General features: G+C 37.1%; 2 protein-coding genes, 2 long non-coding RNA genes and 1 pseudogene across 4 annotated transcripts; 2 read left to right on the plus strand and 3 right to left on the minus strand.

Moving 5' to 3' along the window:
* Positions 1 to 6,002: 6,002 nt before the first annotated feature.
* On the plus strand, positions 6,003 to 9,287 carry LOC110750633 (uncharacterized). The gene is made up of 5 exons (XR_015833516.1): positions 6,003 to 6,469; positions 6,552 to 6,634; positions 7,639 to 7,792; positions 7,893 to 8,063; positions 8,818 to 9,287. It is a non-coding gene; the product is annotated as an uncharacterized LOC110750633 (long non-coding RNA).
* On the minus strand, positions 8,876 to 10,287 carry LOC148296853 (uncharacterized). Its single transcript, XR_015833517.1, has 3 exons — positions 10,181 to 10,287; positions 10,016 to 10,098; positions 8,876 to 9,011 (listed from the first exon to the last, which is right to left on the minus strand). It is a non-coding gene; the product is annotated as an uncharacterized LOC148296853 (long non-coding RNA).
* Positions 10,288 to 25,237: 14,950 nt separating this feature from the next.
* LOC148296854 (uncharacterized) lies at positions 25,238 to 27,957 on the plus strand. Its single transcript, XM_088248650.1, has 3 exons — positions 25,238 to 26,598; positions 26,684 to 27,080; positions 27,169 to 27,957. The coding sequence occupies exons 1-3, from the start codon at positions 25,253 to 25,255 to the stop codon at positions 27,955 to 27,957; spliced, it is 2,532 nt and encodes an 843-aa protein (XP_088104776.1). The 5' UTR covers positions 25,238 to 25,252.
* Positions 27,958 to 42,162: 14,205 nt separating this feature from the next.
* Positions 42,163 to 47,026, minus strand: LOC110750630 (protein DJ-1 homolog D-like). The gene is made up of 3 exons (XM_088247765.1): positions 46,808 to 47,026; positions 45,572 to 46,012; positions 42,163 to 42,540 (listed from the first exon to the last, which is right to left on the minus strand). The coding sequence occupies exons 2-3, from the start codon at positions 45,773 to 45,775 to the stop codon at positions 42,352 to 42,354; spliced, it is 393 nt and encodes a 130-aa protein (XP_088103891.1). The 5' UTR covers positions 45,776 to 46,012; positions 46,808 to 47,026; the 3' UTR covers positions 42,163 to 42,351.
* On the minus strand, positions 45,848 to 46,987 carry LOC148296855 (protein DJ-1 homolog D pseudogene; annotated as a pseudogene).
* Positions 47,027 to 72,089: the final 25,063 nt, after the last annotated feature.

Consider the following 72,089-nt stretch of genomic DNA (forward strand, 5'->3'; position numbering starts at 1 on the left):
CTTTTCTATGTTCTTAATGTGAGCCACAGACCCACCCTTGGCCAGAGAGTATTGGCCACGGATCACATAATAATGGTCCAAAGCATAGTATTGCCATTGATATTTGCCGACGACAACTAGGGTCTGTGGCCAATGGAAGGTTGGGTCCCACCATATTATTAGCTCTCCCTGCAGCATATTGAAAGTATAAAAATTAAAATTTTACATGGCACATATTTTCACAAATACTTTAATAAGTATTTAACTTTTAATTATTATTTATTTAGTGAATAAAAAGTACCAAAGAATTAGGTTGAAGATTTCACAAATTCGAATCACGTCGGCCTCATTGGATAAAAAGTACCCAAAAAAATCACAAAAATCACTCTTGGTTGTTTTTGCATTAGTATTAGAAGTTCTATAGTAAACTAAAGATAGGAAACCCTTTGACATTTGGATTACAACCGCAACACAACTGATCTCCAAGTACCAGAGGACTTGACCGAATTCCTTCATTAACATGGTAAAGTGAGTCTGGGTGCTTTCACTATATAAGAGTAGTCAGTAGTAGTCACTCAATTAATTCTATTGCCTTTCCCTTCCTTCTCTTCCAAGTAATTCAAACTCTTTCTTGCCCTAATTGAAATCCTCCTTCTTCACGTAGTCAAAGAGAAGTAGAGATCATCACCATGAACCCTGCAAGTCTTGTCCTGCAGAAAATCAGGTTGGTCATCAAGAAATTAGGCAAAGTCCGCTCCTTCAAGAATCCATACAAAAAGTTGGTCCATGATGACTCCGACTCTGAGACCTACGAGGAGCACGAGCATGGAGCAGTTCATCAATTTCTAAAACGTCATGTACTTTTTTACGTGGGGATGAAGAAAGAGTTGTATTGGGTTCCTTTGGAGTATCTCTCATGTCCAGCTTTGCAAGAACTGATGCTGGCATATGTGTTTGATGCCAAGATTAAAGGGCCTATTTGGCTTTATTCATGTACAACCGACTACTTTGATAGGGTTCTAAAGATCGCCGAGGAACATCAACGTTTTGTAAATTGAAGAAAAGTAAGGAACTAATTATTCGATGTGTAAAAACATAATGCAATTTTAATTCAAATTTGATATCTTCATCTCAATCATAGAAAGTCAAGTACAATATATCATACGCAACAGTCTTACAACAAATTGGAAAAAGAAGTACTAGTGTATTTATTGAACTTTTGTTAAATTACGATAATAACTAACTAAATCTAAAATTGCTAATATTATTTCAGACAGAAATTTTAACAATAGAAAATTTACAAATTAATACGAAACAATCATTCGTTTTCTTCACCTAATATTTGGCTTTAGGAAGGGTTATGGGCCAAATCAAAGCCCAAACTTGCAGTTTACTCAATTTGTCCATGCACGTGCGTGGCTCTAATTATCCTTCAATTGCCTCCGCCAATTTGTGAAGACCGTATTTTTAAAAGTATATATATTAATAATTTGAAGAAATAAATATTTATATCTTATTTTATTACATATATTATTCTATTAAGATAAATATCTTATTCTATTTTATATATATATATATATTGATATGCTTAGTCATGGTAGTGTTGTACGTGTCAAAGAAAAACAATGCTTAGTAAACATAGCTAGAATATAACTTGAATGGTAAGTCTTAGTATGTTCTTATCTATTAATTGTTAACTTGGACGGTAAGTCTTAGTAAACCGCCAAATACCATCCAATAAGAAGGAAGTCACTGCCGACATATTCCTATATATATATATAGGACACTTTGTGCATAGAAAATGAACAGAGAGAGAGAGAGAGAGAGAGGTGATGAATTTCTTGTGGGAGATATAGAACGTAGCTTGTATTTTCTTAACTTGGAGCAATGCCTTGGAATTGAGGTAGGGATTTCTTGGGGGCCTTTTACAAAGATTGATTTAATTAAATTTCGTGAGCATTATATTATGCATGATATTATTATTATTGATATTGGATGTTGAAGTGTTGTTAATGATCTATATTATTTTATTAATATTGACATGATCATATGTTATCGGTGATGGCTGGAATTCTTGGGTTGATGGAAAAGAGGGTAATGGAAATAGTCTTCTGTGTAGTTGAGTCTAACTCTTGGCAGGTACCAGGTCTCAGGGATCCCACAGTGCACATGATTTTTATTGGGTGATTCGGGACTGGCGAAAGGGAGTTAGACAAGATGACTAACAAAAGGGGAAATTATGGGACGGTTGAAATGAGTGTTAGTTCATATAAATGGTATCAGAGCATAGGGATTAGACACCCTTGGGAACTGTGGTAGAAGATTAGTGTGAGCATATAGGTTTGAATTTAAAGAAGTTAATGACAAAGATCTTTAGGAGTAGATTTTCTTAATTAAGTGCCAGTAAATTTCGAGGACGAAATTTCTTTTAAGGAGGGTAGATTGTGAAGACCGTATTTTTAAAAGTATATATATTAATAATTTGAAGAAATAAATATTTATATCTTATTTTATTACATATATTATTCTATTAAGATAAATATCTTATTCTATTATATATATATATATATATATATATATATATATATATATTGATATGCTTAGTCATGGTAGTGTTGTACGTGTCAAAGAAAAACAATGCTTAGTAAACATAGCTAGAATATAACTTGAATGGTAAGTCTTAGTATGTTCTTATCTATTAATTGTTAACTTGGACGGTAAGTCTTAGTAAACCGCCAAATACCATCCAATAAGAAGGAAGTCACTGCCGACATATTCCTATATATATATATATATATATATAGGACACTTTGTGCATAGAAAATGAACAGAGAGAGAGAGAGAGAGAGAGGTGATGAATTTCTTGCGGGAGATATAGAACGTAGCTTGTATTTTCTTAACTTGGAGCAATGCCTTGGAATCGAGGTAGGGATTTCTTGGGGGACTTTTACAAAGATTGATTTAATTAAATTTCGTGAGCATTATATTATGCATGATATTATTATTATTGATATTGGATGTTGAAGTGTTGTTAATGATCTATATTATTTTATTAATATTGACATGATCATATGTTATCGGTGATGGCTGGAATTCTTGGGTTGATGGAAAAGAGGGTAATGGAAATAATCTTCTGTGTAGTTGAGTCTAACTCTTGGCAGGTACCAGGTCTCAGGGATCCCACAGTGCACATGATTTTTATTGGGTGATTCGGGACTGGCGAAAGGGAGTTAGACAAGATGACTAACAAAAGGGGAAATTATGGGACGGTTGAAATGGGTGTTAGTTCATATAAATGGTATCAGAGCATAGGGATTAGACACCCTTGGGAACTGTGGTAGAAGATTAGTGTGAGCATATAGGTTTGAATTTAAAGAAGTTAATGACAAAGATCTTTAGGAGTAGATTTTCTTAATTAAGTGCCAGTAAATTTCGAGGACGAAATTTCTTTTAAGGAGGGTAGATTGTGAAGACCGTATTTTTAAAAGTATATATATTAATAATTTGAAGAAATAAATATTTATATCTTATTTTATTACATATATTATTCTATTAAGATAAATATCTTATTCTATTATATATATATATATATATATATATATATATTGATATGCTTAGTCATGGTAGTGTTGTACGTGTCAAAGAAAAACAATGCTTAGTAAACATAGCTAGAATATAACTTGAATGGTAAGTCTTAGTATGTTCTTATCTATTAATTGTTAACTTGGACGGTAAGTCTTAGTAAACCGCCAAATACCATCCAATAAGAAGGAAGTCACTGCCGACATATTCCTATATATATATATAGGACACTTTGTGCATAGAAAATGAACAGAGAGAGAGAGAGAGAGAGGTGATGAATTTCTTGCGGGAGATATAGAACGTAGCTTGTATTTTCTTAACTTGGAGCAATGCCTTGGAATCGAGGTAGGGATTTCTTGGGGGCCTTTTACAAAGATTGATTTAATTAAATTTCGTGAGCATTATATTATGCATGATATTATTATTATTGATATTGGATGTTGAAGTGTTGTTAATGATCTATATTATTTTATTAATATTGACATGATCATATGTTATCGGTGATGGCTGGAATTCTTGGGTTGATGGAAAAGAGGGTAATGGAAATAGTCTTCTGTGTAGTTGAGTCTAACTCTTGGCAGGTACCAGGTCTCAGGGATCCCACAGTGCACATGATTTTTATTGGGTGATTCGGGACTGGCGAAAGGGAGTTAGACAAGATGACTAACAAAAGGGGAAATTATGGGACGGTTGAAATGGGTGTTCATATAAATGGGCATTCGGGACCAAGTGGTATAAGCATGGTATGGGACGTGCAGGTCTGCTTGTCCAATTATATGAATTAACGGGATTAGATGAAGAGCATTCATTCATGCATTAATTTTATTAATATGATATTTTGTTGTGTGATTGCATGTCACTTAATTTATTTATATCAATTTCCTGTGGTAAGGTATCATGTCCCTATTGAGCGGTGGTTGCTCATCCCTCACCATGTTTAATTTTTCAGATGAATTAGTGGGCAAGACAAGGACTAAACCAGTTCAGGCTAAATTAGATGAGAGTGATAGAGCTTTATTTATTTATTGTAAAGTTGTAAGATTTTTGGGAGCTATTTTTATAAGAAAAGTTTATTTTATGTTTCGGCTTCCTTTTTATTTATTTTTATTTTTATTTTTATTTTTTTTTCTCACACACCGGGCGCGGGGTTTCCGCCTACCCCTGGGTCCGGGGCGTGACACAATTGGTCTACATCATCTTTGAGGATTTGATGATGGACATCGCAAAGGAGTAGTGTGATTAGATTGCATGCATGGACTGCTTTGATCTTGATTATTTGTTCATTCTTTCCTCATGATTTCTGTACTCGATACATTAATTATTGTTTCCTGACCACCAATATATATATATATATATATATATATAAGTTATTGTTTACAGAAAATTTGAACTCATAAGATAAATCCGGCCCTTTTTCTTTCTTTTCCTATAATTTACAAAACCAGGTATAGCTATTGGCAAACATATATAATTAATTTCCCTAATTAATTAACGTGGTTAAGTGGGCAATTATAAACTTTTTTTTTAGTACAAGCGATAATCTAAACTAGAGGGGAGGGATATTTCTCACACACACATATAAATGATATCATGGAGGTTCAAATTTGAGATCTCTTGTCTACAAATCAATGCCTTTTTTAATTGAGCTAGAACATGTTGACGGGCAGTTATAAACTTAAAACTTAAGCAACACGCTAAGTTTCCAATACCAATCTCATTTTTTGATTGGACTGATTGGAACCGCCACCATGAGCCCTGCTGCAAGTCTTGTCCAGCAGAAAATCAGGCTGTTCGTCAAAAAATTAGGCAAAGGTTTCCATTCCAAGAAAGCGTACAAAAACTTGGAGCACGCCTCGGAGAGCTCCAAGAATATGCATAAGGATGGAGATCAAGTTCAGGTTCCAGAAGGTTATGTGGCTGTGTACGTGGGGGAAGAGCGAAGAAAGTATAAAGTTTCTTTGAAGTGTCTCTCTTGTCCAGGTTTCCAAGAACTGATCATTGAGTCGCTGCCGGATGTGTTGGATGTCAAGATTGAAGGGCCTACACTACAAGAAAAATAACTTATGACAACATGTAATCAACAACGTGCATTCATATGCGTTGTGGAACAATATTTTTAACAATCCGCAAAAGCAGCATGTTGTATTATACAATTTATAACAACGTGCGTGTATAGCGTGTTGTCAAAATATAGAATAGAGCGATCCCAGACGCTTGCGAATAGAACAGACTTTGTTGGGAGAGGTCCCCGCTTTGCGCCCGACAGTACCTCGAGGGTTAGTCCCCGCAATCGCACGGGAATACTTTGGTTTTCACCCCAAAAAAAAAAAAAATATATATATATAGAATAGAGCTATTTTCAGAACCCGGCCTTGCATGTTGTATTAGTTTTAAGTTCTACAACGCACGAAGCGTGTTGTCAAAATTATATTAATTTATTAAATAAATAAAAAATTGGCCCCGCATGCGCATGCGCATCCTCTCTCTCTTTCTTTCTCTTTCTATTTCTCTCTCTCTTTTTCTTCTCTCTTTTTTCTTCTTCTTTTCTCTTCTCCCTGTGCCGCCGACAGTCTCTCTCTTTCTTTCTCTTTTTCTTTCTTCTCTTTTTCTTTCTTCTCTTTCTCTTTCTCTTTTTTCTTGTTCTTCTTTTCTCTCTTCCCTGTGCGGTGCCGACACTCTCTCTCTTTTCTTCTACCTCTTTTTTTTTTCCCTATCCCTCTCTTCTTCTCCCTACGTTATTTCTGGTTCTATTTTTTTTTTTTTCAAATCCCTTTTTCTTCTTTCTTCTTCCATATGAGTTTATCTTGTAGATCTTGTACATCTGGGTTCAATTCTTGTATATTTGGAATCAGATTCCAAACCGTCAGTCTCTCCCAAACCTTCACAAAGTTGAAGGAGCAAAGGCCAGGTAAGCAATTTTAGGTCTTTGCTTTAGGAAATTTGGACTTACAATGTAGAAAGGTTTAAAATTTTGTGTGACTATTTTGCAGGTTTGTTCTTTCATTTGAAGCCCTACATAACAAGTTGCAGACCCATCAAAATCTATGGTTATCTGTGAAATTTCACAATTCAAGTAAGTTCTAAACCCTATGTTGCTATGTATGATATATTTAATTTAATTGTCCCATTATAAAAATTGATTGCACGCAGAAGCAAAAGAGATTTTTCAATGGTTTTAGGCAAAACTAAAGATTACCCATTATAAATGATTGCTTATAAGTATCCCTTTAAAATAAAAACAAACACTGTGTTCATGAATTAATTTTATTAAGCTTTTTTGGTTGGTTAATTTGTCTTCACCTTCCAGCTTGCAAGTTGCATCGCAAAGCTTCATAGTTGGTGCTATTGCTTTAAGTTTAAACAATTGATCAAAACACAAGTAAATCTGAAATTGAATACTGGGGTAAAAACAAAAACAAAAATCGCGGATAATGCGGGGCACAAATCACCATTGTGGAAAGTAGCATCTTGCATACCACTTTCAGAGTAACTAGTTACTATGTATAACGATATGTAATCTGGTAGGCGTTTCTTTTTTCTATATGCTTTTTAAGACATTGCTGCACTTGTAAACTGATGAGAATTTTATTCTTGTTTTATTAGGAGTTGATTAATTCACATAAGCACACATGCCCGTTTAATATTAAAGATAATTGCAAATAACAACTCAGATTTACTTGTGGGGTAAAAACAGAAACAATCAATAATGGGGTAAAAACAAAAACAAAAATCGCGGATAATGCGGGGCACAAATCACCATTAATGCGGTAAAAACAAAAACAAAAATCGCGGATAATGCAGGGCACAAATCACCATTAATGTGGTAAAAACAAAAACAAAAATCACCAATAATGCGGGTCACAAAACACCAACATAAAACGTATATAATGTAGGAATTACAAAACATTTTTTCGAAGTTCATTTGCACCAATTAAAAAAGATCATCAGAACCATGGTTGGTTGTGGTTCTCCCTGTGGAGCCTGCAAGTTCTTGAGAAGAAAATGTGTGAGAGGGTGTATTTTTGCGCCTTATTTCTGCTATGAAGAGGGAGATACCCATTTTTCTGCCATCCACAGGGTTTTTGGCGCAAGCAATGTGTCGAAGCTTTTAGCAACCCTTCCGTTGAGCTATCGATGCGAGGCCGCAATGTCGATATCATATGCAGCTCAAGCCAGGCTTCAAGATCCCATATATGGCTGTGTTTCACATATTTTTGCTCTCCAACAGCAGGTTAATCATTTAGTACCCTTTGTATGTTCAGATTGGGTTTCTGTTCAGATTGTATGTTGAAGTAACTGATGAGTATATGCTTTTGGTTTGAACTTTTCAGGTGGTCGACTTACAAGCACAGTTAGCTTTCCTCAAGGATCAAGCAGCTCAAAGCTTTGTCAATGAATTTAGTGAATATCCCAGAAGAAAATGTCCTCTTCGAAGCTGCCATATGAGACATTTTCTATGAAGAGGACAGCTCTTTCACTCATATCCCATAAGAGCTGCCCAGGTACGTACGTTGCAATCTCCTTCACTCATAAATCAATTTAGATGCTAACTTAATATTACAATATTAATATGCTAATATGCTAGACCGTTAGATCGTTGTATATAATACATACAAGGAAAGCTGGGGTGGGCATTTATGCCAACCAACATGACTTGCCTTGGCCAGTGAATGACTTTGTAAGCAAAGAGCATGCGAGGGACGGCTAAGCTCTAGCTTTGTCCACATGGAAGTGCATGGGTCCTCTGCTCTTCTGTGTGGTGTCCAGTAGTAGACAATGGACGGCTGAGATTTGTACTATATTTTTATGATGTTAATTAAGAATTTAAAACTGTGCTGATCGTCTCACCTCTTGGACTCTTCTTCCACTTATTTAAGGTGGTTTTGGATCAACCATAACTCATTTGATCAGCCTACGTACCTACGTACCAAAACCACTAAACCCCATTTCTTAACTAATCTATTTTTTCTTGCTCTTTCTATCTGCCTTTTTGTTTTTACTTCTGTTTGTGTTTGTGTTTCTGCTGTTTTTTCACGAAGAAAAGTTTAGGAGGAGGGGAGACTACCCCATCCCTGGACGGGGACATATTTTCTGCTGTTTTTACTTGTTTAGACGATCATACTTTTTTATTTTTCGGTGTCCTACTCTGAGCTACCAAGTAACTGTCCTGCACCCAAAGTTAAAATTAACCTAATTTTCAAACCTTTGACTTTGAATGAATCTTTAATTAATATTTTTTATATATAATCTGAACAGAAACCCAATCTGAACATACAAAGGGTACTAAATGATTAACCTGCTGTTGGAGAGCAAAAATATGTGAAACACAGCCATATATGGGATCTTGAAGCCTGGCTTGAGCTGCATATGATATCGACATTGCGGCCTCGCATCGATAGCTCAACGGAAGGGTTGCTAAAAGCTTCGACACATTGCTTGCGCCAAAAACCCTGTGGATGGCAGAAAAATGGGTATCTCCCTCTTCATAGCAGAAATAAGGCGCAAAAATACACCCTCTCACACATTTTCTTCTCAAGAACTTACAGGCTCCACAGGGAGAACCACAACCAACCATGGTTCTGATGATCTTTTTTAATTGGTGCAAATGAACTTCGAAAAAATGTTTTGTAATTCCTACATTATATACGTTTTATGTTGGTGTTTTGTGCCCCGCATTATTGGTGATTTTTGTTTTTGTTTTTACCACATTAATGGTGATTTGTGCCCTGCATTATCCGCGATTTTTGTTTTTGTTTTTACCGCATTAATGGTGATTTGTGCCCCGCATTATCCGCGATTTTTGTTTTTGTTTTTACCCCATTATTGATTGTTTCTGTTTTTACCCCACAAGTAAATCTGAGTTGTTATTTGCAATTATCTTTAATATTAAACGGGCATGTGTGCTTATGTGAATTAATCAACTCCTAATAAAACAAGAATAAAATTCTCATCAGTTTACAAGTGCAGCAATGTCTTAAAAAGCATATAGAAAAAAGAAACGCCTACCAGATTACATATCGTTATACATAGTAACTAGTTACTCTGAAAGTGGTATGCAAGATGCTACTTTCCACAATGGTGATTTGTGCCCCGCATTATCCGCGATTTTTGTTTTTGTTTTTACCCCAGTATTCAATTTCAGATTTACTTGTGTTTTGATCAATTGTTTAAACTTAAAGCAATAGCACCAACTATGAAGCTTTGCGATGCAACTTGCAAGCTGGAAGGTGAAGACAAATTAACCAACCAAAAAAGCTTAATAAAATTAATTCATGAACACAGTTTTTGTTTTTATTTTAAAGGGATACTTATAAGCAATCATTTATAATGGGTAATCTTTAGTTTTGCCTAAAACCATTGAAAAATCTCTTTTGCTTCTGCGTGCAATCAATTTTTATAATGGGACAATTAAATTAAATATATCATACATAGCAACATAGGGTTTAGAACTTACTTGAATTGTGAAATTTCACAGATAACCATAGATTTTGGTGGGTCTGCAACTTGTTATGTAGGGCTTCAAATGAAAGAACAAACCTGCAAAATAGTCACACAAAATTTTAAACCTTTCTACATTGTAAGTCCAAATTTCCTAAAGCAAAGACCTAAAATTGCTTACCTGGCCTTTGCTCCTTCAACTTTGTGAAGGTTTGGGAGAGACTGACGGTTTGGAATCTGATTCCAAATATACAAGAATTGAACCCAGATGTACAAGATCTACAAGATCTACAAGATAAACTCATATGGAAGAAGAAAGAAGAAAAAGGGATTTGAAAAAAAAAATTAGAACCAGAAATAACGTAGGGAGAAGAAGAGAGGGATAGGGAAAAAAAAAAAAGATGTAGAAGAAAAGAGAGAGAGTGTCGGCACCGCACAGGGAAGAGAGAAAAGAAGAACAAGAAAAAAGAGAAAGAGAAAGAGAAGAAAGAAAAAGAAAAGAAAGAAAAAGAGAAAGAAAGAGAGAGACTGTCGGCGGCACAGGGAGAAGAGAAAAGAAGAAGAAAATGTTGACGTGAGTCTCCTAATTAATCAAGGAGAATTATTTACTTGATTAATTAAGGGATTTACTTTCCCATTCCATGTAGTTGACAAATCTGTGTATAATTAGGAGATACTCTCCTAATTCCTGTTTGAATCTTATTCCTTGTAAAGCACTATGTAAACCCATATATATACCTCCTTATGGAGAAGAATAAAATATCTGAACATATTGAAAACCCGTATTCATATTTTAGCATGGTATCAGAGCAATCGATCCTAGGTTGTCTCTAAATCCTCGTATTGAATTTCTCGAAACCCGAATCCCTCTTATCAAATTCCTTGAAACACGAACCCGTATCCTCGTATCCTGAATCCTGAATCCTGAATCCTGAATCCCGAAACCCTGAATCCTGAATCCCGAAACCCTAAACACAACCCGAAGCCCTAAACACACTCTGAATCCTGAATCCTGAATCCTGAATCCTGAATCCCGAAACCCTAAACACAACCCCGAAACCCTAACCATTTTCCTTCCGCTGCCATGGATATCGTTTCCCAAACCACCGAATCCACTTCCTTATCCCCCCAAATTGTTACTATTCAGAGTGACAACGCTCCGTTTCCTACCGGCATCACCTTGACAGAGACAAATTATGCCTTATGGTCTCAGGTCATGGAGTTACGTATTGCTAGTCGCGAAAAATTGGGGTACCTCACCGGCGACACTCCGCATCCCTCTAAGTCCTCCTCCACTTACAACCAATGGTGTACGGAGAACTTTCGGGTCAAGGGGTGGCTCATCGACTCCATGTCTCCAGACTTGATGGGTCGGTTCATCCATTTTAGTACCGCCAAAGAAATCTGGGATGCCGTGAAGAAAACCTACTTTGATGGGGGGGATGCAACTTTTCTGTTTGATCTCAACAAACGGGCGTTCACCATTAAACAGAATGGTGCTCCCGTCCACAAATACTACAGCCAACTGCAGACCATCTTTCAGGAGATTGATCATCGCACCCCGAATCGCATGCACTGTGACGCCGACGTCACTGAGCACCAGACTGAACTGGATCGTCTTCGTGTTCACCTTTTCCTTGCCGGGCTCGATCCTCAGTTTGATCAAGTCCGGGGGGAGATCCTGCGCAAAGACCCCAAATTGGACCTTGACCAAACTTTTGCATATGTACGTCGCGAAGCTCAACAACGACTGATCATGGCCAGTACTCCAGACACTGCGGTTCTGGCCACTCAACGTCCGAGGGGCCCTCCACCCTCTACCGGTGGCGCTTCTCAGACTCAGACCACAAGCTCTCGTCCGGAAACCAAATGCACTCATTGTGGTGGGAGCAAACATAATCGTGCTCGCTGTTATGAACTGATTGGGTACCCGGATTGGTGGGACCACTCCAAAGCTCCTCGCAGGAATAAGAGCACCTCCCTTCACACATCTTCCGTCACGGATCCTGTAAGTCCTGCTGCTCCACCTGCACCTGCTCCTGCCTCTGCCTCTGTAGCCACATCAGGTACCCAAGGTTATGTTTTGCATAGTTCCTCAAAGAAACACACATGGGTCATTGACACCGGAGCCACTGATCACATGACCTTTGATCCGGGACAAATTATTTCTCATACACCGCCTTCTCAATCGGTGGTGTCTAATGCCAATGGTACCCCCTCCCCGGTGATTGGGGAGGGTTCCCTCTCTCTCTCTGACTCCCTCACTTTGGATTCTGTGTTGATTGTTCCATCCTTACATCATAATCTCTTGTCTGTTGCCCAAATTACTATGGCTTTGAATTGCACTGTAACCTTTTGGCCTACTCATTGTGTTTTTCAGGACATTCTCAGCAGCAAGACGATTGGTTGTGGTACTAGGAGGGGCAAACTCTATTATTTGGACCTGGCATCTGACAGTGAAGCCAGCCTCAGTCAAGCTTACAAAATTGGGGGGACGAGTGTTGAGAAGAAAACTTCCGAAGTATGGTTATGGCATCGCCGTCTTGGACATGCTTCGTTTGGATATTTACAGAAGCTATTTCCTTCATTATTTTCAGATTTAGAGAGTTCTAGTTTTAAGTGTGACATTTGTGAACTGGCCAAGAGCCATCGTGTTCCCTTTCCCTTAAGTTCCAATAAAAGTTTAATTCCTTTTTCCCTTGTTCATTCTGATGTTTGGGGCCCTTCTAAAATTACCACTCCCGGGGGAGCTAGATGGTTTGTCACGTTCATTGATGATTGCACACGCATGACCTGGGTTTCCCTTCTCAAAACTAAAGGGGAAGTCAGTTCCAAGTTTCAACAGTTTTATCACATGGTGGAGACACAATTTCATACCCGAATTCAGGTTCTTCGGTCTGACAATGGCGGGGAATTTCTCAACCATGATCTTCATGAGTTCTTCCAAGCTCACGGTATCATCCATCAACGCTCATGCCCTTCCACTCCTCAACAGAATGGTGTGGCTGAACGAAAGAATAGACACTTACTGGAAGTAGTTCGTGCATCCCTCTTTGGTGCAAATATGCCTCGGTCTTTTTGGGGCGAAGCCGTCCTCTCTGCGGCTTACCTTATCAATCGGATTCCCTCTAGTATCCTCCAATTCCGAACCCCCCTTCAAACACTTCAACACCATAGCCAAATACCTCCCACCCAAAACCTGGAACCCCGCGTTTTTGGTTATGTGGTGTTTGTCCACTTACATGATCACCAACGCAGCAAATTAGATCCCCGTGCCGACAAGTGTGTGTTCATTGGGTATGCACCTCATCAGAAAGGTTACCGGTGTTATCATCCTCCTAGTCAGAAGGTTTATACTTCGATAGATGTTGTGTTCCGGGAACACGAGATCTATTTTTCAGATGCACAGGAGGACACTTCTCCAAATTCAGATTTTTTCCCTTCCACCGTTTTTCCAGATTCGTTCCAGACTCAAAACGACCGGTCGCAGACCTCTAGCGACCGGTCGCCCGACGAAAACGACCGGTCGCCAGATGAACACGACCGGTCGCGAACGACTCTGCCTGAAAGCGACCGGTCGCCCTCCTCTCACGACCGGTCGCCCCGCACGTCGCGACGCACGATCCCGACTCTGCCTGAAAACGACCGGTCGCCTGACGAAAACGACCGGTCGCCAGATGAAAACGACCGGTCGCCTGACCCTCACGACCGGTCGCTACCCCCAGTTTTTGCTGAAATTATTTCGCTTCAGTCCGATCCCAGCCATCACACTCAGGAGGAGAGAATTGAAGAGTTTATGCCTGCTCCGGAAAATTCTTCAGCTCCAGTACCACACCAATCATCTGCTGAGGACGTCATTCAGGTAACTTCTCTACCTGAAACTGATAACATTAATGAAATAACTGATTGCATTTCAGAAGGCGCAGAGCCTACATATCAGATTCCAAAAAGGAAGAATCGTGGTAAACCCCCAGTTCACTACGAAGCAGATATTAATGCAAAGGGGAAATATCCTATCAACAATTATGTATCTCTCACCAGATTATCTGAGTCACGGGTACACTTTGTGAAGCAGTTAGCCGAAATACCTGTTCCCAACAGTGTAACTGAAGCACTAGAAGATCAAAAATGGAAAGAAGCCATGAATGAAGAAATGCGAGCTCTCCAGAAGAATGGCACATGGGAACTCGTGCCATTACCTCATGGAAAGAAGACAGTGGGATGCAGATGGATCTATACTGTGAAACTCAAGGCAGATGGATCTGTTGAAAGATATAAAGCTAGATTGGTGGCAAAGGGATACACACAGAGATATGGGATAGACTACCAAGAAACCTTTGCCCCAGTAGCCAAGATCAAAACTATCAGAATCCTCCTGTCCTTAGCAGCAAATCTCGATTGGCCATTACATCAGTTTGATGTAAAGAATGCATTCTTACATGGAGACATGGAAGAAGAAGTATATATGGACTTACCACCAGGATGTAACTTCACTCGTGACAAGGGGAATCAAGTTTGCAAGCTCAAAAAGTCATTGTATGGGTTAAAACAGTCTCCCAGGGCATGGTTTGGTAGATTCACTAAATCCATGAAGTTTTTTGGATATACACAGAGTAATGCGGATCACACTCTGTTCCTGAAGCGTGATGGAAAGAAACTTACCGCACTGATTGTTTATGTGGATGACATAGTTGTGACTGGAAACGACACAAGAGAGCAATTGAAACTACAGAAGTATTTGTCTCAGGAATTTGAGATGAAGGATTTAGGTGATCTGAAGTACTTTCTTGGAATTGAAGTTGCAAGGTCCACAAATGGTATATTTCTGTCACAGAGGAAATATGTATTGGATCTACTTGCTGAAACAGGATTGCTTGGATGTAAGCCTGCTGACACACCAATTGAGATGAATCACAAGTTGTGTGAAGGAATAGATCAAGAACCAACCAATAAGGAACAGTACCAACGCCTTGTTGGAAGGTTAATATATTTAGCCCACACAAGACCAGATATTGCATATGCTGTGAGTGTGGTTAGTCAGTTTATGCATTCACCCAGTGTGTCTCATAGGAATGTAGTTGATCGAATCTTAAGGTATTTAAAGTTAGCCCCTGGAAAAGGATTAATGTTCTCAAAAAATAGAGATCTTGAAGTTGTGGGATATACAGATGCTGATTGGGCTGGATCCATTACTGACAGACGCTCTACTTCAGGCTACTTCACCTTCGTGGGAGGTAATCTAGTCACTTGGCGGAGTAAAAAACAAAATGTGGTTTCTCGGTCTAGTGCAGAAGCAGAGTATCAAGGAATGGCTCATGGAGTTTGTGAATTGCTATGGATCAGAAGACTCTTGACAGAATTGGGTTTCAAGCCAGGAAAGCCAATGGAGTTGCATTGTGACAACAAGTCAGCAATTGATATTGCCCATAATCCAGTTCAACATTATCGTACCAAACATGTTGAGGTGGATAGACATTTTATCAAAGAAAAAATTGAGAAGAAGATCATCCGCCTACCATTCGTAAAATCAGAAGATCAATTAACTGATATCTTAACCAAAGCTGTTTGTAGCAGAGTGTTTTATGACTCACTTACCAAGTTGGGCATTGGTGACGTATATGCACCAACTTGAGGAGGAGTGTTGACGTGAGTCTCCTAATTAATCAAGGAGAATTATTTACTTGATTAATTAAGGGATTTACTTTCCCATTCCATGTAGTTGACAAATCTGTGTATAATTAGGAGATACTTTCCTAATTCCTGTTTGAATCTTATTCCTTGTAAAGCACTCTGTAAACCCATATATATACCTCCTTATGGAGAAGAATAAAATATCTGAACATATTGAAAACCCGTATTCATATTTTAGCAGAAAAAAGAGAGAAGAAAAAGAGAGAGAGAAATAGAAAGAGAAAGAAAGAGAGAGAGGATGCGCATGCGCATGCGGGGCTTTTTCCCGCAAAAAATTTAACTCTCTTTTCCGCCAATTTTTTTATTTATTTAATAAATTAATATAATTTTGACAACACGCTTCGTGCGTTGTAGAACTTAAAACTACTACAACATGCAAGGCCGCGTTGTGAAAATAGGTCTATTCTATATTTTGACAACACGCTATACACGCACGTTGTTATAAATTGTATAATACAACATGCTGCTTCTGCGGGTTGTTAAAAATATTGTTCCACAACGCATATGAATGCACGTTGTTGATTACATGTTGTCATAAGTTATTTTTCTTGTAGTGAGGCCTGCTGCAAGTCTTGTCCAGCAGAAAATCAGGCTGTTCGTCAAGAAATTAGGCAAAGGTTTCCATTCCAAGAAAGCATGCACAAAGTTGGAGCATGCCTCTGAGAGCTCCGAGAATAAGCATGAGCATGGAGATATTCAAGTAGCTCCAAAAGGTTATGTGTTTTTGTATGTGGGCGAAGAGCGAAAGCGGTATACAGTTTCTTTGAAGTGTCTCTCTTGTCCAGCTTTTGAAGAAGCCATCGTCGAGTCACAGCCGGATGTGTTCGATGTCAAGATTGAAGGGCCTATTGAACTTCTATCATGTACAACCGAGGACTTTCATAAGCTGATGTCGAAGATCAAGAAGGAGGGTCATTAGATTGCATGCATGCAGCATGGACTGCTTTGTTATTTATTATTTGTTCACTCTTTAAGTTCCTTTCATTTCTTGTGATCATATGGATTGAAGTTTTTAACATTCGGGAAGTCCATGAGAATTGTAAATCTTATTATTTTTTAACGGATGGTTATTTTTCAACTTTGCTTTGTTGATACACAACCTTTTGAAATTTCAGAAAAAAGTAGTGAACTCGGAATGCTTTTATTCAATATGTAAAAAGCATGAAGCATTTGAAGGAAGTTGAGATTCCACCCCAAAACCAATTGGCAATGGGGGGAGTAGCTCAACTCCTTATACTAGGTTTCTCAACTTTCCAATATGGGACTTTTTACCTTCACATTCTCACACGCCCCCGTACGTTTGGCAAATTTTCAAGTATAGCATGTGGACAACACATATGGGTGACGTGGAGCACGTGTGGCCGTTGGGCTTTCACACGTGGGCTAACCGGCTCTGATACCATGAAGGAAGTTGAGGTTCCACCCCAAAACCAATTGGCAATGGAGTAACTCAACTCCTTATATTAGGTTTCTCAACTTTCCAATGTAGGACTTTTACCTTCACAACATTTTATGTGCAATTTTAATTTTTGTCAGCTCCTCGTTTAATAATCTGTTTCCATAGTGTTGCATTCCTAAAAGGACACAAATTAATGTGCAAACAACCAATTAAAAATACCCGCAAGTGCACGAATCTAATGAAGTATAGATTATGTAAGTACGGGGTCGATCCCACGAAGAACTTGTCGGCTTCCTATAAGTTCTAATTTGAGTACGTAAAGAACACTTAATTGACACACCACAAAAGCAAAATGGAAACTAAAAATGAGTAAAGAAGTGTAAAAGAAATGAAACAATACAAGAAAACTAGAGAAAAACACAAACAGCACTTTCTATCACCCTTTTATCACCATTTGGACAGATTCGTTTCTCTATTTTTCCAGTTTCGACCTCTGTCCAGTGTTTGACCTATAACTTTCCAACTGTTTGTCCAAAATTCACGTTCTTTATACGGTTGGATTCAGCACACAAAAACGAAGAACACAACGCGGACCAAAAGTCCAAAACAGTTACGAAAATAAACAGAATTTAGTAAACAAGACACACAACGTATCAAACACACAACTCACACACACATTGGGGGGGGGGGGGGGGGGGTTTGGTTTGGTTCAAGTGACCTATTTCTATTGCATGAAAGTAAATGGACCTTGAAATTAAATGAGAAAGGCAGAGATGAATTATCAAAATGTGAAAGTACCAAGTAACAAACACTAGGGTTTCGGAATCCACCCTAAACAATTCTACCAAAGTTCATGAATACTCAAGTGATGAACTCTAAATGTGTTGATGAAGATGTTCGCAATCAAGACCATGGGTCGTGGCTCAAGACGCATTAATTCTCTCTAATGTACGTAAAGTGCATGGTTCGTGCTACAATACTTGTGCCCTCCCCATAACCGAACCTAGGTATAGTTCGTACTTCGATTCAATTACAAGGAAAACCCATTAAGTTGAAAGAGAATATGAACATCACAAGAATCCTAATAGCATGGTGTTTACATTAGGTATTCAAGAAACCAATTCACATGGATGATTCTTACTTCATCCATTTATTGCTCAGGATAACATGGAGATACACATAATCCCAACAATCTCAAGAAGCATGCTTTCAAAGATGGCCAAGCAAGGAAAAACACACATCAAGGATAGATTAATTTGGTGAATTGGAATTCATCAACAATATCCAGAAATTCATACACTCAAGCATCAAAATAATAAGGTAATCATGTTTAGGGCTTCAACCTAAGCCCTAGCTATGGAGTTTAGTTGCTCATACTTATTCCAAATACAAACTCAAAATAAAATTAGAAAGAGTTTACAGATTTTGAGAAAATGATGAAAGCTTCAAGGTCATCAATGGTGGAAGCTTTCTTCTCCACTTTGTTTGGCTGCACCTTGGCTTTCTCCTAGCTCCCACCTCTCCAAAATCTGCTCTCAATGTGTAGAAAGATAGCATGAATTGATTTCCCACGTTCAAAACCTCTCCCACTTCAGATTGCAATTAACTTTCCATTGCCCATCAATTTCCAGCTCACAAATATAATATAAAACTCATACTTTCCTTAAAGCCTTTGCCCTTGTCCCCTTTGCCATGATGAAGTCTTGACTTCACAAAGATGCCAAATGCTTCAGAAAATATCTCATTTACAAAGGTAATTTCTTGTTACCAAGAGTTATGGTAACAAGAAGAATCAAGATGACACAAAGGAGGTAAAAGCTGGCCAAATTCGGATTTCCAAAGCTGTGGTAACATGCTGGATTGGTTGGATAGGCAATACTTGTCCAATGGAGCTCAAATTTGGATATGTTGTAGTTAACATCCATTGGAACAAGTTTCATGAAGATCTTCACCTCATCCGAGCACCAGAGCATGTTGATCCCAGGCCAAGAAGTTGACCTACGAAAATGAACAAAATCAGAATTTATAACCAATAATGCACTTTTAGCTCATTTTCATTCTAACCAAGGTAAAACCTATGAAAACACAAAAAGGAAGTAAAAAGCGATAAAATGTCAAGAACTAACTCAAAATAATGGGTGAATAACATGATAAATCATGTGTAAAAAAGAACCGAACACATAGCCACGCATGAAGAGAATAATGGTTTTTTTTTTCTTTACCGAACTTTAAGCAAAGTAAGCTGATGGGCTGCAGATTAGAGCTGGCAAACGGGTCGTTTTAGCGGGTTCCGGGTCGTTAACGGGTCAACCCGTTTTCTTAACGGGTTGACACGAACACGACCCGTTAAGTTAACGGGTGACAAATATTAGACCCAAACACGACCCGTTACAATTCGCGAATATCCGACACGACCCGTTAACCCGTTAAGAATAAACCAGAAAAAAAAAAAAAAAAAACATCAAAGCACAGCTTCTCTACCCAGCTAGCCAACACCTTCTCTGTCCTTTTTCCCCCAAACCCCAACCCTAACCTTTCTTCCCTCTTTCCCTTTACATTTCAATCTTCTCACCCCAAAATAGTATATATCTCTCTCACAAATATATTAAAACCCAACAACAACAGAAACTGAGGAAAAAAGAAAATTCAATCTGTGGAACTCGACCCAGATACCTCCTCCTTATTCCCTAGCTGACTCTGGTTGCTGGGCTCGTTGGTGGACTCTAGTGGCTGGGCTGACGGAGTCTGTTGAGTGGAGAGAAGCAGAGAAGAAGAGAAGAAGAAAAAAAGGAGAGGAAGAGCTGGAGGAGTCTGTTGAGTGGAGAGAAGAAGAGAAGAAAAAAAGGAGAGGAAGAAGAAAAGGAAAAAAAGGAAAGAAGAAAAGGACACGGAAAGAGAAAGCTAAAGTGGAAAAGGTGAACTCACCCAAAAAAAAGAGGAAAAGGTGAAGAAGAAAAGAAAAGAAATTTTGCAAAATTACAAAATTAACCTCCCTAACGGGTGTAACGGGTTCACCCGTTTTCGACCCAACACGACCCGTTAGCTTAACGGGTGGCTAACGGGTTCACCCGTTTTCAACCCGACCCATTAAGCTCAACCCAAATACTGATAATTTCGTGCGAATTCGTGTCGTGTTAACGGGTCGTGTGCAATATTGCCAGGTCTACTGCAGATTAGGGTCTAGCGACTAAAATTAATGGATTATAATTAATTTAGATAACAATGTTCAATTCTCTGTTCTTAATTATTATTACTTAATGACAATGTTCAATTCTCTGTTCTGAATTGTTTTTTCTTGATAGACAACCTTGTGAATTATATGAATTATATTAAAAATAAAAAGTAGCTGACTTTTAATCCAAGTCCAGACATGAGGCTCCTTGAAGCGAGAGAGTGTGGCTTACCTTGTTGTGTTAGAAGGCATATATAGATGATGAGAAAGAACACAAATAGATGATTGGAGAGAACAAGGGATCATTTGGGGCGAGTGAGTTTGGGGTCGGAGAGAGTATATATGAGGCTCCTTGAACGAATAAGCAAAAACTTATATATATTTATTTGGATGAATTTCCCAATTTGCCCTTAATTTTGATAGAAAATTTAACTTAGTTGACGGAAAGACCAATGATGCAATGTGAGATCCAATTGAAACACCATCGTCACAATTTAGCAACATGAGGGACGAAAAGTAAAGTTGGGTTATATTCGAGAAAATTTGACTTAGTTGATGGAAAGACCAATGATGCAATGTGAGATCCAATTGAAACACCATCGTCACAATTTAGCAACATGAGGGACGAAAAGTAAAGTTGGGTTATATTCGAGGGACCATTGCTAATTGCACATATATATAGCGTATAGCCGTGTGGCTATACTATTTTAAAAACTTAAAAACACCAAGTCTGGCCGTACGGCTGTACTACTTTCATTATATAAAAAAACCCGTAGCGATTAGGCATCATGTGTCAAAAATCGTATAGCCGTACGGCTATACTATTTAAATACATTATATCTAAACGGTATAGCCACGTGGCGATACTATTTAATAAATAAATAATTAAGAAAAAAGCACCATCCTTGTTGCATTAGTTTATACTTTAGAGATATTAATTTGCTAGTTTCAACATATTCAAAGTAGATATTAATCGGCCACTATATAAGATTTTAATATAATTATTTTCATGTATATTATTTTTATTCAATAATATGTGAGAATTATTTGTATAATACGTGAATTTTTTGTGTCTTATTGAAAATTTTGTAAAAAAATAAGTGTATTAAACATGAGAAATACATACATAGAGTATTGTACGTTTTCTTTTTTAAAAAATGTGAATTTTACAAAGTCTTTAAAATGTGTACAGAACACGGATGTATTGTTGAAAAATCGAATCCCAATATATATATATTAAAGGCAATTAAAACAAAAGAAAAACATAGTCAAGCCGTGCGGCTATACTCTCTATTTAAATAAGGGAGTTGCCGCACAGCGCCACAGCGCCACAGCGCCTAGGTGTCAGGTGTCAGGTGTCAGGTGTCCAAATAAGTCGAGCCGTGCGGCTATACTATATATGTAGTGGGATCATTTTTGTCTTCTAAATTTTTTCCCCGATTTTCGTTTGTCAATAAGAGTAGTTATGCATTACTATTAGGCCATTACCCGAGTTTCTATTGTCCCATTTTAATTTTGTACCTTTCCAGAGTTATTACCGGTATAAAGAATTTAGCACTTTCACGTTTAATACTTTATTATACACGTACGTACGTATTTTTCAATAATACATTCGTTTCCTATACACGTCTCACGTTTTTTAAAAAGCAAACGTACAATAGTCGTATTGTACATGTACTTACGTGTAGAATCTCCTGCTCTTGGACTCATTATAGTAGTAGCAACATCACTCTAAGGGCGGAGTCATAAATTTGTTGGGCATGATAAGTAAGTAGGGATAAGCAACTCGGTCAATTTATGATTCATGTTAGATTGATTTAAGCATCAACCTTATAGCATAATCGAACTAAACAAATCTATTAATTCATTTTAGTTTTCAAACTAGTATGGTAGGATAAAATTATACACCAATCTTAACCAAAAACAAAATACCGATAAACCCAACCGAGTTCATTGTGTTATCCTTTTCAAGTTGCAGTGCAACAAATAAAAGATAATTCACAAAAAAAATATTGACAAGAATTAAAAAGCTGATATGGTTTCTCTATTTCGTTTTTACATTGCTTGACTTTTAATTTGAATTGCCCCTATATTTATAACTTCATGGCCCTGTTGTTGAATAAATTGTCTTCCAATTTTGGGCTTTAGTCCAATTTCTTGTATTGTTTTGTATTGTTTTTTTCTTTAAATTTATTTTGTCAGTAAAAATATCATCAATTTTAAATATAGAGGAATAGGAATAGGAATAGGAACTCTAAATTCTAATTAATTCTTTAATCAACTAAATAGGTAATCCATCCACCCCAAACTTTTAAAAGCAAGAAAGACAAGCAAACCACCAAAACAATCGACAGAAAGAAACTTACCACTTTCCAGTTTTATCTGTTTTTATTTTTATTTTTATGATCACTTTAAGCCTATTTTTTTAGTTTATATCAAAAAAATTATTAGGGGTTCTTTGATCTAAGTTCAAAATTCCTAGTCGTCATTGGGTTTAGTCCACACATTTTTTCCTGTAGATTTGGGTCCATTGACTTTTATTAATTTTTTTCATGTGTCAATTTTACCCTTTCACTACTACGTTTTACTATTTGCGCGACGATAGTTTGCGCGACGACAACATATGCGTCGCATATAACACTTTTGCGCGACGGACAATAATATGCGTAGCGCAAAGAATAGCGACGACAAATAGTCGTCGCGCAAAAATATTTAGCGCGACCACACAAAATCGTCGCATAAACCAAGGGGGAAAAACTGCGAAAGAATATTCTGGAGCCAAACCCTTGCGCGACGACTTTTCTCGTCGCACATGACATCTTAGCGCGACAATTATATTTTTCGTCGCGCCCCTTTCTTTACGCGACGATTGTTACTCTTGAGCGACGAAAATTTGCGCGACGAATATAGGTAATCGTCGCATATGATCGTTGTCGGCAGAGCATTTTTGCGCGTCGAAAAAACATTTTGCACGACAGAAAAATTTAATTGTGACGAGAAATATTTCGTCGCGCGAAAATATTTTCGACAAAATATGAACGTCGCATATGATCGTTGTCGGCTACTGATGTTTGCGCGACGATAAAAACCTTTGCGCGACGAAAACTTTAAGTGCGACGAGAAATATATTCGTCGCGCAAAAATGTCAAACTTTGCGCCACGATTTTGGGGTCTTTGTGCAGCGAAAAATGTCGTCGCGCAAAGTGGATTTTTTGCGCGACCATATGTATTCTTGCGCGACGAATTATATGCGTCGCGCAAAAAACGTCGTCTACATCGAGTTCAGCCATGCCAGAGGCAAACTGCAAAAAAAATCTGCAGCTTACCTCTCCTTCTCTCTTCCTCTCTCTGAAACGTTTCAGTCCCAAAAAGCTATTCAATTTCATTTCCTGTATGAGTTGAACTACCTCTACCACTGCTAAGTTCGTTGGGTATGTATCTTTTGTCATTAGTTTAAAAGTATTAATGTAAATTTATACTAAAAATATTAATTTCATTGTCTATAGGGATATTATATGTGATTAGCGATTGGTGGAGAACGATTGATAAGGTATTTTTGTCGTTTTTTAATTTTAAAAAAAAATTTATTACATTATATTTATATTGATTTATGAAATTATATTTGTAATATGTAGTTAAATTATGCATGTACGTTGATGTACGAAGTTAATTGAAATTAACTTCGTATATTTATTTTTTTGGTAAAGCTTAGTTCCCGTTCGAGGTTAGTTGGACCGCGCATGGGTGGGTAAACCACGACTACGGTCCAATTAATTCTTGAATTGTCCCATATTTTGGACAGTTTGGAAATGCATAGTCGTGTCACGTAGTTTATAGCTACAGGATTAGGTTTCGATTGTGGAGATTTCGATGTCATCTCGGTATGTTCTTCGGGTGGTACGTAGGTATTTTATATCTATGGTACACCTCAAGAACTGTACCGAGATGCTGCCGAAATTCATCCACGTCGAAATCTAATCTCATGTAGCTGTAAATTACGTGACGTGACTATGCATTTCTGAATGGGATAGGCCCTTACCGGAGGCATAAGGAAAGATTTTGTACGAATACAACATGATTGTTGTATTGTGATTGTGGTGCCAGGAACGATGAGCAGGAGGTGGATACAGAATCCGAATAGGTGCGCATACGAATATTTGGATGGAATCGAGGATTTCATTGACTTTGCACGGACACACAACCCGGGTGCAACTAGAATCCGTTGTCCTTGTAGGAGCTGTAACAACACGTTGTGGGACACAATTGAAAATGTTCGATTTCATTTAGTGAGGAATTGAATGATTGAGACATACATCACTTGGAACCATCACGGGGAACAATTAGACATTGCTTCGTCTTCAAGGGCCACAAGAGTAGATAATGTTGAACCCAGTGTTGATCCTAATGAACAAGTTAGGGATATTATAAATGATGCATTTCCATTTGCATCGACCATCAGCAATCAGGAAGGGGAAGATGACGTGCCTACAGAAATGGACAGTGCAGAGTTCGAAAAGTATGAAAACCTGTTAAGAAATGCCAACCAAGAGTTATACCCGGGGTGCGAGAGCTTTTCCGTTCTGACGGCGATTGTGGAGCTAATGCAGGGAAAAATAAAGTATCGTATGTCGAATCTGTGTTTTGATTACTTTTTGGGGGTTTTCAAGAAAATGCTTCCAACGGACAATTGTTTGCCGAAAGACCATAGGGCGGCACAGAAGATGTTGAGTGGTCTTGGATTGGGTTATGAAAAAATCCACGCATGCAAAAACAATTGCATGTTATTCTAAAAAGAATATGAAACGTTGGATACATGCCCTATATGCAATGAGTCGAGGTTCAAACAGACGTCTCATAATAGAATGACTAAGGTTCCACAAAAAGTCATGCGTTATTTGCCCCTAAAACCAAGATTGCAGCGACTGTATATGTCGACACATACTGCCACAGACATGAGATGGCATAAGGAAAAACGGGTAGACGACGATGTGATGCGGCATCCTGCAGATGGGGAGGCATGGAAAGAGTTCGATCGAACGTTCCCCGAGTTTGCTGTTGATCCCCGGAATGTTAGATTGGGACTTGCCACAGACGGATTCAATCCGTACGGGGTTCTAAACCAACACCACAGTACTTGGCCGATTTTCGTATTCCCATATAATTTGCCGCCTTGGAAATGCATGAAAAAAGAGTATATGATGATGACTGTTTTGATAACTGAGGATCCTGGCAGGTCAATCGATGTGTACTTAAGGCCGTTGGTTGATGAGGTCAAGGATTTATGGATAAACGGTGTGCGCATGTACGATAAATCCACCGGGAAGATGTTCACTTTGCGGGCGGCAGTTATGTGGACTGTGAATGATTTTTCCGCATATGCAATGGTGTCGGGGTGGAGCACAAAGGGTTATATGGCATGCCCTGTATGCAAGGAAGATGTGACTTCGGGTTGGCACGCTGGAAAAGTGTGTTATCTTGGACATCGAAGATGGTTGCCATGGGACCACGAGTGGCGGGAAAAGGATAAAGAGTTTGACGGGAACAAAGAGCGTCGCGCAAGACCTAGAGAATCGTCTGGTGATCAGATCTTGGAACAGCTGAACCGTTTGGATTTTGCTCCGTTCGGGAAAACAGTTAGTCGGACCAGACCTGCTACACATATGAACTGGACGCACAAGTCTATGTTTTTTGAGCTCCCATATTGGTCGAAACTAAAAATGAGGCACAATCTCGACGTTATGCATGTTGAGAAAAATGTGTTTGACACATTGATTGGAACGATTCTAGATATCAAGGAGAAGACTAAGGACACGATAAAAGCTCGTCTTGATTTAGAAAGAATGGGCATACGAAGAGGTTTATGGCTGAAAAGAGCCAGTGATAAAGTTATAAGGGATCTTGCATTTTTTTCCATGAAACCGAATGACAAAAAAGAGTTTCTACAGTTTGTATCGTCTGTACAATTTCCTGACGGGTATTCTTCTAATATCGCCCATTGCGTGAATGTTGACGGGGGTAAGTTTATTGGACTGAAGAGCCATGACTGCCATGTGTTTATGCAACGCCTACTTCCTGTGGGGATTCGACATTTATTGCCGGAAGATGTAGTCAAGCCAATCATATTGTTGTCAAGATTTTTTTCCCAATTGACGGCAAAAACGTTGCGAAAGACAGACATTGATCAATTGAGTCATGACATTGTCCAAGTCTTATGCAAGTTTGAGATGATATTCCCTCCGGCTTTCTTCACGAGTATGATTCACGTGATGGTTCACTTGCCAGAAGAGGCATTGCTCGCTGGTCCAGTCAACTATCGCTGGATGTATCCAGTAGAAAGGTATATAATCATTATTATTTCTGTATGCATGTTTATCACATGTTTGTTACTTGCTAATTTGCATATTTTCGTTTTAATTTGACAGGCTTCTTGGTGAGTTGAAAAAAACCGTACGCAACAGAGCAAAGCCCGAAGGATCCATTGTAGAGGCTTGGGTTCAATATGAGGCGCTTACTTTCTGTGCAATGTATTTAAAGGATGTAGACACAGCTTTCAATCGACCTCAGCGCAATAATGACGGCGGTGTGAGAAATGAGCAACTTTCTATTTTTGCCCAAAGCGCACGACCCTTTGGAGATCCTGTACGAGGAGAGTCATTTTCCAGGAATGACATGGAGGTAGCTCATTGGTTCGTATTGAACAATTGTGATGAGATAATAGCATACTTAGAGGAGCATGAAGAGATGATGAAGCGAGAACATCCATCACATTTGTATTCCAAGAAACACCGTGAATTGTTTCCAAAATGGTTTTTGGAATATGTAAGTTATAAGTGTTTTGTATTTGACATATATATTGTAGTATTTAATTTTCTGAAACTAATATGTGAATGTTTTTAATTAATATTAGGTGAATAAGTTGAAATCAGAGAATTCCCCCTCTTACAGTGAAGAGTTATATAACTTAGCATTCGGCCCAATTAAGACTGAATTGTTCTCGGGTTGTCATGTTAACGACGTCAAGTTTTTGGGGACTGCACGAGATGACAAGTTGTGTACGCAAAACAGCGGTGTCCTTGTTCTGGGTGGAGGCGAAAGTACGGACATTAATTTCTATGGCAAACTCACAACTGTCGTGCAATTGCTTTACAAAGACCGATACCAAGTGATCATGTTTAAGTGTCGATGGTTTGATACGAACCCAAATAGGCAGGGAAGTGTTAAAATTGATCATGGGTTACTATCTGTGAACATAAACAAAACTTGGTATGATGACGACCCTTATATTTTGGCAAACATGGCAAAACAGATTGTCTATCTAGATGACCCTAAAGCAGGGAGCGGGTGGAAAGTTGTTCAGCAGATTGATCAGAGGAATGTGTATGCTATACCAGAACAAGACCCATCTGACAACGACGTCGCTGACCAACGTTTCGAATCTTCCATGGAACATGATGCAGAAACACTTCTAGATACAAATGTCGTACAAGAACCCTTTCAGCTTGAAGGAGTGTCTTCAAGAGAAATACCGATTCAGTCAATTACAATTGACCTCGGTTTTCTTCCGCGATACGATCCAACCACGGCCCCGAACAACGATGATGATGTACTTATGGAGGAGGAGGAGGAGGAGGATTGGGAGACCCCAAGTGATCACAGCGACGATAACGAAGATTATTATAGTTCAGATGATGAATAATGTAATTTATTTGTGACTTGCCATGTAAAACATAGTAATGTGAAATTATTTGTGATGAGATAATGTTAGTGTAAAGATTTTGGCAAAGTATGCTTGTTTGAATATATATACTTACATAATCAGGAGAATCTGTAAAAAAAAAAAATTGCATAATCAGGAGAATCTTTTAATTTTAAAAAAACCAAAAAAAAAAATTTTCAATGACCTTTTTGCGCGACGAAAGATGGGTTAGCGTCGCGCAAGATGAATTTGCGGGACGAATATCGTCGTCGCGCAATAACAAAATTTTTTTGAAATAAAAGTGAATTTTCCGCGTAGACTCTGTAAAAAAACGACCGGTCGTCGCATCTCTCTGACCGGTCGCCCATATTTGCGCGACGAAGAGGATTATTGCGTCGCGCATGGTAGTTCACAATAATAAAAATTATGAAAATTATGTTGTGCAACGAACATCATCGTAGCAATTCATATGTTGCGCGACGAATATCATCGTCGCAAAAGGTAGTTCACAATAATAAAAATTATAATTAATTTCCAGAAATTATATTACCGTGTTTCCGCGACGGAGAATGACATATTCGTCGCGTAAAAGTCTTTCCGACGACTGGATTCGTCACGCAAACATGTTCGAACTCCGAAAAATCTCCTAAACTAGTCCAATAATAGAAAAAAAATATAAAAAATTTCATTTGCACCTCAAATAATTACACTTTAAATCTCAGTAAATTGGTCACCACCTTCTTTGTGCGGGAACGCCTGTTTTCTAGCTAGGAGAGAACCAGGAGGACAAATGTGCGAAATATATTTTGAAACTAAAAAGTGTTCTTTCAACTCTACAAAACTAGTTTCAACGATCCAACCATCAAACATGTTTGTATATACTGCAAGATCGTATACCCCAAAAATCACAAAAAACAAATATTCAGAAATCTTGTAACGAACAAAAGTTTTCAACGGTTATAAATGAAAAATCATGATTTAACGGTTATTTTAATTCCGATTTTCATAATTTTTTACAACTAGACTCATTGACCCTATATAAATACAATGATTGAATTTGATCTTCAATTAAAATGATGTACACTAGTGGATACCACAAAATCTAAAGGTATATATAACAAAAGTATAAGCAAACTTTCTATTGTTATAGAGAATGAATTGGGTTTTGATGGCATACGCATTATAAGAAACTCGTTTCAACGATCCAACCGTCAAACGTGTTTGTGTATACTGTGAGATCGGATACCCCAAAAATCGCAAATAAAAATTATTCAGAGATCCAGAAATGGGACAATATATTTAACGGTTATAAATGAAAATGTTTGCGAGACGCATCGTTTCGTCGCGCATAATATCTTTGCGCGACGCTAAGTATAATAAGTCGCGCAAAATAGTTTTGCGAGACGGATAATATCGTCGCGCAATGTTATAGTTTTCAGCATTTAGGGTTTAGGGTTTATGGTTCAGGGTTTAGGGTTTAGGGTTTAGGGTTCCAGGGTTCAGGATTTGCGCAACGCAGGCATAGTTACGTCGCGCAATGCGGCGAAATTGTGGCGCTTCAATTCCCGCGCATTAAAAAATATATGCGCGACTAAATGTTATTTGGTCGCGCAAGACGGAAATTATTGAATTTGCGCGACGCATGTTTCCTTTTATGTCGTGCAAGATTGAAATATCAACTCTGAGCGACGTAAATTTTTTGGTCGCGCAAGATTAAAGTATCGTTTTGCGCGACCTTATTTTACATGTTGGTCGCGCAAGGTTAAAAATTGAATTTGCGCGACGGATAATTCTACGTCGCGCAAGGTCCTGTATATTTTTCATCAGAACGCGACTCTCTGTTTCACTCTGTCTTCCTCCGCGAAAATCCCCATCAGCCGTGCCCTTCCGTCCAGACCACCACCAGCCGAGCCTACCTACGCCATGCCTACGCCGTCACATTCCTCCAGCCGTCTCCCTTTCCTCCTCACTGACCTCAAATTCTCTCCCTCTCTCTGCAACCCAAACTCCCCCGCCCACCGTCGATGCCCCCTAAGTTCACAGACCCTCTCTCCCTTTCCCCCTCACTGACCTCAAATTCTCTCCCTCTCTCTCCAACCCAAACTCCCCCCAACCGTCGACGCCCCCTAACCAAACCACAAACCCTCTCTCCCTCTCCCCCTCACTGACCTCAAATTCTCTCCCTCTCTCTCCAACCCAAACTCCCCCCAACCGTCGACGCCCCCTAACCAAACCACAAACCCTCTCTCCCTCTCCCCCTCACTGACCTCAAATTCTCTCCCTCTCTCTCCAACCCAAACTCCCCCCAACCATCGACGCCCCCTAACCAAACCACAAACCCTCTCTCCCTCTCCCCCTCACTGACCTCAAATTCTCTCCCTCTCTGTCCAATCCGAACCCACCATCGGTGAAATCCCGCAAAAATCCTCAACGGTGAAATCCCACGGTCTCTGTCACCATCTCCATCTTCCTCTCACGGTCTCCTCCAGGCGTGTCTCTGTGGGAAGGTATAATATATGTTTTATTTTTCTTTCAATTATGTTAATGCATTTGTGATTTTGTTTTGCTGTTTCGATTTCTCAATTTAGTTTGTACGTGTTGAAATTGCTTAGTCTGATGGTTGGTTAGGATTTTATGTTTTTTTTTTTTGTTACATTGGGAGGAAAGAAACCCCTTGGGGTTTCGAACCTGGGTTGTCAAGCAGGGGGAAGGGGGAGACCACCACTGTGGTACCTGCTCTCGACGTTAGGATTTTATGTTTCAATTTCCTTTTTGTATTGGCTTAGTCTCTATTTTTCTGTGTTTTTATTTTTTATTTAGGTAGAAATTATTCTAGTATGGGGTCACAAAATTATTTAGGTTTGGAATTGGAGAAAAAAAAGAAGTTAATATCCTTAATTTTTTATAAATAAATAAAAAGTATAAGGTCTAAAACGAAAATTAGGTACAAAGGGCAAATTATGTTAGTTTCTTACTACATCTCTCAACTCAATCTTAGGTTTCTAATTCTGTAAATCTGAAATTTTTGGAATTGTGGTTCTTCGGTTTGTTCTATTTTTCAGATTGCATTCATCCATTTCATTTTGTAAATCTGAATTTGTTTGGGGTTGAGGTTCTTGGGTTTGCTTCACAAAATGGAATGATGTGTTTTTCTTTTTTATTTAGGTAGAAATTATTCTAGTATATTTTGCAATTAAATTTTCTTGATTGATTTCTTTCTTTATTGCTACTTGATATTGAATTTGTTCTTGATTAGTTGTTGAGGTTTTTTATTTATTTATTTATGTATAAATTATAAATTCTTGCCCCATGAGGTACTTTAAATGCTTGTTTTGTGCAGATGTCGAACCTTATCAGAACCCGTAAGGCGATGACGAGTGCACAGCCTTTGCCACCCCCGGCTTCGACGTCACCTGTCAGTGCTCCACCACAGGTGGATGTTATGCAGGTTTCTCATCAGGTCTCCCATGAGCCGGTGACATCTGAGTCATCAGTGGCGCAGCCTGTTAGCGCCAGACGGCGTCATCGCCCTCCCCACATGATCGCCACCACTTCGTCCGCTGCTGCTGGTGCAGCAGAGTCACAACCAGGTAAAGATTTCCTTCAACTCTAGCTGTTTCAGACCAATATTTTACTAGGATTATATATTTAACGTTAATGTGATATGTGTTTGCAGCCAAGAGGAACACCCGGGGACCTTGTCGCCAGTTGAAGACGGCGAAGTCCACCCGGGTTCACAACAGTCGTGTCAACATCGGATACGACGAGCGACATCGAGCTGCACCAACGGCTGACCAACATAGCTCATTGGCCCACGACATTGGTCACGTCATTCGGACCCATTGTCCGATGAAATGGAAGTCTTGGAAGGTCATGCCTGACGAGATGCGGACGGTGGTGCGCGAACATCTGTCGGTATGTATGCCTTTTAATTGTTTTGCTTTCAAATTTTATATATTTCTAATACTTAATGAATGTCATTAATGTATTGTAGACGAACTACAATTTAGAGAACCTCCCCGACGAGTCGTTGGCGTATGTCAACAGACTCTTTGGTGAGAGGTACAAGCAGTGGAAGAGCGATCTGCACCATCATTTTATGGCATATGATGATCCGCAGGTCGCTCTTCAGGAGGGTTGCCCGAAGGAGCTTGAGGGGCGGGAGGATAGTTGGGAGTGGCTCTGCGGTCATTTTCAAGAGTCCGATTATGTGGTAATTTTTTTATATTAAGTTGAAATTTATTACATGTTTTTTTTATTAATGTTTATTTACTTTTTTTTTTAATTTCATTTAATTTTCAACTAATACGTTTATTTTTTGTATAACAGAAGAAGGCGAAAGCAAATAAGGGCAATAGGGACAAGAAGACTCTTCTCCATCATTCCGGTTCCAGGCCCTTCTCATATAGGATGGAAGCGCGGCGGCGGGTAATAATTATATCGTTTTTTTTTAATTTCAATATGTCATTAATATGAATTTGTTTTTTTTTGTACTAACAATTGTCTTCTCTTGTTCAATTAAGGGGGGGTCCAAATTCCCGGAGATCGACGTCTTTGGCGACGTTTATGTTCGACCCGGGAATGAGTTGGCGGAGTCCCTTCATGTAAGTATTCTTTAATTTTAATTATTGTTTTACTCATGAGTTCATGGTTATTATATGAGGATTTTAATTAATATTTTATGTTATGTTAGGTGATGATGACGGAGAAGAGCCAGTTGGTTCTTCAAGAGTCTGCCTCCCAGCTTCCTCCCGTCACATTTTGGTTCCTCGTCGACCTCCGTGCCCCCTCAACCAGAGCATGGCCACCACACTTCTGCCCATGTCGATGTCCAGACTTCCGAGCCGCATTTGCAAGATGACAACATAGATGTTACTACATTTTTTAATTAGTTTTTTACTTTCTTAATTACATTTTAAACATTTTGTCTTGAACTATTTCAATTTATATTATCTTTTCATTATGGTTTTTTATTGCAATTTTATTTTATTACAAAAAAAAAACATAAAATTTAAACTACATAAAATATAGTTTATTGCAACAAAAAAAAACGTACAATTCAAATATATTTTATTACAAAACAAAACGGTAAAATTAAAATTAAATAAAATGTATACTTTTGCGCGACGACATTTTTCGTCGCGCATTTACAAACGGATAAATAAATTAATTTTGAAAACTATATATTTATTTTTGCGCGACGAAATGTTTCGTCTCTTTAAAGAAAATGCGACTAATATTTTTGGTCGCGCGAAAGTGAACGCGAGTATATAACTCCGTCGCGCATATTTTTGGGACGCGAAAGTGCGACGTGTTTTAATCGTCGCTCTGTTTGTTGCGCGACGAAGACTATATCGTCGCTCTTAGGCTTAGTTTGGTATTGCTGTGCTTTTAAAAAAAACTGCTTCTGCTGTGCTGTGAAAATAAACAGCTGTGAAGTGAAGCAGCAAAGTGTTTGGTAATCTAGATTTTTAAAAGTGCTGTGAGTATAAAAAGCAGTGTCATAGTGTTTGGTAAACTTTTTTATAGAAGTGCTGTGAGAGTGTATAATGACAATAAAGGGCATGAAATTTTTTTCAAAACCTAAAATTACCATAAGAAATAAAAAATGTATAATTTTTCTCCTTTTTGTTTCTTCCTTTCTTCTTCCTTCTCAGGCCCCATTTCCTCTTTTTCTTTTTTTTTTTCTCTCTCCCTCTCTCCTTTCTCTTTTCTTCTTCCTTCACGGGCCCCAATTTTTTTTTCCTCTCCCTCTTCTCTCCTTTCTCCATTCTCCTTTCTTCTTCCTTCACAGCCCGCCCCCCCCAAACCCCACTGATTCCCCAATCCTAAAAAAACCCCATCCCACGGTACCCACCTGTATCTCTCTCTCTCCATTGCCCCAAAACACCAAGAGAAAAAACCCAGATCAAGAATTTTAAGAACCAAAAACTCAACCCAAACCCAAATAAAAACTGTGTTGTCATCAAAGAAAACAACAAGAAGGAAATCAAATCCAAATGAAAATTTTGTTTTCCTGTGGTTTTGATTTGAGTTTCAACTTTCCCTTGATTTTGGTTTCCAAGAGAAGGTCAACGAATTGTTGATGGGTTCAAGAATCTATTTTTTGTGAAAATCATTGATGAAGGAGGGTAGATGCTTGTGTTGCTATCGATTTTGGTCCTCCACAATTAGCATACAGATGTTTGAAGATATATTTGGGGTTTGGATCTTTTGTGGTTGGAGTGGATATCACAGACTGGGGGGCTGGGGTTGAGTTTTTTTTAAGATGTGGTTTGAATTTTTGTGGCTGGAGTGGAGAGCTAGGGGCTGGGTTTTTTTTTTGGTCGGAGGGGAAGAAGATGAATCGAGTTGCAGAGAAGTCGAGTTGCCAGAGAAAAGAAGAAGAATCGAGTTGCAGTACCTTAACGTATAATAGAAAGTGAGGATAACATATGTCATTTGCTAAAATGAATGGGGGTATTATAGGTATTTTGAATGTTTCATTAATTGCTCCGCATGCTTCCATCCGCAGCAGTTTTGAGAAGCACCTCTTGAGCTGCTTCTGAAATCTGCTGTGAGTCACAGCAATTTTGAAAAAAAGCAGCCTTATCTTGATTTACCAAACACTTTTTCATTCAAAACTTAAAAAATAAGCTGCTTCTTTTAAAAGTTAAGCAACCCCAAACTAAGCCTTACTCTCGTGAGACGATGTAGATCTCGTCGCGTAATAAGTTTGCGCGACGAATAAGGTGTCGTCGCCATTTCAGGAGTGAGACGATTCAGGTATCGTCGCGCTTACTATGGTGAGACGAATATTTGTGCGACGAATACTTTTGCGCGACGAAGAATATATCGTCGCGCTTTCAGGAGGGAGACGATTCAGGTATCGTCGCGCTTACTATGGTGAGACGAATATTAGTGCGACGAATACTATCCGTCGCTATGTTTGCGCGACTAAAAGTGGTCTTCGTCGCACTCTGCGCGACTCAACCATATATTTGTCGGGCAAAGTCAATCTTTACGAACTTTGCGCGACGGTTGTTTTATCCGTCACGCAAATACAATAGCGACTCGATTGTTCGTTGCGCGACTAATTATTCTCCGTCGCGCAAAAGGGTAAATGTAGTAGGGTTTGCGGTAAATAAGGAAAGAACAGTAATTGAAAATCCAAATTAATATATCGATTCTTTCCTTCTTAATAGATTTCAGATTTTAAATTTGGAATCCTTCTATTGCCGCAATGACATAAAAGAAGTTCATATAAAACAATGAAAGTAGGAGAATTATTGATGATATCTTCCCAACAAATATTTACTTGACTACTAGGTAAATATGATATAATATATCTAATTATTTGGTAAATATAAGATAATGTACCTAATTACTAGGTAAATATAACATAATGTACCTAAATACTAGGTAAATATAAGATAATGTACCTAAATACTAGGTAAATATAAGATAATGCACCTAAATACTAGGTAAATATAAGATAATGTACCTAATTACTAGGTAAATATAACATAATGTACCTAACACATAAATAGTATACTCTACTCTACCTGATAAACATGTAGATTTTAGATAAAATGTGTGGATTTGAGTGATATAACCAACAATCGTAAAACGCCACAACAAAAACATGGGAAAATAGGTAAATTTGGAAGATAATTAACTATCAAGAAACAAAGGAATCGAAAATGATGTGGGGGGAGGAGAGGGCGGGGGAGGGAAGGACCACAAAACCGCATGTGTTAATGGTTAATTGCATCTTAATTAAAGATATTATGTGTGAATGAACTTTACAGCAACAAAAAGTGAGCTAAACAAAATCAAATGTAAAACAATGAGAGTAAATTAGTGAGGAATTGTATTATCAAAGAAGAAAACAAACAAACAAAATCAGTGGATAACAAAAGCTATGGCAAATAGTAAAAGAATATTTATGTACCTTGTGTACAGGTTGCCATAATGCAAGAATACAAAGCCAAAACAGAAAGAAAGCCAACATTCATATAGGAGCATGACTGAAATATAATAGCTATTTCAAAAATTATAGGAGATGTGATTTGTTGCCTTATTTAATTATTTCAAAGATATAATAGCTAATTATTACGAGAACAATAAATTTCTTACCTTATTTAATTTTTAGGGACATGATGGGAATAACAAAGTAAATTAAAAATGAAAAAACAAATATGTAAATATCAAAAAATCAAAAAATAAATATAATCATACGTGGCAAAAAAGTGAAAGGATTCTTAAACTGGATGAGAGAAAAAATTATGGTGTTAGATCTATTTTACCAAGTATGGCTGGAGTAAGAAAACAACAATGCATAAGGATTCTGGCTTGTAACTTAAAAGTTCCTGAGGGCTAAAACAGATTTCCACACTCAATCAATTGTAAAATTAGGTGGCTACTATACTCTGAGGATGGGTGCTATATTGGCTGCTCTGGCTGCTGCAACCACCATGGGATCAAGTGATCAAAACCTTCCTCAGTTTGAAGCTAGTATAGCCGCACGGCTATACTATTTAAATACATTATATTTAAAAGGTATAGCCGCTCGGCTATACAATTAAATAAATAAAAAATTTAAGAAAAAAACACGATCTTTGTTGCATTAGTTTATACTCTAGAGATATTAATTTGCTAGTTTCAACATATCCAAAGTAGATATTAATCAGCCACTATATAATAATTTAATATATATTATTTTTATTCAATAATATGTGAGAATTATTTGTATAATACGTGAATTTTGTGTGTCTTATTGAAAATTTTGTAAAAAAATACATGTATTAAACATGAGAAATACTTATGTAGATTTACAATACGAGTATTAATTGTACATTTACTTTTAAAAAAAATGTAAATTTTTACCTAGTCTTTAAGGCATGTACAAAATATGGATGTATCATTGAAAAATACGTAAAAAGTAAAAAAATTAAACGGGTACAATAAAGACTCGGGTAATGGCCTAATAGTAGTGGACAATGTTATAAACTACTCTTATTGATAAACGAAAATCAGGGAAAAAATGTAAAAGAAAAAAAGGATCCCACTATATATATATTAATTTTGTTTTAAAAATAGAATATCTAACGGTATAGTCGTGCGGCTATACGCTATAAATACAATATAATGACTACGAGATAGAATGGATCTCCTTGAATTCATTCGAACACGACCGTCTTCCAGACCCTCTCTCTCGCTCAGACATAACCGGCGACCTCTCTTCTTCAATCCTCATCTCTCTCTCTCTCTCTCTCTCACGCTCATAGCACCATCGTCATCCTAGGAGATTCCAAAATGGCTTTTTTTTTTTTCTAGGCGCTAGCGCCTGCCTAGACCGCCTAGCGCCCGCCTAGTGACCGCCTAGCAACTGCCTAGCCTTCCTAGCTCGCCTAGCAACCACCTAGCCTGCCTAGCCCTCCTAGCCCGCCTAGCCCCAGCCTAGCCCGCCTAGCGCCCGCCTAGCCCATTTATTCAGTAATATTAGCAATATGAGTGAGTGTGTTCAAGGATTTAACTTGTAAAGAAGATTTCCGAACAACAACAGATAACCCAGAGAAGTTTCATGGAGTTATCACAATGGTGGCTCTTGGCCAAGTAAGTCTCATGGAGATGGTGTCATCACAATGTGCTCTTTTTATCTTTTCTGTTCTTTTTGTTCATGTCTTGTTTTGATTTGTCTCTGTTACGTGCTATGTTTATTCATTTTAGCACCTCTAGTAGTCATTTTCACCATTAAAGTATAAAGGTTTTTGCTTAAATATCAGTGGCTCAAGGCTGGTTTTGTTAGTTTCCGTTGATTTGTAAATCTTTCAGATAATGTCCCCTGTGTCTATTTGCTTGATATTACAATTTGCAGTTCTATTTTTCTACTTGAAGCCTAGTGCTAGTTCTATTTGACTGAGACCCTTCAATTACATTTCATGAACATTAGTACCCACTTTATATGAGTAGGCTAGTTATTGTTTTTATTTAGTAAACTAGGCTACAAGTACTACTTACCTGACATAGTATCTTTTATTTTAAACGTCTTTATTTGCTGATTGTAACCACTTTTCCAATTGAAATCTTCTGGTATATAAATGTTGTGGGATGCATTTCTGAATGTAATTTGGGAAAGCGTGCCAAATGGTTGTGCTATTCATGATATTTTGATGCTTGTTCACAGAATTCTGACTTATGCGTTTGTTCTAAAACAATTGGTTAACGTTGTTGCATCTGTCTTGTAGCACTTCTGTGGTTGCTTACTGCAGCATGTATCAAGACGGGGAGGCCTCCGACTGCTAAGAGAGCAATTGAACAGGTGGAGCAGCGGCTCTCAAAAGACGGGTGGCCAGAATACTATGACGGCAAGGCAGGGAGATATATCGGGAAGCAAGCGAAGAAGTACCAGACCTGGAGCATCTCAGGATATCTGGTAGCTAAACTGATGATCGAGAACCCAGCCAATCTTTCACTAATCTCCCTTGAAGAGGACTAGAAGATAGCCAAGCCAAGGCTCACCCGCTCCGCTTCCTTTTGAGTCAAACCAGTGGCGGCAGCATACATGATGCATTACAGGTATATGAGATTTCTCGTTACCCATGAATGCTGGAGGGAAACTAGCTGACTAAATTGATTGAGTTGCAGTTTTGTGATTCATTAACATGATTCGCTAGTATGCTACTGAGATATACAGCCCCTGCATTTTCCTTTTCAGTTTCTTAATATCTGGTTTTGAATAGTAAATGGTCTATAGGCATTTTGGAAAGTATTTCAAGCTTTTATGGTGGGAATTTGCCTCCTATTTTCCTGCCAAATTTAGTTTGATAGGTGTGCAAATATTTTTCTTTGTGTTGTTGATAAAATTATTTTTACAAATGTGCCAAATTGTGATTTGGGGAAATAAGTAATGTGAGAAACAATATATATTCAAAAGGCTTGTAGCTCAAGTGGTTAAGACATAGACCGGGGCAAAAATAACTATATATAATGACTCTTAAAAGACCTCAACCCTCAAGTTCAGATTTGGAAAAGTGTCAAAGTCTGTACTTTTACTCTTTGGCTGCTGATTATGGCTTTGAGCCCAATGCTCTCGACCCTGTATGTTCTTTGTTCTTCAGGTGATTTCTTTCTGTAAAATTACTACTGGATCTTGTTAAGAAATGGTAGGGAGAAAATGAAAATTAGTCTTGGGGTTACAATTTTCTCTTCTTGTTTGCACTTTTAGTTCAAAATTTTGGGGTCTTTAGATTTTGGGCTTGAACTTGAGTTGCTAGTTGTGGACCAAATTTGGGTAATGTGATTTGAACTGATTTTGCTATACGACGTCTCTCCTGTTGCCATGTGCTCATTATCAAAATGATAATGTGAACCAGTTTCGCTTGTAGGAGTGTTCTTGAAACTAGAACTATATGATGCTCAATGGAATAGTGACAAATTTTCCGAGTTAGAATTTAGAAATAGGTGCAGACATGAAAGGAGTTTGTTATTGCAAAGTACCTTGCCTGCTAGAGGTGCTGTTGATTGTCTTTTTTTAAAAATTTGTTGTTTCTGTCTGTAAGGATAGCATCTTGGCCTTTGAAACAGATTATGGCTAAGATTAGTGCTGAGGTATTATTAGGTAGTTAAAGACTAGATTGTTTAATGCAAATCATGTTTTGTCTCACCATCTATATTATAAGGCAGGATGCCTTCAGCTGAGCTGAGATTCTTCTTTGTGTTCATGTTCCTTTTTCCTTTGTCTTAGAAAACTTTCAATTTCTTCATTGATAATTGGCGATTGTCATAGGTTCTTTTGATAGATATCGGTTTTGTTGAATAATTTCTATACTTGGTGTACTAAGGGTTTCGAAGGCTAATGACACAAAGTTTTGATGGCAGATTAAGAGGGCAACAGAGTCTGCTGAAGGTTGTGTGAAAGACATCATCTTTGGATAAAAAAGGCAACCTGAAAGAGAAATTGAGAAGCTGGCCCTTAACAGTGCAAAGGAATATCATTAGTCTTTTTTTAGAAAAAAAAAAAATGAACATCCTTAGTTAAATAGGCAGTTAACAATGTATTGAGAATGATTCTACTGTTCTTGTTAGTTTTATGTGGTGATATTTGGACCTTATGTGGTGATATTTCATGTTTTGTTTCATTTCATGTATGATCTTCACCTTGCTGCTGAGATAAAACCAAATTCAGTATGGATATGATTCTTGGGCATTTGAGCAGTGTTTTATAATTTTGGAATCCTTTTCATTATTGGGAAATGGTCACATAACGATAGAAATTCTTATTAGATTGGTTAATAGATATCCTATTCGAAAAATTAACGACACATGTGAATGTTGTCATAGTTATGCAAAGACAATTATCAATTAGTATTTTTTTCTCATGCAGTACAAGATTATACATATACAAATGGAAAATAGAAGGTTTCAACTACGAATATCTTTTAAAGAAATATTCTTTTTATCTACTACTAAGGGGAGTGAAGGTGAAGACATACATCTCCAATGTCCTCTCCTTGACCTCCTCTGTTTGTACTCGGACTTCGTAAACAAATTCACTTGAAACACAAAACCAAGCAAAGAAAATGGATGAGTTTGGTCTTCAAAATCTCTTTGCCTCAGAATCTGACCACATGCCCTCACAAAATTCCTTAAGCTGCTCAAAATCTCTTTGCCTCAAGCCATTTGTCTTGTTTTACAGGTAAAAATGAAATAAAAAAGAATACATGTGAGCTCTGTTTCTTAAGTTAATTTCTCTCTTCTTGCATATTGGTCTAAACTTGTCATAATTTACGAGGCACAATATTTTGGCAACCTTGACCCTTTCATACCATATCTTGCCATTAACTACCTGGATCGATTCTTATCCAAGCCAGATAGTAATGGATAATGTTATAAACTACTCTTATCAATAAAAGAAAATCGAGGAAAAAATTTAAAAGAAAAAAAGGATCCCACTATATATATATACTCGGTGTTTTAATGTTTTTTTAAAAATAGACTTGTTTTGACACGCGGCGCATAAATAGAATTATTAAAGTGTATAGGGCGGTTATACCGTATAAATAGAATATGTTAAATGTATAGCCGTGCGCCATACTTTATAAATAGAATAGAATATGTTAAAGGTATAGCCGTGCGGCTAATATAATGACTACGAGACAGAACGGATCTCCTTGAATTCATTCGAACACGAGCCGTCTTCTAGCTTTCCCCTCTCGCTCAGACATAACCAGCGAGCTCTCTTCTTCAATCCTCATCTCTCTCTCTCTCTCTCTCTCTTTCTCTCTCTCTCGCTCTTAGCACGACCGCCTAGCAACCGCCTAGCCCGCCTAGCGCCCGCCTAGGCCATTTATTCAGTAATATTAACAATATGAGTGAGTGTGTTCAAGGATTGAACTTGTAAAGAAGATTTCCGAACAACATCAGATAACCCAGAGAAGTTTCGACACGGACTTATCCTCTCGGGAGCCACCCATTGCCTTCCCAATTCCACCAACTGCAGAACTATTCCACCTTTTGGTTTTGGGTTTTAGTATCGCAACTTTGATTAAGAAAGTCAATATACGGAGATGAATCGAAGTGCTGTTTCAGTTTTTCAGTTTCTCTGTTTCTCTTACTCTCTGTTTTCTATGTTTCTCCGTCTCCGGCACAGTCGGATCGCCACACTCACATGTAGATCTGCGATTTGCGGATCGCCACGATCGCTATGTGTGGTGGCTCCCGTGGGAATTGTCTTTTATGGAAAATTGAGGAGATTCTGTTTGCGACCACTCCGTCATGTTTGCTTTGGTCATTGACCATTAACGTATTATTCTTTTTCATTTGGTTTTGATTTCCCAATTGCGTTTCTTATTTCTTGCTCTTGTTTCACAGTTTCGTAACATCTAGAAGTTTTATTTTCGCATGAATGTTCTTTACGTACGATATTTTTGTTGCTTGTGATTGTCGATGATCATACGTCATCTAATTGGTTCCTCTCCCATTAGTGGTATGGGATTTTGTTCTGCACATTTCTTCATATTTTACTGTTAGAGTTTCTTTGTTTTTGGCGGTTCATTTGATCCTCTACAAGCATTGCAGTTCCAAAGTTGGGAGCAGTTACTAATGGTCTTTTTAGTTGTTGTCTTGTTTCAATTTGTTTTTTAAGTTTTCTAATAAGGTTCTTCTACACTCAGTTTTGTGTAGTTATGTTCTTATTTTTGTTTTAAGTAGACATTTGCAGGTTGTCAGTTATGTTCTTTTATTTTGTTTCCAGCCAAACTTGCATGGAACATGGCATATACATATCAAAACCAGAGTGTCACTTGTTCCCTCATATATACAAACATCACCTTAACAGAACACAACATACATGCCTTATTCTTTCATGAATTACATATAGTACATGCAAGCAGCTGACTCGGTAAACAGCAACTAGAATGATACTCGAATATCAAGCAATGTCATCAACTGAGAAATGAACTCTGGGTGGCCTGGCCACGCTGCTCCAGTAACCAAATTTCCATCCGTGAAGCAACGATCTATTGGATCAGGTTCCTGCCATGTTGCTCCCGACAAAACCACATTAAGCTTAACCGCTGGATACACAGTACATTTCTTTCCCTAAAATTTAGCCAGTTAACAACAATTAGGACATGATTAAAAAAAAGTTCATAATGTGAAAGTAAGTAAATCAACCCTCAATCAGAAGAATCAGCAAAAGGCAAACAGATTACAACTTCAAGGTGGTTTCTTTTTTACCTTGTCATAAAATACTCACTCAGTAAATCAACCCTCTTACAAAATTGATGATACTCCCAACTCTTCCTAACACCATCTGAAAAACTGAAACTGCCTAGCTCTGCCAAGCCTTTTGGTTTTCCTTACTAGGTAATTTCTTGTTTTACCCCATTCTTAAACCATTCCATCTAAAATAGATTTTTACTGCATATATTCCTTCAGGGAATTCAGCATTACAGTGCACACCTTCTGACTTTTATATTACAGCACAAATGTTCATGCACCAACTGGCAAGCTTGCTCATCAACACCCACAACAGAACAAACATTTAAATTTACGATCAACTACATTTATAGTGAGTAAAAGAACAAATAAATTCACAGATTATCTGTATATTGTCTTTTTGGTTAAACTTCCCACACAAAAAATTAATTTTACTCTAGCATTTTAGTTGATGTTAAAAAGCGTAAGAAGTTAAGTAATCTACATTATAAATGTATATCTACCACGGAAATGCTAAATGAGGGGTTGTGGGTGAGGGGTTCAATACCACTATCCAATAATATAAAGGAAATTTTGAACTTAAAAACTTTTTTAATGATTGGATGGTTGGATTGAACCTCTCACTCAAACCCCCAACTCAGATCCCCCTCATTGTAGCATCTCCCATATCTACCATATCATGCTTGGACTTTAAAATTCCAAAATTTATAATCTCGATTTTGTTATATGATTTTAACAATCTTGATTTAAGGACCATCTTATCACTGTTAAATAACCAGCTTACAAAACGTGGTGAGCTTTAAGGTTTGTCAAGTTGTATAACTTTTGGCATTGTAGGTAGAGAAGTTTAGGTATGCTTCAAAGGATTTGGTTTTAAAGGGAAAACAAACAACTGGTTTCAAGAAAGAGTGGTGATTTCCCCACTCCAATTTTGTCCACTTACACTCCATTTTATAACTGAAAAAGGAGTGTAAGTGGTCAAAATGGGAGTGAGGAAATCATTACCCTCAAGAAAATAGGTTCTTATGAAATCTGACAGCAACTAATTTATGGGTCTAGGGCAGTAGTAGCATTTCGAAATTGGAGACCTAATTGCCTTGGGTATTGGAGGTATTCAGTTTTGGGGGAGGGGGGAAATTGAAATTCTTCAGTAGTCAACTTTCCGGAAAATTAAAGAAGTCTTTTAAAATTCATAAAGGATGTACTTGTCTATGGCTTAGTTTGGTATTGCTGTGCTTTTTAAAAAAACTGCTTCTGCTGTGCTGCGAGAATAAACAGCTGTGAAGTGAAGCAGCTAGGTGTTTGGTAATTCGTATTTGTAAAAGTGCTGTGAGTAAAAAAAGCAGTGTCATAGCGTTTGGTAAACTTTTTTTTAGAAGTGCTGTGAGAGTGTATAATGACCAAAAAGGGCATAATACAAAAGTGTTATTTATTTATTTATTTATGTTTTAAAACACAAGGAAGTTCAATACACTTACAATTTTTTTTTAAAGAATCTTAATTATAATTTACACTTTTCCCACACAAAAACAAAAACAAATTATTAAAAATAATAAATAAATAAAAATTAAAAACTCAAAACCAGCCGACACCTTTCTTTTTGCCTTTTTCTCATTTTTATTTGTTTCTTCCTCTTCACTTCCTTTCTTTATTCTTCTTCCCTTCCTGTTTTCTTTTCTTCCTCTTTTCCTCTTCCTTCCCAGGCCCCCCCCCTCTCGCCCTTTTTTCCTTTCCTCTTCTCCTCCTTTCTCTTTTCTTCTTCCTTCCAAGACTTCTTCCCTTCCCATGTTTTTTTTTTAATTCTTCCTCTTTTCTTCTACCTTCCCAGGCCTCTTTTCTTCCTCTCTGGTTCTTTCTTCCCAGCCTCCCCCGCCACTCCATCGCCATCTATCTTCACTCTTTTTTTCCCCTTTCTTTCTTCCTCTTCCTCTTCTTCTTCTCTCCCTCCCCATCCGCCACTGCCAGGCCCCCTCCCCCCCCCCCCCTTTTTTTTTTCCTCTGTTTCTTCCTTTCTTCTTCCTTTCCAGGCTCCATTCCCCTTTTTTTTCTTCTTTCTCCCTCCTCTGCTTTCTCTTTTCTTCTTCCTTCACGGGCCCCAATTTTTTTTTCCTCTGTTTCTTCCTTTCTTCTTCCTTTCCAGGCTCCATTCCCCTTTTTTTAGCTTTGAGGGATTGAGGAAGGGAAAAAGTTGCAGAGAGAGGATGAGGTGAGCAAGTTGCAGAGAGAAAACAAAACAACTACAAAAAATCCAAGAGGAACAACTACTGGGAGGCTCGAACCGGGATAACGAGGATAAAAGTCTGTAATTGTTTGAAACAAATAAGGGCAATATGGGTAATATGAAAATTTCATTAAACCTTCCGCATGCTTCTCCTCGCAGCAGTTTTCAGAAGCAGCTCCCCACCTGCTTCTGTTTTTCAGCTTTGAATGACAGCAACTTATTAAATAAGCAGCTTATTTTTGTTTTACCAAACACCCAAATCTTCAAAACTTTTTTTTAAAGCTGCTTATTTTTTAAGTTAAGCAACCCCAAACCAGCCCTATGTATCATGTTTAGAATCCATAATTCAAACAACTTGAAAAATGACCAGCATGCATGTTTGGATTTACTTTCACAAGTTCACAACTCACACAAATGACCTGACAAACAAGTATTCCAATGGGCAACGGACCCAGGTAGGCAGACCAATGAATCATACCACCAAAACATTGAAATAACACATAGGAATGAATGATGGAACCTTATCACACCAGAATTGTGGCAAATCTGGTAAAAACTATTCAGGTTATTTTCACTATCTTTCAGAAGTATCTGTAAAAGGGCAAATCTCGATACTATATATATACTCAATATTGATCGGCATCACAATTTCATATTTCTCATTGCACTACGAAGGAAAATAAAACTTACCCCACAGAGAAACAGGGTCCTCCTATCTGAACCAGTTATGTTACCTCCTAGTGCCTTCACAAAAAGCCTAATTAACTCAGGATGGCCTTCATATGTAGCCCCAGTAATTATATTACCATCAACAATACACGCCAACAAGGTCTCGGGTTCCACCCAATAAGCACCTGCAGCAACAAGTACAGGTCTGACAGCTGGGAAGGCCATACACTTCCTAACTTTAACCGAGCCTGCAGCTGCTAGGACAAGTTGCCCATGGCAAACCGAAGCAATTGGCTTTCAGGAGTCAGAAAACTTTCTCACCAATTCTAAAACCGACGCATCCAAAGCAAGATATTCAGGTGCCCATCCTCCTGGTATTATTAATCCATCATATTTGTTAAATTCAATGTCATCAAATGTTGCATTGAGTGCGAAATTGTGACCACGTGATTCAGAATAAGTCTGCAACCAAAGAAAAAAAATACAGAAAACCAAAAAACATATTAAAACAAAGGGGGACCAGAAAGACATGTAGCATTTGAAGATTTGTAAATTAAACACAGATCACAATTCAGCAAACGTAGGTAGCCCATTATCAGATTATTTTCACTTAGAGACAAGGGCACTAATGCAATTTTGTTTATTGAACATGGTGTACGCAGTGACGTTGGAGCCAAGAATTTGTTCACGCTGTCTTGTCCCCAGAACTCAAGCTCAATACAGGTTGGTTCTCTAGCTCATAATGAATGAGCAAGCACTCTAACAAAACTCCTAACATGTGTTCTTGTTTGAGCTTACTTTAGTCTCGCTGTCCACACAACCTAGAACTATAACCTACGGATTGCTATTTGTCAATCTAATAGAATGGCTCTAATCAACAATAAAACTTATTCATTTTGTCTATAATTAAGGCTACCAACGATTGGCTGATGCAAAAAACTAAACTTGAAAGCGTGATGTTCGTTCGTAAACTTGACAAACTAATTTCCAGTCCCAACAGATTCCAAATTTTAGAGGAGGCAACATAATCCCATATGTGAGAATTGTAAGCACTTCAATCTTTGAGACAAATTTCTTGTTTTGGGTTTACAAATTCAAGTGAAGTAAGCATTCAATCTTCAATCTAATTGCGCGTGCTTAACTACAGAGCATGGAAAAGACCAATTGACAGTGCTCAAGTGATGTAATGAGGCTAAAGAAAACGATTTTCATTAAAAATAGAAAAAGGAAAAGGCAAAAGAAGCAGAGGTGGGTGACCTGGTGAGCAGGAGAAAGTTGATGAATGGCTGTGCGGCAGATATCACCAGCTTTCTTGCCAGGACAGACGGCATCAACGGACACTCCATACGCCTGCGGTGCTTGAAATGGAACCATCGCCTCGTAGTCCTCCACGTAGTCCCCCAATACCAACAACACCCTGCGTTCACCTTTCGCCATTTTCTTGGAATTTAAGAGAGAGAGAGAGAGAGAGAGAGAGAGAGAATTTGGCTGGACTAAACTCTCAGACGGATAAAGAAATAGAATATGTTAAAACATATAGCCGCGCGGCTACACTCTATAAATAAAATATGTCAGAAGTATAGCCGCCCGGCCATACGACATAAATAGAATATCAAAGAGTATTGCTGCGCGGCTATACTCTGTAAATAGAATATCTAACAATATAGCCGCGCGGCTGGACTCTATAAATAGAATATCCATCAGTATTTTGTTTTTCGTTCGAAACCTTTAGAAATTTCATTGAAAAAATCTGGTCTGCAAAAAATACAACAGAGGTGGAATATTTTGGTTCATTTTAATTTTCATTTGGAGGGTGGGGAGGCAGCCAAGGTATATGTTACAGACAAAGCTTCAATCCCTCTCAGAGACACACCTCCATTGACTCTTCTTGCTGGATGGGGCTGTTTTTTTTTGTTTTTTTTTTTAAAAATAAATTATTTTTTTATTTAAAAGTTATTCTAGTTTTCTTATTAATGATTTTTTATTTCCTTTTTGTTTGATTTATTTTACTTGAAATTACAAGTTTATCCTTATAATTAATGGAAAATTGGATGAAATTCACACAAATTAACAGCAAATGCTAAATTTGCCATTTAATTAATTCAGTTGTTAAATTTGCTTACTTTTTAGTTCAGTGGATTAAGTTTGATTGGGATCCTAGTTTGGGGTTGTGTACGGCAATTTACTCTAAATTAATTTATGTTATTTTAAATGAAACTGAATTATTATCCAATTGAATTTGTTAAATAATGACTTTCATATTCGAACTAGATTTGGATCAAAATTCGATGCATTGAGCGGTAAGTCTCTAGTTTGATTGAGTTGCAATGCAAGGGTCACAGGATCAACCTAGAATGTGATATACCACTTGAGACTTGGACCAGTACTTGTGCTGGATAGACCAATTTCTGGACTTTTTATATACATATAATTGGTCACAGGAACATCAGATAGCGTTGTTAAGCCTTCAACTCTAAAGATCAAACATTTGAGAATAGGCCCTCTTGCTTCTATTTTTCCCTTCATTGCTATGTTTTTTTATTAAATAAATTGTTAATTCATAGAAATGAAAATCTAATATCACTATGACTCCTCCCACTCTTCGAGGTCTAGTTCGATCAATTTCGGATTTTCCTCCCTTGTTGTTTGGTGGTTTGTCTCCTTGTGTTTGGGCCTCGTATCCTCTGGTCCCTACCATGTCTACACCCATTTCTTATGATGATACCTTAGTTTCTAGGGTAGACTTCATGGTTCTTAGCCGCCTGTGCACTAATACCTATTCTGAAAAGCATATGGAGACTGGTCCAGTGGGGTCTTCTGGGAGCCTTACTTAATGTGTAATTGGAGCATTTGGGGCTGAGGCCAGTTTCGTTGTTGTTGCGTGGTGTTTTCTCAGTTATCCTCTCAGCACATCTTTGACTCTTCGCTTGTTTTAATGATTATGGATTCATAGGAGGTTTCCTTGCCAGTGTTGGGATGATAAGGGGTGTCTTTGAGGACTTTTTTGTTTCTTTTTTTTCCTGGCATGTTCGTTACTTGTCTCTTCTCTTGTGTTGCTTCATGCAAACTTCTCTATTTCCAACGCCATTTGTTATTGGAGGTGGATAGAGCTGGTATACTTCGTGGGTTCTCTCTTTCTTTCTGGAGCTTTGGTGTGTTCTCTGTCAAATACTCTTACTATCTTGTGGCTATGCAAAGGACTATGATTTCATAGCAGGGCTCTTTTGACAGTTGGGTTGTGTTGAAGTGTTTTCATCGAAGGTCTTTGTGTCAGTGTTGTTTTGATTTGCTTTTGTACTGGTCTAATGTAACTGTATCGGACTCTCTTATTAGTCCATGACATGTGTGGTACTCTTTCCTACCCTAGGGTTTGTTCCCCAGGAAAGTTTTAACGAGGCCATTATATCGTGTCGTTCTATGTACGCTATTTCGGTTCTATAAATGAAATTCATTTCAAGAAAAAAAAAATCCTGCCCCCCTCCCCCTCTTTCTTGAATGAGAAACAACCTAATCGAACATTAAAAAATTGAAAGAAAAATCTATTCAAACACATGCCTGGTTTTTTTTTAAAACCCTTGTCCACAAAATAATTTAAAATAATTAATTACTATTTATCAAGTCATTTATGAAATCAGTAATAAATTTAAATATTCAATAAATAAATAATAATTAAAACATAATTACTAATTAAAGTAATTCAAAAAGGCTAAGATATTACTTAATTACATGTATTAAATTAAAGAAGTTGTCAAAAAAAACAAAAGTAAAGAAACTAATTTTATTATATATTTTTAAATTAAAACAAAAACACAAAAACACCTCTACCGACGAACGTTTGTCAGCACAGGTCTGCCGGCGAAATTTGTTAGATTAGACCTCTCCCGATGAATATTACATCTGCTTACGCAATTTCGTCGAGAGATGTCTAATACAGCAAATTTCAATGGGATAGACATATGCAAACGAAGTTTCATCAGGAGAGGTTTTTTCGTTTAAAATAAATATAAACTTAGTATGTTTAGGTTAATTAAATTTTTTCAATTTTATTTTTAGTAATTAAATAATATATTTGCCTTATTTAATTAGTTAAATTAGTAATTATATTTTAATTATTATTTCTTAAGTGAATAATTAGTATTAAATATTTTAATTAACTCCATGAATTATATTACTTAATAAATAGTAATTAATTTTTTCTATTTTTCTCTTTAATAAAATATTTAAATACTAATAATTCACTAAGTAAATAATAACTAAAACATAACTACTAATTAAAGTAATTAAAAAAGAGAAATCATATTATGCCACTTGAAGGGTATAGCCGGTCGGCTATACTTTTAAGGTATTCAAATTTGGGGTATAGCCGCGCGTCTATACATGTACGATATCATAATTTTTGGGGTAGCGCGTCTATACATGTACGTTTAAGCTATTATATTTATCAAGTATCGCCGCGCGGCTATACGTTTAAGCTATTCTCTTTTGGTGAATAGTAGCACTGCTATACTTTTAAGATATTATATTTTGGGGTAGAGCCGCTCGGCTATACGGTTAAGGTATTCTTTTTTGGAGAATAGTGGCGCGGCTATACGTTCAAGATATTCTATTTTTGGTATAGCCGACCGGCTATACTGGTACGATATTATATTTTTGGAGTATAGCCTGGGAACCCTGGAGGCAATAGGATTGGGATCCCTGGTGGCACTAGGCCTGGGATCGTTGGCAAGGTCAGGGGTGGTGGTGATAGTGGCACATCTGCCAGCACGGTTACAGCACATGCTGCCATTAGCTTTAGTGAAAATATTGCTTGAGCGAGCTTCTCTAGATATGGTTGTTGGCAAACTTGGAACTCTCACTTCTGTGCTGTATATCAGAAAAGGGTTAGCTAGATTGGCTTTGTTGATGGTTGGAGAGAAGAGGGTAAAGGGTTTATATAAGAGCAATGAGTCTCAGCCAAGTTGAAGAGTTCAATGCTCATGCGAGTAGGTTACAAATGGAATTAAAATTTAATTTAGTTATAGTTCTGGTTTTTTATTTTGATGAGCTGAGCTTAAGTAACAGTTATAAGTGTTAGATTATGAGATTTATGACATGTTAAATTTTGCTATACTGATCTGAGACAGAGAGGCCACTCTGAAATCACATACGACTCTGCATCAGTTTGTTTCGATTCTTTATGACATTCAACACGACAAGGCCTTTGTTTTACCTTTTACTTTTGGCTTCACCACAAGCCTGTCTTGTTCTTGTCAAAATTGCCTAACACCAATGATGCATAAGTTGTCCATGATGATTAGCAAACACCAATCTCTACTCTGCACAGAAATGAAATGAATGGCTTTGGTGCAACAGTTGCTTATGAAGAAGCCTGTGAACTTAAAGAACCTGGATTGATACCGTATCGTGTTGGATAAAGGGAAAACTTATGTTATGGGAGGAGGGAAAAATTCTTGCATACCATGAGGTCACTCTCACATTCAACATCTCAAACATACTAATCATGTGACCAATTATTCTGAGGACGTTGTATGCTATACGCCCGTTATACGCAAAACTTTCACTTGAGGAGGATTTCTTTGTGGTTAACCAAAACATAAGCCAACTCTGTTTATCCTAGTAGTACAATTAGTGTAGCCGACCGGCTATACTTATATATATATAGGCATGTGGAATTTTGTAGGAAACTCTTGTCCATGTTGCAGATCAACGTGAATGATTTTTCTTGATGCCTATTTCTACTATTTTTTATGCCACTTTTCTGATGTCTTTTGATCATTTCTTATTCACATCTGTATATATTTTTAGTTGATGAGTATCATTTACATTTATACATGAAATCTATTTCAAGTGTCATGTTTTTATTGCTCAATTTAAAACGTCAACCCAGAGCCTTGGATTGCTAAATTTAGAGGAGTCAAGGAGAATCAGGATGGTAATCCCTTTCTAAATTAATGTTACAGTCAAATTACTGTTTCACTTGAAAAGTTGACTCATGATCCCTGAGCATTATTGGTTATGTTTCCTTCTTGTGCATGAGTTCAATCAAAATTACAAGTGAGATAGTTTCTTGAATAAATTTACAGTCCCAATTGGCAGTTGTAAATCAGTGTTATTTTCCTTCTCAAAAACAATCTGCAGCATTTTGTTAGAAATAGTTTTGGGAAACTAATATGAACTTTATGGATGAAGAAGTTAACTTATGGATTCTTAAACTGGATGAGAAAAAAGATTTTGGTGTTAGATCTATTTTACCAAGTATGGATGGAGTAAGAAAACAACAATGCAGAAGGATTCTGGCTTGTAACTTAAAAGTTCCTGAGCGATAAAACGGATTTCCTCTTGCCTTAGTCTTTCAATCCTGTATCCTGAACTTCTGCACTTCCACACTCAATCAATTGTAATTCATGTATGTTTCATTCTAGAACGTCTACGTTTACTACTCCAAACAATATATAGGATATGTCAAAATTTGTTTTTAGCATATTGTAATTAAGAATTCTGAAAGTAACATTTAGGCCTGTGTACTCCATCATTCTCCGAAATGAACTGGATTCCCGAAAGCCGGTCGCAGAAGATTTCAGAGACACTTAGCTGCTATTCTGTCATATGAGTTACCTATGAACACATCGGAGGTTGAAGGAGTAGGTTAGCCTATGAACACATCGGAGGTTTTTTGTTTGTTTTTAATCCATGTAAGAAATTATTACGGTTTTTAGTTTATTTTATCAAAGATTAAAACAAATTAGCAAACAACATGACTAGAATTTCTAAAATTAAAGTATGGAGATGGAAGGAGGAGACGAAGGTGAAACCCTAATTCCTATGTTTGGTTACTTTTTTTTTTAGTTCCGTTCTATGTGAGTTGTTTATGCACTAGTTAGTGACTTTGTCTGTGCCTTTAGGAAATTACGATGAATTTGGACACTCAAATGAGTATGTAGAAGCCATAACAGCAATTCATGTCTACCGTACCCTAGCTTTTATATGGTGAAGACTACCTCTCGGTTCCTTGCCTATAAAGGAATCCTCAAAGTCTAATCTTTATCACCTTTTGTATCCATAACCAAATAATAGATATAGAACTTATCTTGACATACAAGTAACCGGCTAGTTGAGTTCTTGCTTCCCTTGTATTCTTGGTTATCTGAAGAGTTCTAAACAGATACAAGCTCAACTAGAGTTCTTACAGATCCGTCTTGATATTCAAAAGAATCTGAACTTGGACAACCCATACTCATCTAAAATGAAAAGAAATGAAGAAAAATTATCAAGTCATATACAGTTGATCATATTAAAATCAAAATCCCATTATTGTAACCAATAGAAACTGACAAGGATGTGAATTTAGATCAATTGATTCTTGTCCCTTCTGGATAAGATGCAAAAGAAATCAAATCCACTCCAATAGTTTGCCAGCTTTTACAATCTTACTGCATGTATTTCAACTTTAGCAGTTGGTTTCGCATAAGTTTTGTTGCGTTGATAGATTAGAGGTTCTCAAAGTCTAAATTCAGCTTAAACCAACTCTTATATCAAATCGTCCTCATTACGTGTAGAATCATCTGCTCTTGGACTCATTATAGTAGTAGCAACATCACTCTAGGGGCGGAGTCATAAATTTCTTGGGCATGATAAGTAAGTAGGGATAAGCAACTCGGCCAATTTATGATTCATGTTAGATTGATTTAAGCATCAACCTAATAGCATAATTGAACTAAACAAATCTATTAATTCAATTTAGTTTTTAAACTAGTATGATAGGATAAAATTATACACCAATCTTAACCAAAAACAAAATACCGATAAACCCAATCGAGTTCATTGTGTTAACCTTTTCAAGTTGCAGTGCAACAAATAAAAGATAAATTGGTAAAAACTGGAAATAACTCTGAAAAAGTTAAAAATTAAACGAGGACAAGACTCGGGTACTGGCCTAATAGTAGTGGATGATGTTATAAACTACTCTTATCGATAAATGAAAATCAGAGAAAAATTTTAAAATAAAAAAAGGATCCCACTATATATATATATATATATAATAGAATATCTAACAGTATAGCCGTTCGGCTATACGCTATAAATACAATATAATGACTACGAGATAGAATGGATCTCCTTGAATTCATTCGAACACGACCGTCTTCCAGACCCTCTCTCTTCTTCAATCCTCATCTCTCTCTCTCTCTCTCTCGCTCATAGCACCATCGTCATCTCATCCCTGACCTTGGAGATTCCAAAATGGCTTATTTTTTTTCTAGGCGCTAGCGCCTGCCTAGACCGCCTAGACCGCCTAGCGCCCGCCTAGTGACCGCCTAGCAACCGCCTAGACCGCCTAGACCGCCTAGCCCGCCTAGCCCCAGCCTAGCCCGCCTAGCGCCCGCCTAGGCCATTTATTCAGTAATATTAACAATATGAGTGAGTGTGTTCAAGGATTTAACTTGTAAAGAAGATTTCCGAACAACAACAGATAACCCAGAGAAGTTTCATGGAGTTATCACAATGGTGGCTCTTGGCCAAGTAAGTCTCATGGAGATGGTGTTATCACAATGTGCTCTTTATCTTTTCTGTTCTTTTTGTTCATGTCTTGTTTTGATTTGTCTCTGTTACGTGCTATGTTTATTCATTTTAGCACCTCTAGTAGTCATTTTCACCATTAAAGTATAAAGGTTTTTGCTTAAATATCGGTGGCTCAAGGCTGGTTTTGTTAGTTTCCGTTGATTTGTAAATCTTTCAGATAATGTCCCCTCTGTTGATATTACAATTTGCAGTTCTATTTTTCTACTTGAAGCCTAGCGCTAGTTCTATTTGACTGAGAACCTTCAATTACATTTCATGAACATTAGTACCCACTTTATATGAGTAGGCTAGTTATTGTTTTTATTTAGTAAACTAGGCTACAAGTACTACTTACCTGACATAGTATCTTTTATTTTAAACGTCTTTATTTGCTGATTGTAACCACTTTTCCAATTGAAATCTTCTGGTATATAAATGTTGGGGGATGCATTTCTGAATGTAATTTGGGAAAGCGTGCCAAATGGTTGTGCTATTCATGATATTTTGATGCTTGTTCACAGAATTCTGACTTTTGCGTTTGTTCTAAAACAATTGGTTAACGTTGTTGCATCTGTCTTGTAGCACTTCTGTGGTTGCTTACTGCAGCATGTATCAAGATGGGGAGGCCTCAGACTGCTAAGAGAGCAATTGAATAGGTGGAGCAGCGGCTCTCAAAAGACGGGTGGCCAGAATACTATGACGGCAAGGCAGGGAGATATATCGGGAAGCAAGCGAGGAAGTACCAGACCTGGAGCATCTCAGGATATCTGGTAGCTAAACTGATGATCGAGAACCCCGCCAATCTTTCACTAATCTCTCTCGAAGAGGACTAGAAGATAGCCAAGCCAAGGCTCACCCGCTCCGCTTCCTTTTGAGTCAAACCAGTGGCGGCAGCATACATGATGCATTACAGGTATATGAGATTTCTCTTTACCCATGAATCCTGGAGGGAAACTAGCTGACTAAACTGATTGAGTTGCAGTTTTGTGATTCATTAACATGATTCGCTAGTATGCTACTGAGATATACAGCCCCTGCATTTTCCTTTTCAGTTTCTTAATATCTGGTTTTGAATAGTAAATGGTCTATAGGCATTTTGGAAAGTATTTCAAGCTTTTATGGTGGGAATTTGCCTCCTATTTTCCTGCCAAATTCAGTTTGATAGGTGTGCAAATATTTTTCTTTGTGTTGTTGATAAAATTATTTTTACAAATGTGCCAAATTGTGATTTGGGGAAATAAGTAATGTGAGAAACAATATATATTCAAAAGGCTTGTAGCTCAAGTGGTTAAGACAAGTTCAGATTTGTTTTCCTCTCAATATATAGACAGGGGCAAAAATAACTATATATAATGACTCTTAAAAGACCTCGACCCTCAAGTTCAGATTTGAACAAGTGTCAAAGTCTGTACTTTTACTCTTTGGCTGCTGATTATGGCTTTGAGCCCAATGCTCTCGACCCTGTATGTTCTTTGTTCTTCAGGTGATTTGTTTCTGTAAAATTACTACTGGATCTTGTTAAGAAATGGTAGGGAGAAAATGAAAATTAGTCTTGGGGTTACAATTTTCTCTTCTTGTTTGCACTTTTAGTTCAAAATTTTGGGGTCTTTAGATTTTGGGCTTGAACTTGAGTTGCTAGTTGTGGACCAAATTTGGGTTATGTGATTTGAACTGATTTTGTTATACGACGTCTCTCTGTTGCCATATCTCATTATCAAAATGATAATGTGAACCAGTTTGTGTAGTGGACTGCTTGTAGGAGTGTTCATGAAACTAGAACTATATGATGCCCAATGGAATAGTGACAAATTTTCCGAGTTTGAATTTAGAAATAGGTGCAGACATGAAAGGAGTTTGCTATTGCAAAGTACCTTGCCTGCTAGAGGTGCTGTTGATTGTCTTTTTTAAAAATTTGTTGTTTCTGTCTGTAAGGATAGCATCTTGGCCTTTGAAACAGATTATGGCTAAGATTAGTGCTGAGGTATATTATTAGGTAGTTAAAGACTAGATTGTTTAACGTAAAGCATGTTTTGTTTCACCATCTATATTATAAGGCAGGATGCCATTAGCTGAGCTGAGATTCTTCTCTGTGTTCATGTTCCTTTTTGCTGTCTTAGAAAACTTTCAGGTAAAAAATGAAAAAGAAAAGAATACTTGTGAGCTCTGTTTCTTCAATTAATTTCTCTCTTCTTGCATATTGGTCTAAACTTGTCATAATTTATGAGGCACAATATTCTTGCAACCTTGACCCTTTCATACCACACCTTGCCATTACTAGCTGGATCGGTTCTTATCCAAGCCAGATAGTAATGGGTAATGTTATAAACTACTCTTATCGATAAACGAAAATTGAGGTACAATACCGCCAACAGTTTTTACCGGAGTAATTATTCCAGGTCATTCCAGCAACAAGTGCAGTGAGAAATGATTGCTTGGAAAAGGCTCTCCAATAGATGGAAGGATGGGTTTAATTATTAGTGAGAGTTCATAAGTTCAGAAGTTCTGGTCTTTGCTACTTTTCAGTATGTTCTAAGTTATCGGAATTTCTTCTTTTAGGTGGACAACTTTATTCATGCAGACATGCATCCTGGAAATATCCCTGTCTGGGTGGCACAGAGCAAGTCTTCTCGGAAGCGACTTTTCAAATCAAAGCCTCATGTCATTTTCCTTGACTTAGGCACGACTGCTGAACTCTCTAAAAGTGATAAGAGTAATTGCAAGGCTGTTGCTCTTCGTGATGGGCGTACTGGTGCTGAGTACACACTCAGACTATCTAAGCAACACAAGTGCCCAGATCCAAAGGCTTTCATTGAGGTAAAATCGTGAGGCAACTTAAATTTATTACTAGGAATGATTGGGATAAGGTTGTATGATTTGATTTTTCAATAGGAACTTGGAAATTCATTAGTAATTTTATGTTTGTTTATGAAACTCAACTCTCTTGAACCCTAATTCACCTTCAAAGGTTTTGCCTTGTTAGATTTTCCTTAACAGTTCTGGAGATCCGTTGCATTTATCTTGTGTGGGTGTTCCTTATTAAATAACTTACAAGTTTGATATTTGCCCTTTAAATATATATTCCTCCTTTATGCTAAGATTACGCAAAGAAAGAATTTCATATTAGAATGCTTTTCAATCCAACTTCCCCTGGTAATACTTTCTTGTCTCAAAGTATGAATTTTGTCAAGCACAATTGAAATATGTGATATATGTGTAGTATTCACTCCTTTTTTCGTTTATTCATCACTGTGTGTGTGGTTGTAGACAAATGCAGTTCCTCAATGATATTATGAACTCAGGAAGCTTCTGCTACAAGTTTCCCTCCTAAATCTACATTCTGTATTTGATTTTAGTCTGTATTTGGCCAAAATTTCTAATCTTCTTCTTTTTACAGCAAGTCGAGGAGGCATTCGCTTTCTAGGGTACTCCAGAAGGTGATCCAGTCCATCCTGCTAAGTGTATGCAGCATTTACTAGAGAAAGTTAGGCGTCATAGAGTCAATGTCTGTACTTTCATGGTAACCACTTTGGTTCTTGAGGTAATTTCTTTTTCCTTTATCTACTGCAGCTGAAGCATGTAAATTCTCTTATGAATTTCTGTAATCTTTGCAATATATGAATTTCTCATATATCCTTTACTCCTTTCTCTTCTCTTTATAAATTTAAATTAATTGTCTCAGAAAAACAAATATGATAGTTTTTTGTATTATAATAGGTTTACCATGAGTAGCCGAAATAGACAATAACTGATCTTATACAAATCTGAGAGGCAATTTACTCCAATTTATATTATCATTGGTGTGGTCATCAATAACTGATCTTATACAATTATGTTTTGCAGGGATGGCTGCGGAAACTTGATCCCGGGTACTATCTGCAGCATTTTGTTAGAAATAGTTTTGGGAAACTAATATGAACTTTATGGATGAAGAAACTTATGGAGTCTTAAACTGGATGAGAGAAAGCAATAAAAGAGATTCTGGCTTGTAACTTGAAAGTTCCTGAGGGCTAAAACAGATTTCCTCTTTGCCTTAGTCTTTTCAATCTGTATTAGAACAATAAAAGAGGCATCCTGAACTGCACTTCCACACTCAAACTATCAATTGTAAATTCATGTATGTTTCATTCTAGAACGTCTACATTTCTATTCTAAATCTAAACAATATATATATATATATATATATATATATATATATATATATAAAAGGATATGTGAAAAATTGTTTTTAGCATATTGTAAGAATTCTGAAAGTAATATTTAGTCCTGCACTCCATTCTCTGAAATGAACTGGATTCCCGAAAGCCAGTGGCAGAAGATTTCAGAGAACCTTTGCTGCTATTCTGCCATATAAGTTACTTCTCCTTGATCTCTTATACTGCACCCAAACTTCCGACTGCTTTGTCCAACTGAAACGGAATATTAATACCACACTCATATTCATATATCGCCCTTATTGGTAGATCATGCATGCTCTAATATGGTAATTGATGTCTGTAGTTGGGTGTTCTAACTGAGGAGCTATTTTCATGACCTTGGCAATTCAGTTCAAAGCAAGGTACGGGAGGCTATTGCAAGCGAAAAACTAATTCAAGTGCGTCTTGCTGCAAAAAGTAAAGTCCCAGCCTGAGCAGCATTTTCAAAATGGTCAGCCTAAGTCTTAGTTGGATGAGAGAGAGTGATTTAGGATCATCTCCACACTCTTATATAGGCGCCTATATATAAACCCACGGGTCTGCAGAGCTAAATTTATTACTACGAATAAGATTGTGTGATTTGATTTTTCAATTCGAACTTGGAAATTCAGTAGTAATTTTATGTTTGTTTATGAAACTCAACTCTCTTGAACCCTAATTCACCTTCAAAGGTTTTGCCTTGTTAGTTTTTCCTTAACAGCTCTGGGGATCCGCTGCATTTATCTTGTTTGTGTGTTGTGGTTGTAGACAAATGCAGTTTCTCAATGATATTATGAACTCAGGAAGCTTCTGTTACAAGTTCCCCTCCTTAATAATCTACATTATGTATTTGATTTTAGTCTATATTTAGCCAAAGTTTCTAATATTCTTCTTTTTACAGCAAGTGGAGCAGGCATTTGCTTTCTGGGGTACTCCAGAAGGTGATCTGGTACAATGCAGCAGTTACTGGAGAAAGTTAGGCGTCATAGAGTCAATGTTGATGGCAATGTCTGTACTCACTGTCATGGTAACCACTTTGGTTCTTGAGGTAATTTCTTTTTCCTTTATCTACTGCAACTGAAGCATGGAAATTCTCTTATGAATTTCTGTAATCTTTGCAATATAGGCATGTGCAATTTATAGGTACAAAGACAATAAATTAAAGCACACGCAGATTATCAAGTAGTCTTTTCTTTTTTATTTCACACCGTTTTGTTTTTCTGCTTTTCTCTGTTGGTCATATATTCTTTACTCCTTTCTCTTCTCTTTATAAATTTAATTTAATTGTCTCGGAAAAACATATATCCTTTACAAATATGTTTTGCAGGGATGGCAGCGGAAACTTGATCCCAGGTACAATGTGATGCAAACACTGCTTCTCAAAGCTGACTGGGCAAAGTCCCTTTCCTACACGATTGAGGGGCTAATGGCTTCATAAGAAGGTCTTGTCAGTGCTAATGCTACGATTACTAATCAATTTTGACAGTTATAAAATCCAAAATATACCAGTCCCAAGAAGTAAACATGAACGTTTAGATCTTTATTTATTTAATATGTTTGTTTTTTTTTGTTTTTTTTTGGAAATTGCAATACGTTTTGAAGGTTCAATCCTTCTGTATTTAGAGGTAAAAACAGTAGAGAGGTAAAAGACAGAAATAAAGTGGAATTCTATTCCTTTATTTTAAATATACCTCTCTGTACAGCTTGAATTTTGTTACTTTTGAAGGGAAAGAAGATAATTATCTAGGTGTATATTGGAAACTCTTGTGCATGTTGCAGATCAACGTGAATGATTCTTCTTGATGCCTACTTGTACTTCTACTATTTTTTATGCCACTTTCCTGATGTCTTTTGATCATTTCTTATTCACATCTGTATATATTTTTAGTTGATGAGTATCATTTACATTTATACACGAAATCTATTTCAAGTGTCATGTCGTTTATGGCTCAAAACATCAGCCCAGAGCCTTCGATTGCTAAATTTGGAGGAGTCAAGGAGAATTATGATGGTAATCCCTTGCTAGATTAATGTTACAGTCAAATACTGTTTCACTTGAAATGTTGACTCATGATCCCTGAGCATTTTTTGTTATGTTTCCTTCTTGTGGATAAGTTCAATCAAAATTACTAGTGAGATAGATTCTTGAATAAATTTATACAGTGCCAATTGGCAGTTTTAAATCAGTGTTATTTTCCTTCTCAAACAATCTGCAGCATTTTTTTAGAAATAGTTTTGGGAAACTAATATGAACTTTATGGATGAAGAAACTTATAGATTCTTAAACTGGATGAGAGAAAAGATTTTGGTGTTAGATCTATTTTACCAAGTATGGATGGAGTAAGAAAACAACAATGCGGAAGGATTCTGGCTTGTAACTTAAAAGTTCCTGAGGGCTAAAACAGATTTCCTCTTGCCTTAGTCTTCCAATCCTGTATCCTGAACTGAACTTCCACTCAATCAATTGTAAAATACACTATATATACTGAAGTTCCTGGTGGCTACTATACTCTGAGGATTGGTGCTCTAGTGGCTGCTGTACCCACCTTGGGAACAAGTGATACCCTCCTTTCTTCATCCAGTTGTTCCAGTTTGAAGCTAGTTTAGCCGCACGGCTACATTATTTAAATACACTATATTTAAAAGGTGTAGCCGCGCAGCTATACAATTTAATAAAGAACACAAGAAGTACCATATATCGCAAGTTCACTCTTGTTTGGATTAGCCCTTGAAGGCCAAGTTGTCCTCTCTTCAATAGGAATCCATCGGCGGCTTTGTGTTCCCCCAATACAGGCTTGGAGTGGTCGATAATACAGTGGTAGAGAAAATGTATAGTTATAAAACTATATCTTTGTGGTGGGTTGCGGGTGGGCATGGGGTGGTCGGGTTGTAGAGGCAAGAAAAAAACAAAGGGAGAGGGAGAGCACAGGGAGGAGAGAGGGCAGAAGGAAAGAGAGAGAGAGACAGAGGCTAAATGGATTTTCATTAAATATATATATATATATATATATATATATTTATTTATTTATTTATTTATTTATTTATTTATTTATTCCACATGTCACTGTGCGATTGAACATGTGGGCCCCACTTATCTTCCACATCTAACGGCAGGGACCATTTGTGATAAAAAGCCCTAACGTTAAGGACTATTAATGTCACAAAAAAAACCTCAAGGACCATTCGTGATAATTTCGTAAATGTCTAGCACCATTTGTGATAAAAAGCCAATAAAAAATTAAGAAAAAAGCACCATCTTTGTTGTATTAGTTTATACTATAGAGATATTAATTTGCTAGTTTCAACATATCCAAAATAGATATTGATTGTCCACTATATAATAATTTAATATATATTATTTTTATTCAATAATATGTGAGAATTATTTGTATAATACGTGAATTTTGTATGTCTTTTTGAAAATTTTGTAAAAAATACGCGTATTAAACAAGAGAAATATGTACGTAGATTTTTAATACGAGTATTGCACGCACTGGCAGATCCACAGAGGTGCAAGGAGGTGCAGCTGCACCTCCCCTTACCGGAAAAAGCTTTGAAGTCGCCGGAGTTTGCCCCTCGGCTCTACCTTGGAGGTGCCCACCACCTGTTCGAATAAATGCCTCAGCAACCCAGCGACCTTTCTTTTCTTTGTTGCGATGCTGCGCTGAGTGCAGCCCGAGTTCTGTTTTTTAAGTATTGGCCAAACGATGTCGTTTGGGTCAGGCAAAAACAAAAAATTTTAAATAGCAAACCTGAAGCCTTATTTCCACAGAACAGAGGAGCGTGTTCTTGGAGTCCAAGTTGGAATTAAATGGACCAAGGGATGCCTTGATTCTTCACGAAGCTTTGCGTGCTCCTGAGTCTTGCTGCAGATCCATCCCTCTTCTCCAAGTTTGAATGTTTTTTTTCTCCCTTTTTTTTTTCTTCTGGTTTTTTTTCCTTCTGTTTTTTTAAAATATTTTTTAATATGTATTTTAATATCGTTGTTTTTTTTAGAGATATTATTTTCGTTTTCTGATTTGATTATCTTTGTGTAACCATAAACCCTAAATCCTTTTTTGAATAATTCAGGTATTTCTTTTGAGTTTTTAACCTTTTAAATGTTGCCCCTTTCCAGGAAAATTCCTGGATCCGCCACTGATTGCACGTTTACTTTTTTTTTTTTTATGTGAATTTTACTGAATCTTTAAGACGTGTATAGAACACGGATGTATTATTTAAAAATATGTACGTACGGGTATAATAGAATATTATACGTGAAAGTGCTAAATTCTTTATACGGGTAATAACTCTGGAAAAGTAAAAAATTAAATGGGAACAATAGAGACTTGGGTAATGGCCTAATAGTAATGGATAATGTTATAAACTACTCTTATCGATAAACGAAAATTGGGGAAATTTTTTTTTTTTTTTATAAAAAGGATCCCAGTATGTATTATATATAGGCAAAATTGTAGCAATTGTCCTTGGACTAAGACCAAACTTTACTTTTCCTTGGACCAAGACCACCTTTGTCCCCTTGAAGTTTTCCAATATTCAACATTTTGTCAATTTTTGAGGCACCAATTTTCATAGATATAATCTTATTTTTTGCCTCATTCAATTCACTTAGGAGCAGTTTGTTTGAATTCAGAAAACCAATGTTGCTTTCCTTGAGTACATTTACTTGATTTTCTAGATTTCTCCTAATTGACACAAGCTAAATAATTTCATTTTCTAAGGACTCAAATTTGTCACTCAACTCCTTTTCTTTTTTTTTTGGTCGAAATTGAGTTTCATTAAATATAAGGTCAAAGCCAAATTACATCAAAATGAACTCAAATAATTGAGTTCACACAAAATGCAATACAAACAGACATAGAGCCCACTACAAATAAAACTAACAAAATGCATAGAGCACACATAAAGGCATTAAGCCCACATATAGGCCAAGAGCCCACATAACGGCAAAAAGCCCACGAAAGGCAAAAGCCCACAAAACACAACACAACATTAGGAAACCCTAACACCATTAACAGATATGTGCCGCACAATTCTTCAGCCATAAGCAGCGCCACCATAGTAAGCCGACAACCACCAAAGAGAAACCAGTAACCAACAGAAAATGATGGTGAGCAAGCCACCCAAGCTACACCTAGTAGGAGTAGCGCTACCATAATCCAAGCAATAAGTGAGATTTGCACTTTAAGGGCATCCCAAACTCCATCAGTTCCACCGAGGATAGACAACGGAAGAAACATCTGTGGAGTCAAGGAGCCGATGATAGTGGTTAAGACCAACCGATGTGATGCAGCCTCCAATAATGAGGAGAGAAAATGCATTACAGAAACCTGTAAAGAGCACCAGAAAAATAAAACCGAAGCCTTCATGGCCTAAAAGATGAAACAAATTAAACTTAAATAAAAAGGAAAAAAGGAAACAAAAAAGCATAAAAGAAAAGGAACTTGCTCTGCAAAACATAGCAGCAGCCCAAAAATGGAGGAAAATTTGGGAGGGAGGGGGAGGGAAGGAAGAGAGAGGAGAAGATAGGGAAAAAGGGGGTGAAGGCAAAAATCAGAAAAGAAATAAAAGAAGGAGAGGAGAGAAAAGGAAAATAAAGCAAAAGCAAAAAAAAAAATAGAAAAAAAACGTGGAGGTAGAGATCTGGAAAAGAGAACAGAAAAGGAAGGAGAGAGGGGGAGAGGGAACCAAAGAAGAAAGAAAGGGGGAGAAGAGGGAGAAAAAGCAAAAAACCAACAAAAAAAAAAAAAGAACCAAAAAGAGGGAGGAGAAGGGGGGAAAGGAGGGGGAAGAGGGGAAGGGAGGAAAGAAGGAACAAGGAGGCAAGAAGGGGAGGGGAGAAGGGTCGGTGACCTCTTCCCCCCTTGACGGCGCTAGAAGAGAGGGGGGGCTAGGGTTGGGAGCCTTTTTTTCGTAGTGTTATCACTCAACTCCTTTTTGGTTTCTTTTAAAGTGAGAACTTCATGTTGGAGTTCATGGAGTTAATTAAGAGAGAAACTAAGGGAGTTAATTAATGTCGTTTTAGAAAAATAAAAAAGAATACTCTTTACACTACCAAAAAAAAAAGTGGCAACAGTCACCATTATTTGGTGACATTTGCTGGGATTTAGGGTTTATGGACCAAAAAATGCCTTTTTGGTGACTAAAGCCTTTAGTCACCCCAGCAAATGTCACCAAATGTCACCAAATGTCACCAAATAATGGTGATTGTTTGCCACTTTTTTTTTTTGTAGTGTTATTAGCTTAGGTGTCATGTTCGGAATTGTTGGATTATTATAATGGCTTAGATCAAGCGAAATGCGGATAAAATACGGAGGCTCTAAATGCATGTGGAATTCGAGTGGGAAATTAGCCCTGGCAACTAATTTTGTACATGTCAACTTAACAATAAATACATACATAAGAAATCTTCGATTGGTGTGCCATCGCTCCATCCATCCATCAAAACAACAATTCATTTATAATTGATTTTATTTATTTATTAATCCTTGATTAGTCAGTTAATCCAATCGAGATGAATCACAATATGGGTTTGTTTGAAGACCACACATATTGGCCTTCAAAGCCTAGTTTGGGGATTCGCATGACAAACAAATTGTACCCACATCAGCTTCCGGCTTAGTTTGAACGTGCTGTTGGAGATGTACAGTTCGTCTTTATAATTTGCGAATGAACGTTGGTATAAATATGTGATACATTCCAATGTAGCAGTATTTTTTTTTTTAATCAACGGCTAGATTCTAATCTTCTAATTATTCATTGACTAAAAGAACAAATTTGATTTTTGGTTTAAAGAAATTTGGTTTACATTGGGGACTTGCTTAGAAAATGAATGTGATCACTAGATTTTGTTGTGTGCCGGTAGATGCTCTGTCATCTTCCAATTTCACTACTACAAAATAGTTAAACCACGACACAAAATAGACGACGGTGCATCTTAAAATCGTTGTTATGTTTTAAAAGACGACGGTATTTTTAAAACCGTCATGATATATCATCTTATACACTACTAGCGTTAGATTGATTTTTAAAAGACGAAGCTTGTCACTAACAAGCGTCGTCTTTTAAAACACGTTGAACAAAAAAAGGTCCACTTGATTTTTAAAAGACGACGCTTGTTAGTGACAAGCGTCGTCTTTTAAAAATCAAGTGGCCTTTTTTTGGTAAAGACATGGTTTTTTTTAAAGAACTATCGTCTATTATATGTAAAGATGACCCTTTTTTTAAAAGGACAAGCGTCGTCTTTTAAAAATCAAGTGACCTTTTTTTGGTAAAGACACGGTTTTTTTGAAAGAACTGTCGTCTATTATATGTAAAGATGACCCTTTTTTTTAAAGAACTGTCGTCTATTATATGTAAATACGACGGTTGTTTTAAAAAAAAGGGTCGTCTATTATATCTAAAGATGACGGTTTTTTTTAAAACAGGGTCGTTTATTATGAAGTAAAGATGACGGTTTTTTTTTTAAAAAGGTCGTCTATTATATCTAAAGATGACGGTTTGTTTTAAAAAAGGGTCGTCTATTATGAAGTAAAGATGACAGTTGTGTTAAAAAAAGGGTCATCTATTATATCTAAAGATGACGGTTTGTTTTAAAACAGGGTCGTCTATTATGAAGTAAAGATGACGGTTTTTAAAAAAAAAGAGTCATCTATTATATATAAAGATGACGGTTTTTTTAAAAAAGTGTCGTCTTTTAAAACACGCTAAAAAAAGGCCGCTTAAGTGAATTCGCGCTCGACAAATTTTCAAATTTTCCCCCGTCTCTAAAAACCTTATCTCTCATTAACAAGCGTCGTCTTTTAAAACACGCTAAAAAAAGGCCGCTTAAGTGAATTCGCGCTCAACAAATTTTCAGATTTTCCCCCGTCTCTAAAAACCTTATCTCTTCCTCCTTGAAACCCTCCTGAGCTTTCTAAACACCCTCATGAAAGGTTTGATTTGAAAGTCACCTAATCTCTCAATACCCTTCTATATCTTGCTAGTGAATTCTGGATTAGTCTCTTTGCGTTTCTGGTATGTTCTTTGTCTCCCTGATTTCATATTTTCTGTCTCTCTTGATTTGTCTGGTTTGTTTACATTTTTTTATTTATTTCTAGTTTCTTTTTAGATTTTCTGATTTGATTCTCAGGAGATGAGGAGGAAGCTTGCAGATTTATAACTTTTTCTTTTGCAGGTTTTCTATGTGAGTCGTATGTTTTTTTGTTGTTGAAAATTTGTTACCTTCTCTTTTCACCATCATTTTATTTATATATTTTTCCTTTTGCAGGTTCTCGATGGTCTTTTTTATGCTCATTTTACAAGTTTTCTATGCTCATTTGTATGTTTGGATGAGGAAGGCTTGGATTAGGAGTACGTAGGTCTTGTTAGGAAAAGATTGTACTACTTAATTGGTAGGAATTATATATTTGTTGTAGAATAAAGATTGGTTAACTATGTAATAACTATTGAATCTTCAAGTTTTATGAAAGAAACTATTTTTGAGTGTATATATTCATTAATAAAGCATTATGGTTGGTTTTCCAGTTAAAATCGTTGTATAGCATCATATGAAATCAAAAAGAACTAAAATGTAGCAATTTTGGAACTTATTAGACAACGGTTTTCATAATAAATCATGGTCTTTACAGATAATTAACGACGGTTTTTATAAAACAAATGTCGTCTTAACCTACAATCCACGACAGTTTTCATAAATAAAAAAAACCGTCATCTTAACCCACAATACACGTCGGTTTTCATAAAAAACCGTCATCTTAACCTACAATCCACGACGGTTTGTATAAAAAACCGTCATCTTAACCTACAATCCATGACGGTAATAAAACCGTCGTCTTTCCTCCTATAATTAACAATCTTTACCTCTAAACAACGATGATTTTCTTTAAAAATCGTCGTCTTTACAGATAAACAACAACGGTGAAAAGCCGTCGTAGTTTGACACCCAAAAAGATGGCGGTCGATTTAACAACGATTTTCAAAGCATTACAACAACGGTGGATCCCCGTCATCTATTTCATTTTTTGTAGTAGTGTTTCTTTAACAATTTGGTCGTTTCTTTTTTGAGAGCATAGCCAGAGAAATGTCATCATCTGTTGTGTGTTGTCCGAAATTAATTAACTCCCTTATTTTTCTAAAACGACGTTAATAGTTCTCTCTTTGTGACGTTTCCGGTCTTTCTTTTCCGCCTTGCATTAGTTTCTCTCCATCCAAACATGAACTCCACCACAATAACAACACTGTCTCATTTATCTTCCCTCTTGTTCCGACTCAGACGAATCAAAAGCAAAACTCCAAGGCCATAACTCCAGACATGCTAAATTAAAACTCAACAAACAAACCGACATAAATTTCTTATCAAAATCCACAAAATGCATTCGGAATCGTGGTATTTGAAATAGAGCGTTCAGGTTTCTTGCTTGACAGTGATGGAGGCTCCTCCATCGACGCCACAGATATGGTGGCCGACGATCTAAGCGAATTTGGGAATTCAAGTGTCTGGCGGAGCCGATTAACCGCGTCAAGTGGCTACTACATTACTAGTCGACGCTCTTGAGGATGAACCAATTTCTTGCAACGCCCATTTTTGTAAATTTCCATTCTATAGTTTATCATTTCATCCCTGAATTCAAATATATAGTGCAACTTCTTTTCATGAATTTTGGCTGAATTCCAAATGACAATCAATTGATGGGTATTGCAATGAATTGGGTATTTTCATGAAAATTGAAAGTTATCAATTGGAGAAATATTGATAAGTTGCTAAAGCAAACGATGGGTTTTAGCTGAAACAGTTGCTGAATAGCTTTGTGCCAAAGACAAATGCTATAGATGAGATAGGAGCTTATAGAAACAGAGATATGGAGAGGTAACGGAAACACGTTACCATCAATTTTGTAAATAAAACAAACAAGTTATACTAGCTGACGCAGCCTATTCAAAGTCATTGGATTATTTGAGCGCTCCAAATTTTATGAAATGCAAAGGCTCTAAATGCAGAGGCTTGGGATTCATTTCAGACATCAATTTTAACAATACAAAATTTACAAATTAACATGAAACAATCATTCGTTTTCTTCACCTAATATTTGGCTTTAGTAAGGGTTATGGGCCCAAATTTGTAATTTACTCAATTTACCCATGTGCGTGCATGGCTCTAATTCTCCAATCGCCTCTGGTAATTGGTCTTCATCATCTTTTAGGATTTGATGATGATGGATATCGCCAAGGAGTGTGATTAGATTGCATGCATGGACTGCTTTGATCTTGATTATTTGTTCATTCTTTCCTCATGATTTATGTACTCAAGATAAGTTATTGTTTCTTGACAACCAAAAAAAAGAAGATAAGTTATTGTTACAGAAAATTTGAACTCATAAGATAAGTCCGGCCCTTTTTCTTTCTTTTCCTATAATTTACAAAACCAGGTATAGCTATTGGCAAACATATATAATTAATTTCCCTAATTAATTAACGTGGTTAAGTGGGCAGTTATAAACCTTTTTTTTTTTAGTACAAGCGATAGTCTAAAATAGAGAGGAGGGGGATTTCTCATACACACACAAATGATGTCATGAGGGTTCGAACTTGAGACCTCTTGTCTGCAAATCAAAACCCTTTTTGATTGGGTTAGACCCTGCAGCTATAAACTTAAAACTTAAGCAACACGCCAAGTTTCCAATAACAATCTCATTTTTCGATTGGACTGATTGGAACCGCCACCACTATCACTTTCACTATAAGTAAGTAGCCAATAACATCTATTATTCGTACACTCACTTAATTCTATTGCCTTTTGCCTTCCTTCTCTTCCGAGTAATTTTAACTCTCTCTTGCCCTACTAGCTTCTAATTAGAAACCCTCGTTCCCTATTAGATTCTAGTTAACCCTCGTTCCCTACTAGCTTCTAATTGGAAACCTTCCTTGTTCACGCAGTCTAAAGATCATCATCACCATGAGCCCTGCTGCAAGTCTTGTCCCGCAGAAAATCAGGCTGTTGGTCAAAAAATTAGGCAAAGGTTTCCATTCCAAGAGAGCATACAAAAAGTTGGAGCATGCCTCTGAGAGCTCCAAGAATAAGCATAAGGATGGAGATCAAGTTCAAGTTCCAGAAGGTTATGTGGCTGTGTACGTGGGGGAAGAGCGAAGAAAGTATAAAGTTTCTTTGAAGTGTCTTTCTTGTCCAGCTTTCCAAGAACTGATCATCGAGTCGCTGCCGGATGTGTTGGATGTCAAGATTGAAGGGCCTATTATGCTTTCATCATGCCCAACCGAGAGCCTTGATGTGTTGATTAGATTGCACGCATGGAATATTGCATGCATGGAAGTTTAGTTCTTGTTTCATATGGGGATTGAAGTTTTAACTTCCCAGAAGTCATACGTTTAAGAATTGTAAATCTTATTATTTTTCAATGGATGGTTGTTTTTCTTCTTTGTTGATACAAGCTTTTGTAATTTCAGAAAAATTTGAAGTAGTGCAATTTTAATTTATACATCTTTCTCACTGTCTCCTAAAATAACCCGTTTGCATAGCAACCCTAACAAATACCTTTTTTCTCTTTTGAACTTTAAACGAAGGCAATTAGGATCTACTGGTAACCCTGACAAATACATAGTAAAGGCCATCCATTACAAGGAATCGCATGTTCAACCTAGTTCTTTGAGGATTTGTTGATGATGGAGATTGCCAAGGATTATGATTTACAAAAAAAAATTGTAAGTTATTGTTTCTTGACCAAAAAAAAACTACTACGTTTTTTCAATTTCATTTTTTTTTTTTTCAAAAGAAACGATGATATATTGATACAATAAGGGATTAGATTTTATCTTCAACAAAAATCAGAGATGGACTTATTGTTTACAAAAAATTTGAACTCATAAGATAAGTCCGGCCCTCTCTCTCTCTCTCTCTCCCTCCTAACCTATTTTTCAGTTTAAATCGTTGGATACATCTCCTTTTTTTCAATCAATGGTTGATAATGAAAATAATTTAATATTTTATTAGATGAGAAAGAAAATAACGTCAATTGAACTCGATAATGAAAATAACATGAAAATAATCCAAATTCTAGTTGTTATACTAGTAGTATCGGAAAAAATAATAATAATAGCAGACCTGGGCTTAGCCAAGTTAACTAGAGCGGATATGCTCCCCACTCTGCACTCGAGTTCGAATCTCTCTCCCCATAATTTCTATTAGATTAAAGTAGAATATCACTTTTATAAATAAATAAAAAAATTAACATAAAAGTAAATTTTGGGTAGACAAAATTGTTTTTATTGATGTTGGGGTTATTTTGTGATATGGGCCTTCCCATGCTCAACCTAGTTCTTTGAGGATTTGCTAATGATGGAGATCGCCAATAAGGAGTAGGATTACGGGCTCGTTTGGGAGTGCTTCTTCCCGAAGCGCTTATGCCAGTAGCGCTTATGCTAGTAGCGCTTATGACATAAGCGCTTCTACAAAGAAGCAGTTTGTCGTTTGGATGTCACATTTAAAAGTGCTTTTACACTACATAAAAGCGCTTTAGATATTTTGTTGAGTGTTTGGCTGACATAGTAAAAACGCTTTTAAAAGTACTTTAAAAAAATTTAAAGAATCCCAAAATATTATAATAAAAATAGGAAATAAAAACCAGATATCTCTATATGGTAGTGTCTACAGATTCCAGAGAAAGTATGCAGCCTCAACAATCTGTTTTACTTGAACTTCGCAGAGAATAGGTTGGAAGGGCCGATTCCCAAGATTGGTATTTGCCAGAACCTGTCGAAAATATCACTTGCTGGTAATAAAAGGTTGTGTGGGAGAATCATGAATTGGGATTGCCAAGTCAAAAGTTTTGATAAGTCAGCTTTGTTTTGCTGGGGGAGTTGCAGCTATTGTAGTTGGAAGTGCTCTGATAATTGTTGTCGTAGCTTTAGCTTCAATAAGATGGGTTACCAGAAGCAATCGTCATGATCCTGAAGAAACTGAGAAAAGCAAGTTAAGCAGTTTCTTAGATCATAATCTCTATTTCCTCAGTAGCAGCAGATCAAAGGAACCTCTGAGCATCAATGTGGCCATGTTTCAGCAGCCACTTCTAAAGCTAACTTTCTCCAAGACAAACATAATTGGAGATGGAGGCTTTGGAACTGTGTACAAGGCCACTTTGTCCAATGGGAAAATAGTTGCAGTTAAGAAGCTAAGCGAGTATACAACCCAGGGACATGGAGAATTCATTGCTGAAATGGAAACGTAGGGTAAGTTAAAAGTTAAAACCACCAAAATCTCATTCCATTGCTTGGGTATTGCAAGACCATGAAAGCTGAAACACAGTTAACAAACGAGTGAATTTACAAAACGATCATCCATGGCTGCCAAGCGATGCACACAAACAGCTCTTTGTAAAAAAAAGAAAAAAAAGAAAGGGTATTTGGGCATTTAAAAAAATTAAATATGGGTATTTTCGGCATTTTAAAAGTTAGCGTATGTAAGTGCGAGGTCGATCCCACGAGGATTGGTGATTGAATGATTCAATTCATTTTCCCTACACAAAACAGAAATGAAAAAGAAGGGAAATAAATAAAACAAGGAAGAAAGAAAATAACTAACTCAAGCAGATAAGTTCCCAAGTTCAATTAGATTAACGGATTGATTCTAGCTAATGTATGATTAAGCCATGGTGTGTGGTCATAACCTTGTGTTCCTAATTCCCTAATTTGATCATTTGTTGTCTAACCTAAAATTAAGCATTAGGAACCCATTAAGCATAGAAGAACAATTTAAACAACCAAGCATGTATCTAATCCCTGTTGTCGAATGTCCATACATA

Source organism: Prunus avium, chromosome 2 (assembly GCF_965620075.1).
Source record: "Prunus avium chromosome 2, drPruAviu1.hap1.1, whole genome shotgun sequence".
Classification (NCBI taxonomy): Eukaryota; Viridiplantae; Streptophyta; class Magnoliopsida; order Rosales; family Rosaceae; genus Prunus; species Prunus avium.

What these genes read in the sequence shown, in the direction of transcription:
- LOC148296854 (XM_088248650.1), top strand. Translation starts at nt 25,253, where the DNA reads ATGCGGCATCCTGCAGATGGGGAGGCATGGAAAGAGTTCGATCGAACG. An exon ending in TGGATGTATCCAGTAGAAAG is followed by an intron (nt 26,599 to 26,683) that starts GTATATAATCAT and finishes TTAATTTGACAG; the next exon opens with GCTTCTTGGTGAGTTGAAAA. An exon ending in CAAAATGGTTTTTGGAATAT is followed by an intron (nt 27,081 to 27,168) that starts GTAAGTTATAAG and finishes AATTAATATTAG; the next exon opens with GTGAATAAGTTGAAATCAGA.
- LOC110750630 (XM_088247765.1), bottom strand. Translation starts at nt 45,775, where the DNA reads ATGGCCTTCCCAGCTGTCAGACCTGTACTTGTTGCTGCAGGTGCTTAT. An exon ending in GGACCCTGTTTCTCTGTGGG is followed by an intron (nt 42,541 to 45,571) that starts GTAAGTTTTATT and finishes GCTAAATTTTAG; the next exon opens with GGAAAGAAATGTACTGTGTA.